Source organism: Mercenaria mercenaria, chromosome 15 (genome assembly GCF_021730395.1).
Source record: "Mercenaria mercenaria strain notata chromosome 15, MADL_Memer_1, whole genome shotgun sequence".
NCBI lineage: Eukaryota > Metazoa > Mollusca > Bivalvia > Venerida > Veneridae > Mercenaria > Mercenaria mercenaria.
In genome coordinates this window covers 61,709,994-61,782,082 of record NC_069375.1, presented here as the reverse complement: position 1 = coordinate 61,782,082, position 72,089 = coordinate 61,709,994, and the positions used below count along the sequence as shown (strand labels likewise).

General features: G+C 35.6%; 3 protein-coding genes across 3 annotated transcripts in view; 1 reads left to right on the top strand and 2 right to left on the bottom strand.

Moving 5' to 3' along the window:
- The window catches only part of LOC123556212 (uncharacterized), an 18,684-nt gene extending 18,035 nt beyond the window's left edge, over positions 1 to 649 (bottom strand). Inside the window, exon 1 of the mRNA XM_053525403.1 lies at positions 534 to 649. Coding sequence (XP_053381378.1) covers positions 534 to 592 — 59 coding nt within the window. The 5' untranslated portion in view covers positions 593 to 649. The remainder of the gene's footprint in view (positions 1 to 533) is intronic.
- A 17,052-nt stretch (positions 650 to 17,701) lies between these two features.
- LOC128549117 (surfeit locus protein 6 homolog) lies at positions 17,702 to 26,038 on the bottom strand. Its single transcript, XM_053525402.1, has 4 exons — positions 25,324 to 26,038; positions 23,992 to 24,153; positions 22,450 to 22,836; positions 17,702 to 21,154 (listed from the first exon to the last, which is right to left on the bottom strand). The coding sequence occupies exons 1-4, from the start codon at positions 25,463 to 25,465 to the stop codon at positions 20,511 to 20,513; spliced, it is 1,335 nt and encodes a 444-aa protein (XP_053381377.1). The 5' UTR covers positions 25,466 to 26,038; the 3' UTR covers positions 17,702 to 20,510.
- Positions 26,039 to 26,978: 940 nt separating this feature from the next.
- Positions 26,979 to 56,506, top strand: LOC128548802 (xenotropic and polytropic retrovirus receptor 1-like). Its single transcript, XM_053524284.1, has 9 exons — positions 26,979 to 27,014; positions 30,234 to 30,413; positions 30,772 to 30,919; positions 31,994 to 32,188; positions 35,874 to 36,049; positions 36,455 to 36,588; positions 38,060 to 38,245; positions 46,427 to 46,447; positions 54,262 to 56,506. The coding sequence occupies exons 1-9, from the start codon at positions 26,979 to 26,981 to the stop codon at positions 54,329 to 54,331; spliced, it is 1,146 nt and encodes a 381-aa protein (XP_053380259.1). The 3' UTR covers positions 54,332 to 56,506.
- Positions 56,507 to 72,089: the final 15,583 nt, after the last annotated feature.

Here is a 72,089-nt window from a genome sequence, read left to right as displayed (position 1 = left end):
TAGTTTCTAATAATGAGGGAGCAAAACGCGAGGAAAATATAGCATGCATATATGCTTTAAGCTTTTGGAAAACAAGAAGCTGTCGGAAGACAGCAACGCTCGACTATACAACAGTTATGTCTTTGTTGAATGTAGAAGTAGAAAAAAGGGGCGTAACCGTGGCCGAGTGGTTAAGGTCGCTGACTTTAAATCACTTGCCCCTCATCGATGTGGGTTCGAGCCTCACTCGGGGCGTTGAATTCTTCATGTGAGTGAGCCATCCAGCTGGCTTACGGAAGGTCGGTAGTTCTATCCAGGTGCCCGCTCGTGACGAAATAATGCACGGAGGGGCACCTGGGGTCTTCCTCCGCCATCAAAAGCTGGGGAAAGTCGCCATATGACCTAAGATTGTGTCGGTACGACGTTAAACCCAACCAAAAATAATAATATATATATAGTGGTGGTCGTGTCTGTCACATCTCTGTTGGCGTAACAGGTAGATGCTTGCTATAATGTCAACAGCGCTTAAAACTACATGAATAAAGCAGTCTTACCTGTGATCTATAGCTATACATGTGCCACAACCAACATCGTCATGGTTTTTGCAGTACATGTCTATATAGTGGTGGTCGTGTCTGTCACATCTCTCTGTTGGCGCAACAGGTAGATGCTTGCTATGTCAATAGCGCTTAAAACTACATGAATAAAGCAGTCTTACCTGTGATCTATAGCTATACATGTACCACAACCAATATCGTCATGGTTTTTGCAGTACATGTCTATATAGTGATGGGTGTGTCTGTTACATCTCTCGGCGGGCGCCATGGGTAGAGGTTTATTAGACCCATGATTCTCTGAAGGGCGCGACTTGATTGATCGTGAGGGAAACCGCACTTTGTCAAGAACCTTGTGTCCAATTAGTGATGGAACATCCTCATGAACTTGTACACAGGTTAAACAATAATAGTCCTGGCATTCTACGCAGTATTTTTCTGCCTCTCTAGTCTTGCCTTTACGTTTACAAACTCTACATAAAAGATCAAAAGTTTCATCAGACATAATGTCTGTGTTCACATTCCCTCCAGATGCCATTTTAATTTAAAATTCTTGTCATCGGTCTTGCATTTCCCAATACAAAATGAAAGAGTTCTTTTAATTATCTTTGCAAGAGTACAACATATTAGTGTTATATATTAGTATGCGGACTTTAACTTAAACATGTGACTTCCGTCTGGATAAGATAAATATTCGATAACTGACACAATATGTTAAAACGTCAGCAATTTGATAATAACTTTTACTGATAAACTTTGTTTTCATTTGCGATACGTTTACATTTTCATCTATAAGTTTTCCAAATACGCTGTCATACCGGTATTATTCATTGGTCCATATTTTATGTTCATTGAAGATGTATTGTCAGTCCGCACTTCGTTTGTCCGAGTGTCTTCTCAAACCCCCTTTTAATTTGGGTTTTACGACACCAACGCAGTATAGTTTATATGGCGTCAAACCAGTCTTTAAAATTGGTTTCACTTTATTTTATTTTTCATCGAAACAAAACTATTACTGTAGTTAGGAGAATTTTAGGTTGGATCTGGACACATAGGATATCAGCACTATTTTTTTTGCGGTAAATGTAGACAATAACATAACTTATATTTTTATAAACAATCCTCAAGGTCACTTAAATACCTTTTTTTTTAAAAAATATTTCAGCTAAGAAACGGCGGTGTTCCTCGATTCTATACCAATAAAAACCTGTTCCCCGCAAGTGACTGCAAACTTCCCCGCATGGATGAGAGGTGGAGGACGAATGATTTGCAAGAACAGTTATATCAAATGTCAGCTTGGTCACGGAGAACATACGATTCGCTCAGGGATCATTCGTGATCTGCGCATACAGGTGGGTATTTTTTATTTTAGCACATTTCAAAATGACATTCAAAAATTTGTAGAATTCAGTTCTGGAAAATGCTTGAAATCGTTACAAAACGACCAAAAGTGTTCATGAGGTCATATGTTATTAGTTTGCTATTAAAAGCACTTTTCAAAATGGCTGTCTTATTGAAAAAGTCGAAATATATGGCATAATTTAGTCTGCCAACTACGTGTATGAAACCTGCTCATTTTTTTTTTACTTTATATTAAAATGTACTAATTGAATAAATAGCTAGGAAAAGGTAGCATGGTAATCGTACATTATGTTACTTACTTGAACTTACCTTATCAAAACACGGCACTATAAGGTTGTAACAGATCAGTAATTAGCGGCCTTGGTTATTTTGATAAGTTCACAACGGGTAAAAACAATTACACAGAAGACGAAATGTCCTTTTCTTCAACATTTTTTTTCAGACTCGTAAAACAAAGAACGACCCCTTTATCCGCGGAAACACCTTCAACAATACGTGTGTGTTAATAATCATTGAATTAATGATAGTTTAGAAACTTTAAACGCTGATATAATTTCATTGCAATTTAGAGCTACAAACACTGAAACCACAGATATTACTAAGGCTTGAGTTTCCAAGTTTGAACTTGCAACCTACTTGTAAAGTTTTTGTCTTGATGAAGTTTAGATATAATATTGATACGTAGAAGGTAAGATTTCGACTTTAATATTCATTCAATTGACAAGACTGTTAAATAGTCGAACGTTGCCGTTCTCCTAGCCTGGGAAGCCGTTGATATTATTTGTGCTTTGCCAGATGTTTTGTTTTGTTTTATTCATTTTTATTTGTTTACGCTGCGCTGCGTAGTTATGACTGTTTCCAGTCTAACTAATCAATCGTAGGCCCAGCGAGATTTGAATTTTGAGACCCGTTGCCAGACACAGGTCGGCGCCTAGATCGATTCCAAAGAATTAGATTCATATGATATGATTAAAAAGGGACCTTAATTTTAGGCCCGGGTGTTAATTTTGGAACATGTCTGGATCTTGGCTGGAGTATTTATTGTTATTGTAATGTTTTTAAATGTTATACCCCCCTCAATTGTATCTAAATTTCCAAAATAATAAATAGATTATGAAATATATTTAAATTTATTAAATTTTGTCATCCAGGGTAAGAGCCGCGATTACCTTACTTACACTCCTGAAACGCCTGAGAAAAACTGCCACTGACCATGAACTACATCTATACTCTTAAGATTTATTTTATTAATATTAAAACTTGTAAACATTCAATGTACTTCACCGATACCGTTTTACCATATTTTAAAATTGCTGTCATTTTGTCATTTTTTAATGTTTTTCGGTTCTGTTTTTTGCACTTTATAGCCCAAAGTCTGAATTTAATGATTGTATCGGTATTACTTACTTTACATATTGCATGTAAAAGATATTTACGATCGCGCTGTATGAAATTTTGCGGTTGTTTTTATCAAAATTCGACCGTTTCTAAGTGATTTTGGTTATTTTAATGATATTATCTTCCTAAAAGTGCTCTAGCAATATAGCTATATGTGTTCTTTAGCGATTCTGCAAATTTGAAGATAAACTTTATATTAATAAATGTTTTACACGCGAATCCTGTGTACCCGTCGCTTAAATTACGCGTAAGAATTTTTACTTAAAATTTACCTGTTTACCTGTTGTTTGTTTACCGTTGTGTGTCGACGTCTGTATGTTTCCGGATCATCATCACTACTGGATTTTCCTATGGTGGCGTCTTTCTCGGACTGGGTCATGCTTATGCATGCCACCATAGGTCCCTATCACATATATACATTGCTGACCATTACTTTAAATTATTTTTAAAGCTTTATTTGATATTGGTTGCTTATGATTTCATCATTTTATTACTGTTATTATAGAATTTGTATAAAAAGTTAAAATTGAATAAAAGTTGGTTTAAAAGCTAGCTAAAATTTGATAAAATTTGATAAAATCAGAGTCGGCCTTTGCCAAAAGACGAAAACACAAAGACTCTTATTTCTGATTTTTATTTGCCTAAAGTTTTTAATAAGATTAAGTTATAAAAATATATTTAAAATTGATTTAGTAAAAACAGGTGACCATCCTTGCGAAATGTAAAGTGTTTGCAAGGATGTGTCTCCTAGTTTTAAAATCATTGTTTAAAAATTAGCCTAGTTATGGCTTAAAATTACGTATATGTTTAAAATCGAACAATTTAAAAGATACGGTTGCTAAAAGAGTATTTGGCCTTTTGATTATTATATAAAACAATAAAAATAACATATGTATATATTACATTTTAACAAACTAAAAGTAAAGTACTAATAATATAAATTATAATTGTTAAAACCTCTTTCGGGCTTATTTTGGTTATACTTCATATACAGTCGGCTCCTGTTTCTATGTTATTCTTGAATTTATTCTAGCTGTTCATAGTTGAGGCCCGACCCTAGCAACTTTAATAGATAGCGCCTTTCACCCTGAGGACATATCGCCTGTATTGACCGCACCAGTGCCGTTAAGCCTTACATGGTACCCCCAGACGGGGTGCATATACAAGCTCAGCCCCCACCTGGTTATTGACGCCATCTCTTTTGAACGAAGTTTAGGATTTTAACATGTTTATATACGTTTCCCCTGAGATTATATTATCTCTATTGACCGCACCAGTGCCGTTAAGCCTTACATGGTACCCCCAGACGGAGTGCATATAGAGATTCAAACCCCCTGGTACTTTGTGATATTAAATTAAGGCCAAAGTTATAAAATTCATTGTTATGTCGGGCCCCTCCTATGTAATGTTTATGTTTTGTCTATATTCTGTTCAAGTAACCTATTTTGGTGATGAAATGTATTAGGAGGCTGTAGACCTGCTGCTCGACTTCCTTTGGAGGGAAGAGGAGTGTTTTTCTGTCTATACAGACCACCCGAGTTTCAGGAGTCCACATTCAAGTTCCAATCTGTGTTCTGCATTTCGTGTACACTCTTTGTGTATGTCAAAGAATACGTGGTTGAATGTTTCGTATTCTGTACAGTGTGGGCATAGATGTTTATCTGAGTAGTTCTCCAGCCCAGACCGTTCCGTCCCAGCCTTAATCGGTAAGATCTTATCATGGCCGGTGTTTGTGCTATAAATTTGCATTTTACTGGGATATGTTCTGAGAGGGCGCGGCGGCATTGTGTCTTGTTGTAGCCATCTCTGTCTAAAAAACTCCCTTGATTTGGCCTTTTATTATGCTATTAACCTCAGATACTGCTTAATTTGACCTGTTTTGGGGCTCCATTTTCGGACCCTTGCTTTGCTAGTTGATCGACCCTTCGTTTCCCATAATGCCTTCATGACTCGGGACCATATTAGGGAAACATGTATACCTATTTTACTGAGATGGCTGATTTTATGAATAATGTCAACTATTATATCAGATCTGTGATTGTGACCTGCCTGTATTTATTGATTGTAATACAGACAAACTATCTGTAAATATAGCTATGTTTCTGGGCATGTTTTCGGGTATCCATTTCAGTGCATGCCTCACACGTGAATATGGAGACCCTTGGGTCTAATTTGAGAGCCGACGAGCAAATTTCTTTGCTATAGGGATCAAAGACAACAAAGGCCGCGCCCGCTTTATTTTCGCTGGGATTTTTGCTACCGTCTGTATATATATGGTAATGTGACCTATAATGCTTCATTATATGCATTTCTGTTATATGTTTGGCCTGGGTGGTATCTTCTGTTTCATTAATGAAGCATTTAAGGCTTAAGTCGGGGGTTGTGACCATGATCCCAGCATTATATGAAAACACCGGCTCTTGTATATTTACTTCATTTAATTGGTATTTATCTAGTAACCTATTAACCTCTCGAGTGTACGGCTGTGTTCTAAGCTCTTTCCTACCAGTGTGACCGTTTCTAACCCTTTCGATGGTACTGGGGCATTCTTTCAGTGCTTTGATTGTATTATTTTGGGCTGATTTTCACCTAGGCGGCTTGATCATGGCCCAATATTTGAGCATATTGACCTTTTTGTATATCTAATGGTAGCTGGGCGTTTTCTACTAATACTGCCATTTTATTAGTTGTTTTATATGCTCCAGTGACTACTCTTAGGCCTTACTTGTATTACATCTAGCCTTTTTAACTGTGATTTGCAGGCTGACGCATATGCTGTGCTACCATAATTAATTTTGCTCATAATTAAGGAGTTATATAACAGGAGTTTAGTTTTTCTTTAGCTCCCAGTTTGTTCCTGATATTAGTCTCAAGAGGTTAATATCTTTTTCACACCTATAACTAGATTATTTATATGATGGTGCCACGTTAAATATTGACAAATACATTCTAAGAATTTGGCGGTCGGTGCTATTTCAAGGGTTTTACCACATAATTTAAGTTCCGGCGTTACTTATTCGATTTTGCTAGGACTTTAAGATATGGTTGCGGCACACCATTAGCACTTGTGTTTATTAGGGTTGATGGTGAATCCCCATTCATTACTCCATTTTTCTATTACCTCAAGGACCTTTTGGCCTTTTAGTAATGCACTATGTGGGTTGGTGATGTTACCCATGTGGCTCCATCATCTACAAATTGGGCAAGTTCGGTCCAGTCACCGGGAGGGGACTGTTTGTTGTGTGCATCTATAGCCGTGTTTAGAGTGTTCATGATGAGATTAAAGATCAGTGGACTAATCACACTTCCCTGGGGTGTGCCATTGTCAGGTTCTACTGTATCTGACAAATGGCCATTGACCTTTACCTTAATTTTTCTGCCTTCCAGGAAATTAGCGATCCATGTAAGCATTCTCCCTTAATGCCTAGAGATATTAAATTCAAGAGAGACCCTTTATTCCAATGCCTTCAAATGCATTACTTAGATCTAAAAATATGCCTAGTAGGTAATAACCTTTCCGATGGGATTCTTTACAGTCTGATTCGAAGCGAAGGAGGTGATCTTCGCACGAATGGGCTTTCCTACATCCTGACTGATATGGGGGAGAACAGATATTATTTTCAATATAAGTTTCAAGTCTTGGTTTTATCATTCTTTGCATAGACCTTGGTGAGGGTTGACGTTAGGGAGATGGGGCGGTATGAAGCAGGGTTTGTTTTTTCCTTATTGGGCTTAAGTATTGGTACTATAATGGCCTCGCCCCCAGCTTTCTGGGTAGAGCTTTCTTTCCAAGACTGATTATATAGCTTTAAGAGTTTTTCTTTGGCATGTATTGGTAAATTTTGATCATTCATAATGGATCGCATCTTCGCCTGGGGCAGAAACTATTACATTGATCAAGGGCCATGTTTAATTCAAGGAGGGAGAATGGTTTATTATACTCAATATCGTCATGTGGGGCTGTGTTATTTCATTGTAGAGATCGTATCTTGCTCTTTATATTGTTATTTGCCAAAAATTCAGCACTGTAATTGTCATTACTGCTGATTTTCTATAGTGTTGCACCAGAAAATTCGCCTTATCTTTTTCCATAACCACCGGATCGTTGTCTTTCAGAAGTGTACCAATAGAGCTAGATGATTTGCCTCTAAATTTATTGACAACGTCCTATACTTCTTTTGATGTTGTTTTGTGATTTATTTGCGTTATGTACTTTTCAAGACTGGTGCGTTTTGCTTTTTTAATGACCTCTACAGCCTTATTGCGGAGTGTCCTGTATTTTTGAAGATTTTCATCAATCGTATTTCTGCTATAATTTTTCCTAGCATTCTCCCTTTGTTTAACTGCATTTGCGCATTCCTCAGTCCACCAGGGTATAACCTTTTTCCTGTTGTTGTTGCCTTTGACCATTGGTATACTCTTTTTACTAATACTATAGATATCATTTATAAATTGTGTGTGATTTTCATCCACTGTCTTGCCCTCAGTGTTATAATGGAAATGCCTGATTGCGAAGTCATGATATTGGTCCCAGTCTGCTTTACCTATCTTATATTTGCGGGTGGTATGAATCGCCTCTGTTTTTATTGAAAATTCTAATCCCAGCAATATTGGAAAATGGTCACTGCCAAAAGTATTATTGATAACTCCAAAGAATGCATATTGTGCCAAAGTATGAGAAACTATTGCCAAATCTATTGCTGAGTCTTTCTGATTTGGTAAATCACTTAGCCTTGTTATATTTCCATCATTTAATACAACTAGATTTTTCTGTGATAATAGATCTAACATAGTCTCAGAGGCCGAGTCACACCTTGGATCGCCCGGGGGATTCCAGAGTGGGTTTTTAATGTTGAAATCTCCCAGAATTACTGAGTGGTTTCGTATGTTAGAGAACATTTTTAGCTCATCTGATTTTTTGAAAAAAAATGATGAGTTATTGTCATCACTTGAGCGGTTGTCGGCGTCGGCGTCGGTGTCGGCGTCGGCGTCGGCGTCTGCGTCGGCGTTGCCTGGTTAAGTTTTATGTTTAGGTCAGCTTTTCTCCTAAACTATCAAAGCTATTGCTTTGAAACTTGGAATACTTGTTCACCATCATAAAGCTGACCCTGTATAGCAAAGAAACATAACTCCATCTTGCTTTTTGCAAGATTTATGGCCCCTTTGTACTTAGAAAATATCAGATTTCTTGGTTAAGTTTTATGTTTAGGTCAACTTTTCTCCTAAACTATCAAAGCTATTGCTTTGAAACTTGGAATACTTGTTCACCATCATAAGCAGACCCTGTACATCAAGAAACATATCTCCATCTTGCTTTTTGCAAGATTTATTGCCCTTTTGGACTTAGAAAATCAGTTTTCTTGGTTAAGTTTTATGTTTAGGTCAGTTTTATCCTAAACTATCAAAGCTTTGCTTTTAAAACTTGCAACACTTGTTCACCATCATAAGTTGACCCTGTATAGCAAGAAACAAAACTCCGTCCTGCTTTTTGCAAGATTTATAGCCCCTTTTGGACTTAGAAAATATCAGATTTCTTGGTTAAGTTTTATGTTTAGGTCAACTTTTTCTCTTAAACTATCAAAGCTATTGCTTTGAAACTTGCAACACTTGTTCACCATCATAAGCTGACCCTGTACAGCAAGCAACATAACTCCATCCTGCTTTTTGCAATACTATTGCCCCTTTTGGACTTAGAAAATCATTTTCTTGGTTGAGTATTATGTTTAAGTCAACTTTTCTCATAAACTATCAAAGCTATTGCTTTAAAACTTGCAACAGTTTTTCACCATCATAAGTGGACACTGTACATCAAGAAACATAACTCTATCCTGCTTTTTGCAAGAATGATGGCCCTTTTTAGACTTAGAAAATCATGGGTAGGACAATATTTCTATTACACAAAAAAAATCAGATGAGCGTCAGCACCCGCAAGGCGGTGCTCTTGTTTGATAGTGTTCTTCGGTGTTATGTTTTTCATATGCTACATAACAATTATAAATTGTTATGTTTTTGCTGTGACCATATATAGTTATGCCGTTAATTTCATATTCATTGTGAATTATTGATCTTTCGACTGTGAATTTGATGCCCTGTTTGACATATTTATTGTACGCCTCCTTCTTGATCTGTGCGTTTTTGATATGTGGCAATTTCATAGTCATAAAGCTTGGTGGTGTTATTTTTTTGCCATATCTAAACGCTTCCTGAATACACACGGCATGTATTGTATCTGTGGAATGACTTAAGGAAGCTGTTTAATATCGGTGACCTTTATATTTTTGTCCCCTGCAAACCCCCGGGCGTTCCAAGACATAATATTAAAATTACAATTACCTGCCGTCTTGGAATCTACACCGGCATTATTAATTAGTTAATTAGGTGGGATCATTGTTTTTACACTTTCGTTTTACTTAACAGTGATGTCACCTAATAGGGACGACATCCGGCATACCACTGGGGTGGTTGGTGGGGGGGATGTGAGCCCCACCGAGGGCGTCTGAGACCTATTGCACCCTGTAGCCTTACATTTCTGTTCACGTTATTATAATGTCTGGGTCCAGATACCCTCCTGTTGTGGTATCTGGGTGCACTGGTATTTTGTGTGTAAGTGGGTGGGGTATGTGTTTGTCCCGCCACAGTCTCTTGTGGTTGGTCTTGTTGTTCTGGTGTGATGTCGCCCTTTGATATTGCTTCATCAACCATTTGTTCGATTGTTTGGCCATCAATATCTTGACCTTGTATCTTAGTTGCTAGTTGCATAATGATATCTTTAACCTTTGACTTGTGTAAATATTCGTTTATGTTTTGTGGTTGCTGCGATTGTGTTTTATGGTTCGGTGCTTCTGTTGATGTGAGACCAGCATCTTTCATTCTGGTTTCATATTCATGTTTAATTGCTGTGTTTTTGTTATGGATGCTTTGCAAGTAGTTGGTGTACACTACACAGCCTTTGTATGCAGCGCTATGTGGCCCATTGCAGTTAGCGCATTTCTTTATATCGCGGTATTGACATTCATAGTGTGAGTGTGGGCCCGCACAGTGTGGGCATATTGGTTTTCCTGTGCATTTGTTTGCAGAGTGCCCGTGTTTTTGACATTTATTACACCGGAGGGGAGATAACAACGATGGGTAGACTGGTACATGGGTTCCGTCATTCAGTTTCACCTTCAACGGTGCATTTTCTGAACTAAATGTGAGTTTAATTGTTGCTGACGGAACCTTCCTTCCATTAATTATTTCGAATCCCCGGTGATAAACTTTGATGTTATTTTCGCTGGCAAACTGCTTTATGTTGTCATTGTAGTTTATGTCTTTAACTTGTATGACTCCTTTTGGTATTTTGTGTTTTGACTGGAACGTTTGCCAGAAGCAACCATACCTAAAATATATGCATTAAAGATCCCACAGTTTTCGATAATTATTAATTAATTGGCATTTATGGAGTTACTGATAGTCAATATGCAGATAGAATAAGACTGTGTCCGTAGGACACAGAGTGTGCCCCCACTGGTACATTTGTCACAAATAAAGGGCAATAATTAAAATGTTTTTAAGGGGATATACTCTCAACAAACATTTTATGAAAAGGATTCATTATTCTAGGCCATATACTTTTTGAGCAATTAGCATCAACTATTTTGGCTATTTCAAGAGCCACAACACTGTAATAAACACTAAGATTCTCAAGAAGAATGCCAAGTGTGCAAGGTAACATTATGATAAGACTAAAGCAAGGTTTCATGAATTTACAACAAATACTTTTTGAGCTAGGCACATTAGGTGAAAATGTGCATTGTTTTTTTACTATTTCAGGGGCCATAACCTTAACAATAGGGGAAGGAGCCAACCCAAAAATAAGAGGTGTGCAAGTTTATATCATGATAAAGACTCGTGCATGTTTTCATTCATTTATATCATATACTTTCTGAGCTAGGTGCGTTTAAAGGTGAAAATGTGCATTTTTGACTATTTCAAGGCCATAACTCTGAAAAAGGGGTGGGGGGGGGGGGGCTTGATGAAAATTAGAATGTGCTTCAGTTCATATCATGATAAAGATTAAATGCAAGGTTTGATTAATTTAAATGTAATACTTTTGAGTAAGGCGTGTCAAAAGGTGAAAATATGTATTTTTTACTATTTCAGGGGTCATAACTCTGGATATAGATGGACCCAGATGAAAAATAGGAGATGCGCAAGTTCATATCATGATAAAGACTCAAGCATGATTTCATCAAGTTTTATCAAATACTTTCTGAGCTAGGCACGTCACGAACCTCGGACAGACACGACCAAATCCATATGGCCCCACCACTCATGGGGGAGGGGGGAGGCGGGGCACAAAAAAGTAAGAAATTGTCTGAGTGGATTCCCAGGCTACCGTCCTCCAACAGCTCATATTATCCGCCAAAATCAGTCGGCAACGTAAGTCTTGGACCATGCTCGCAGATGGATAGACTTTGAATGTTAGTTGACCATGACATATTACAAGAGCTGTCCTAAGAAAGCGCGCTCGACTTTTCTCAGTGCTTGACTCTGAATAAGAGCTTTGCCAGTAAAAAAAATCCAAGTTAAAAAGGGGCATAACTCTGTCAAAGTTCAAATCATAGTTATGGGAATTGTGTCTCCTGGTGTAGACTTTTATAGTAAATAAATATTTTGAGTTTTAAATCAAAAGCTTTAATAGTAAAAGAGATATTTGACTTTATCAAAAAATTTACCCAAAAAATCTAAGTTAAAAAGGGACATAATTCTGTCAAAATTCAAATCAGAGTTATGGGGATTGTTTCTCCTGGTGTAGAATTAGATGGTAAACAAGTATTTTAAGTTTCAAGTCAAAAGCTTTGAAAGTAACAGAGATATTTGACTTTATCAAAAATTTTACCCAAAAAATCTAAGTTAAAAAGGGACATAATTCTGTCAAAATTCAAATCAGAGTTATGGGGATTGTTTCTCCTGGTGTAGAATTAGATGGTAAACAAGTATTTTAAGTTCCAAGTCAAAAGCTTTGAAAGTAACAGAGATATTTGACTTTATCAAAAATTTTAACAAAAAATTCTAAGTTAAAAAGGGGCATAATTCTGTCAAAATTCAAACCAGAGTTATAGGGATTGTTTCTCCTGGTGTAGACTTCGATGGTAAACAAGCATTTTAAGTTTCAAGTCAAGAGCTTTGATGACAAGCAAATTTGATGAATTGGTATCCCCCAAAAGGGCTTGTGGTGAGGAATGGCAAAAATATATATCCGGCAAAAAGTTAAGAATGTTACTAAGAAGCAAATAATTTCATTAGTCAAAATCATTTTAACAGGAAATGAACGCTTTTTTTTGCGGGGGGGGGGGGGGGGGGGGCGGGGGTGACCAGAGGGTACAAAATTTCACATGTAGATATACAAATAAATGATGAAAAAAAAAATGGGTGGGGCCATGGGGGATGGGATGCATGATCGGGGTGGTGGGCAAGGCTGAGTGGAGTGAGGTGGGGGAACCGTACAACTCTGCATGCTGATAAATACTCATGGAAGGTTTGAAAAGAAATAATAATTAAAAGGAATGATTTTTTTTGGTGGGGGAAGGGGTGTGACCAAGGCAAGATGGTGACCAGGTGTGGGTACAAAACTTCGCATGTTTAAAATAAATTTCATGGAAAAGAATGAAAGAAGTTTAAGGAAATTTTACCAATTGGTTGGTGTGTTATGTACAAATCTGTAGACTTTTAAACAATTAACGGGCAATAACTCTAAGGAAAATTGACCAATTGAAAAAATAAAATAATCATCGAAGTATGTTGGTTTATATTTATTTCAAGTTTCATGGAATTCTACCAGCTTATTACTATGAAATGGCTACAGACATGGATTTTTCATTAAATCAAGGGCAACTAGAAATTGCTTTTGTAAAAAAGCCAATGTCTTCCCCAATGCAAAGTCCTGTAGGCAAGAAGTCAATAGGGGTCAGGAGCGAAAGTCAAAGAGACACTGATGGTTGGCTGCAATAGGGATCATCTGCTTGGCATGTCCAGTCATCCCGCTAAGTTTCAACAGTCTTGGCCTAGTGGTTCTCAAGTCACTGTTCAGGCTCCTGTGACCTTGACCTTTGATCAAGTGATCCCAAAATAAATAGGGGTCATCTACTCTGCATGTCCAATCATCCAATTAAGTTTCAACATTCTAGGTAAAGTGGTTCTCAAGTTATTTTCCGGAAATGATTTTACATGACCAGGCCCCTGTGACCTTGACCTTTAATAGACCCAAAAATCAATAGGGCTCATCTACTCTGCATGTTTAATCATCCTATGAAGTTTCAACATTCTGGGCCAAGTGGTTCTCAAGTTATTGATCGGAAATTGTTTTCCATGTTCAGGCTCCTGTGACCTTGACCTTTAACAGAGTGACCCCAAAATTGATAGGGGTCATCTACTCTGCAAGTTCTATCATCCTATGAAGTTTCAACATTCTGGATCAAGAGGTTCTCAAGTTATTTATCGGAAATGCTTATCAATTTTCAGGCCCCTGTGACCTTGACCTTTAACGGAGTGACCCCAAAAACATCAGCGGTCATTTTCTCTGCATGAATAATCACCCTATGAAGTTTCAACATTCTGGGTCGAGAGGTTCTCAAGTTATTGATCAGAAACAGTTTTCGATGTTCAGACCCCTGTGACCTTGACCTTTAATAGAGTGACCCCAAAATCAATAGGGGTCATCTACTCTGCATGACCAATCATCTTATGCAGTTTCAACATTCTAGGTCAAGTTGTTCTCAAGTTACTAACCGGAAATGGCTTTCAATGTTCAGGCCCCTGTGACCTTGACCTTTAATAGAGTGACCCCAAAATCAATAGGGGTCATCTACTCTGCATGACCAATCATCTTATGCAGTTTCAACATTCTAGGTCAAGTTGTTCTCAAGTTACTAACCGGAAATGGCTTTCAATGTTCAGGCCCCTGTGACCTTGACCTTTAACAGTGACCCTAAAATCAATAGGGGTCATCTACTCTGCATGATCAATCATCCTATGAAGATTCAACATTCTTGGTCAAGTGGTACTTAAGTTATTGATCCGAAATGGTTTTCAATATTCAGGCCCCTGTGACCTTGACCTTTGACTGAGTGACCCCAAAAACAATAGGGGTCATCTACTTTACATGATCAATCATTCTATGAAGTTTCAATATTCTGGGTGAAGTGGTTCTATAATTATTGATCGAAAATGTTTTTCAATTTTCAGGCCCTTGTGACCTTGACCTTTGACTGAGTGACCCCAAAAACAATAGGAGTCATCTACTCCAGCAGCCCTACAACCCTATGAAGTTTGAAGGTTCTAGATCAAATGGTTCTCCAGTTATTGACCAGAAATGAAGTGTGACGGACGGACATGGCAAAAACAATAATGTCTCCCCCAGAGGGGGTTAGACACAACTCTTACTGAAATTGACCAATCAAAAAAAAACAAACTTGATGGGCATCATCGCCGTATGTTGGTGCATGTTTATTTCAAGTTTTATGAAATTCTACCCTACAGTTACTGTGAAATATGGCTGTGGACGGACATTTTTTATTAAATCAAGGGCAATAACTCCAAGGGAAATTGACCAATTAAAAAAAAATTGACGGGCATCATCGCAGTATGTTGATCACGTTTATTTTAAGTTTCATGAAACTCTACCTGCTAGTTACTGAGAAATGGGTGCAGACGGACGGACGGTCCACTACTTTCCATTAGTGGGCCAACAGCTAAAGAGCCCCCAATAATCTGCTGATCAACCAAAATGGCCCCTTAAGGATTCCCCCCGTAGTTTTGGACACTTTGTGTAATGGGCCATTTCTTGAAAACACAATTTTTACCTCCCCTGTTGCCCTGTGACTCATTTACAGCTTAAAAACAAAGGGCCATGGCCCCTTGCTTATAAACAGCCCCTTTGTCACCTCTGGGCTACTAAAATGGCCTGTTATCCCAGTTTAGAGGCACGGACTGACGGACAACGCCATTTCAATACCCACCTCCAGATTTCATTGGCGGGGGATAATAACAGAGATATTTGAATTTATCACAAGGCAGTCTGAAAGACAGCTAAATTCCCCGCCCCCTTGCTTATAAACAGCCCCTTAGTCACCTCTGGGCTACTAAAATGGCCTGTTATCCCAGTTTAGAGGCATGGACTGACGGACAATGCCATTTCAATACCCACCTCCCGATTTCATCGGCGGGGGATAATAACAGAGATATTTGAATTTATCACAAGGCAGTCTGAAGTACAGCTAAATCTCCCGCCACTGTTATGGATAGTGAAAGGGTAAACATTTGACCTTTAGCTGTGACCTTGACCTTGAACTGATATTGCTGACTTATGAATTTTGCACAACGTCTTGATGAGGTGATCATTTGACCCAAGTTTCATGAAAATTCTTCAAGGGGTTTGGGAGATACAGAGCTCAAACCTTTGACCTTGAGTTGTGACCTTGACCTTGAGTTGACATGGTTGACTCATGAGCTCTTGATGAGATGATCATTTGACCCAAGTTTGATGAAAATCCTTCATGGGGTTTAGGAGAGAGTGGACACAAAATGGAAGGCTCAAACCTTTGACCCTAAGCTGTGACCTTGACCTTGAGCCAGCATGGCTGACTCGTAAGTTCTGCACATCAATTTGATAAGGTGATCATTTGACCCAAGTTTTATAAAATTCCTTGAAGGGGATTTAGGAGATATAGAGCAGACACGAAATGGAAGACTAAAACATTTGACCTTGAGTTCTGACCTTGACCTTGAGCCGGCATGGCTGACTCATGAGTTTTGCACATCGCCTTGATGAGGTGATCATTTTACCCAAGTTTGATGAAAATCCTTCTAGGGGTTTAGGAGATATAGAGCGGACACAAAATGGAAGGCTCAAACCTTTGACCTTGAGTTGTGACCTTGACCTTGAGCTGGCATGGCTGACTCATGGGTTCTGTACATCGTCTTGATGAGGTGGTCATTTGACCCAAGTTTGATGAAAATCCTTCAAGGGGTTTAGGAGATAGAGCGGACACAAAATGGAAGGCTCAAACCTTTGACCTTGAGTTGTGACCTTGAGCTTGAGCTGGCATGGCTGACTCATGGGTTCTGCACATCGACTGAGGTGATCATTTGACAAAAGTTTGATGAAAATCCTTCAAGGGGTTTAGGAGATATAGAGCGGACACAAAATGGAAGGCTCAAACCTTTGACCTTGAGTTGTGACCTTGACCTTGAGCTGGCATGGCTGACTCATGGGTTCTGCACATCGACTGAGGTGATCATTTGACAAAAGTTTGATGAAAATCCTTCAAGGGGTTTAGGAGATATAGAGCGGACACAAAATGGAAGGCTCAAACCTTTGACCTTGACCTTAAGCCGGCATGGCTGACTCATGGGTTCTGCACATCGTCTTAATGAGGTGATCTTTTGACCTAAGTTTTATAAAATTCCTTCAAGGGGTTTAGGAGATATAGAGCGGACACAAAATGAAAAGCTCAAACCTTTGACCTTGAGTTGTGACACTGACCTTGAGCCGGCATGGCTGACCAGTTGGTTCTGCACATCGTCTTGATGAGGTGATCATTTGACCCAAGTTTCATGAAAATCCTTCAAGGGGTTTAGGAGATATGGAGTGGACACGAAAGTGTTACGGACAGATGGACAGACGGAAGGACGGACGGACAGAGACCATTCCTATAACCCCCCACCAATTGTGGCGGGTGATTAAAAAGCTTTAACCAAAAATTCTAAGCTAAAAAGAGGCATAATTCTGTCAAAATTCAAACCAGATTTTGTCTCCTGGTGTACACTATGATAGTAAATAACTATTTTAAGTTTCAAGTCAATAGCTTTGATAGTAACAGAGATATTTGACTTTATCAAAAACTTTAACCAACTGCGGCGCCGACACCAGGGCGACTACAATTATTATATTATAGCTCTACTTTTTCTACTCTATCAGTGAACTTAATTAAATGGCAAACATACAGCAGTTTTCTGTTTCTGACGGCACAAAGTTTACAGTGACTTTTGATAGATCACAGTCACAGAAGTCTGTAACAGTATATTTTAAACTATTTTAAGAAATTTTATATTGCAGTTATAATTATTAGGTTGTGTAATTGTTCCACCATGCAGAGTAAAGGGAGTTACAATATAACATTTTGGTTTTTTTATCAGACCAAAGGCTGACTCAACATTTCAATTTGCTTTGACCTATAGCCCAGTTTTTTTCCTTTAGAAAATCCTTAAACCAGCTTTTGTAGCATTTCTCTGTCTTAATCTTGCATAAACTTCTTCCTAGGAACAGAATATTCTAGCAAGACACGCGTGACTCGAGAGTCCAATATAGCTCTCCCTATATTTGTATATGGGGGTAACCTACCTGAACAAAGAAACTAAAGCAAATGCTCTTACACAATTTATTACAGCTTTAACATCGACATTATTTCATAGAGAAAATTAGTTTGTTTCAGTACAAAATGTTCTGTATCACAATAAACTTGTTTTCTATACTTTTCAGCATTTTCCTTTCTCAAATACATCTTTTACTTTCATCAAAATTCAAGACATAAGTGCTGCCTGATGATTTTCAATAACTTGCGGTTCACACTTACTGAGAACAAGACAAGTTGCAATGGATTTACATCAATTTATGACAAATAAAATTTTCTAAAGGTTAGCAATATTCATTGCCATCCCTACAAATATGTCATTTTTTATTATAACAGAAAATGCCCCTAAAAACACAACTTATGTTAATCACAACTGACCCCTGGTAACAGCCAGACTACAGGGATATAACCAACTGTTTTTATTTCAATAAATGACTGAAAATGAAAACGTATCACCACTGAGTGAAAAAAAATCACATTTTAAATGCAAGTGTTACAGCTTAAATATACCTGAGGACTATACATAAAATTCTAAATCAGCGATCTGTCACATTTTAACCATATCAACTGCGAGATGCAAGGTGATAACCAGTAAAGCAGGCACATCTTACAGGTCTGGATAATTTCAAGGTCTGAGAACATTTTTGGGGTCCAAGACCATATGTTTGGACCATATGTCAGACAATTTACAAAAACACTTTTCAAACTGGTAGTGAATGGTCTCCATTGATAGAAAATGTAATGTTTTGGTGGCTTGTCAGTAACTGTTAAATCTTAAATGAGCTTCGCCATGAGAAAACCAACATAGTGCATTTGCGACCAGCATGGATCCTGACCAGAATGCGCAGATGCAAAGGCTGGTCTGGATCCATGCTGGTTGAAAATGCACTATGTTGGTTTTCTCATGGCACAGCTCAAATCATAAATGTTTTAATATAATCATAATACTACCACAATTGGAAAAACGTTTTCAAATAATGAAAATGTCTGTCATGTTTGTCAAATGTCAGGCAATTGTTAAAGCAATTTGTCAGCACCTGTTTTAACATATATATATTTTGATCAATTTCAAACAAAAGAAATAGGAAAACGTATTCCCCTATCAGAGAATATACTTTTGACTCCTTTTCGGGTGTACAAATTCCCCAACCACCCTGAAAATCATTCATTTTGTAAATCTTTTATTAACTCTAGAAGCCAAATAGTAACATTTTATTTAGGTCAAAGTTAATAAAGTACGAAACAGAAATTAGTTAATTTATTAATATTTTGCCAAGATTTTGTTGTAGTTACCGTTTGACATTTTCTGAATACCATTACAATTCTTTAGTAGAAGAATCGGGTCTACTTAGCTAAATTATGGCAAACTAGAGACACAATAGAATGGGAACAGGAATAACAGTAACCTCTCATGAACATATCAGGGGTCTAGCTAGGTCCAAATTTTTGGGAGAAGTCACTTCTCCCTCAAGCTGTTTTAGGGAGAAGTGGGGAGACTTTAGGGAGAAGTGGGAAGACTTTCTACCGCAATGACGTTGAGTGATTCGAAAGGTGGCTGTAATTTTCTTGTTTCTTGATAAAAAACATTGATGTGACCGTTCATTTTCTTAGTTAGATCATTTCCCATACAGTGGTTATCGTTTTCTTACAAAATTCTGAAAAACGTCGTTTTCAAAATTCAAGCCGATGCTATAAATGTAACACGCCGAATTTTGGTTATATCTTGTACATGTATGAAGTGTTTATTATTAACACCGAGCAAAGAAGTAGAAGTGTATTTATTTTTTATAGCTCTTTGCACCGCGTCATTCACCGAAGAATGTCAGTATCTCACTCGAAATATAAAACTGAAAGTAAAATGTGTACAGTAATCTAGAAATACATATTCAAATAAATTCATCGATGGGAGTCAATTTAATGTAGTTAATACATTACATGCCGTTCTTTTATCATAGATAACAAATAATTGTGAACCATATTCCAATTAATCGCATAGTTAATCAGCAGTTTCTTTAATAAAACATTGTTTTTTTTGCACTCGAACATGTTGACAATTAACGCGAAGTGTCAGACGTAAACGCGGCGCTGATTGGCTTAACACAACAGACTCTGGTGTATCGGATAATTTGATTCGCTTTCACACTTCTCGGCATAATCTCGCAAGTACCTGAGGTAGGCGGAGCTTAAATTATGCTGCCGGCGTGTGTTTGTGTATTCGACACTCATTATGACACGGTGCAAATTGTCAACAGTCTGGGTAGCAGTAATTAGCGAGTGCGGAAATCAGTACTTAGCGAGTGCGGAAATCAAAGAAAATCGGGCGACTTGCATTTCGCTTTGAGGTTAGATTTGAGCGAAGTTTGAATTTCTAGAGCGCCTATTTTGCTCAAGTCGCCCAGTCGCGAGAGCCCTGCATATATTAAAGATTTTGCATTTTCAGTGTATTAAAAAAAATTACAGATGATAGGTACTAGCCCTACAGAGGTTGTTATTTCATAGTTGCACACCTACAATATGTGTAGTATATAGAGTTTATTTTAACATTTATTTTAAAATGTCTGTGGAGTCCAAATTCAGAACACTTCAACTTCAACCAAATTCAGATGAAGTTCACTTTCTTACAACACAGAAAAAAATTGTAAAATCTAATTTTACCACTTCAAATTTAAATGAAGCGAGCTACTTGACTAAATTTATTTCAAACTTTTTTGAGAGAATCTTACAGGCTTTAAAGTGTGCAAATATTAACATTTAAACCTTATTATCGTCATAAGTCAAAGTCCAAAGTTGTAACAAATTCATTTTCACAGATTATATTCTATATTTAAAATCCTGGCAGAATTCTTCCTTTCTTTTTTAATTTCTTCAGTTTTTTGTCTTTCATGTTCTGTTTCCTTTTCTGTATATTCTCATTTCTTTTCTTTTGTTTCTCATCCTTCGTTTTCTCCACATGTTCCACTCTTTTATCCCATTTCTTTTTCTTTTGGTCTTTCAATTTCTCTTTCCGTTTCAATGCTTTTTTCAACAATTCTGGATTGTCTTTCACTTTCTCACCTTCAGCTTTATGTAAAGCAGACTCCCACTTAAATTTTTCTTCCAATACTTTCCCAGCACTCTCGTCTTTGCTTTTCACTTTGTTTATTTTCTCATTTCGCTTCTCGATCTTTTCCAGCAACCTTTTATAGTCTTTTCCGCCAAGATCGTTGTGACGTTTTTCCTTCTTAGCGGAATCCGTGAAATCAAACTTACTGAAAACCATCTGGCCTTCATTGTTATAAACTGGCTTCACCGGTGTGTTAGCACCCTTATTCAAATTGCCTTTAGTAGGTTTTGAACCTTCACCACTTTGTTTGTTTTGTTTCTTTTGTAATTTTTCTAATTTACGTTTCTGTTTTAACTTCATTTTACTTTCTTGTCTTTTCAGTTTCTTCTTTTCTAACCTTTCCTTGTTGCTTGGTTTTCTTTTGGCTGAAAACAGTGAAATTTATTAAAACAGTAAACAAAGTCAAGCTACTCAAGTTGTCAAATAAGAAATTTATATGAGCCGTGCCATGAGAAAACCAACATAATGGGTTTGCGACCAGCATGGATCCAGACCAGACTGCACGGATGCTAGGACCAAATATAAGAAGATTGGAAAACATTCCCAGTTGTGTTGATAAAATGCAAGGATTTCATTCAAGAGGATATTAATGATGTTCTTTTTTAGTACATACACATATTCTTGGTATTATGGCAACTTTAATAATCTTTCCCCTTACTTGCACTTTTATTGTTTTCTGGTTCCTTGGGATCGTGAAGCTCGAGTGACCAATGTTATTTTATACAGTATAATCTAAGAAAAACAAATTTCTATTCCTTAGAATTACACCCTCTATACAAATCATTCACTAGTACCCTAGCAGTAACAATCTTCTGAAGAAATTCACTGCATTTTGTCCACATATGTATGCCAAATATTGCAGTTTTCACTTGACAATTATCAGTGTATCAATAAATTATTTGAATTAGAGACTATCAAAAATGATACTGATGCTGATTTACAAGTAAAGAATAAAAAGCCTGTTGTCAAAGCCATGATCATTTTTACTGCAATTTTTATCTAGGAATAGTTACATTTTCTACTGTTTAACAAACTTGTTTCAGCATTTTCTGAGCATATCTAATCGCAAATTAATACTAGTATTGAAAATACAATGTCAATCTAATGGTGATCTAATAATTTTCACTACTCAGCTATTTTCATACAAAAAAAAAAAATGACGACAAAATTGCAATCCAATTTTCTCAGACTCCATAATAATACAATTCTGCCTACTTCTGGTTATGAATTTGGTAAATGGACTTAGATGTTGCACGACATGTACAGTATGCATTATGACTATGATCGTAGATATCAATGACCAACATACAAATATATCCAATGTTTGCAACACTGGATGTTTGATTTGAATTATACAGGAATGAGCAGTTAATGTGACTAGTGTTCCTCAGTACCATACCACTTAACAAAGTCCACTCTAAAGTCACTGAAAACTTCTCTACATGACTTAGATGCGGAGGACCCATAACAACCTTAGACATAATGTAGCCGAGAAAATAAGTCTCATCCGGGAACTGAACTCGCCGCTAAAAAAGGGCAGGGCACTGCGCCCTCCTTTCCCGCTCTACAAAAATCCCTAGCATATTTTAATTCATTGTCTGGTCTCTACCTACCAAAGTAAGAAAAATTTAAGCACAGATATATAAAGATGAAATTTTACCTTGTAATTCAGCAATTTTCACCCGAAGTTTTTCACGTTTGTCTTCAATACTGTTTATACTAGCTGCTTGAAGAATATCCCCCTTGGACAAATCATTCGTTAACGCTACACAAGACGTTGATGGTCCAGCTTCTGTATTACTAACAGTACTTGTTACTTTTGAACACTGTTCTCTCTGTTTGTGTAAAGATTTTTGACCTATAGGTTTCTTTTTCCCTTTAACAGGAATGTTTTGTACTTGCACGGAAACTGTATTGGGTTTTGTAGTGGAATCGTCTGGTTCAGACGACACGTCAGAGTCTGATGTGTCAGTGGCAGCTGTGTGGTTAACAGTCAATGGTTCCTCTATATGATTTACTTTCTGCTTTTTAGGTTTTAATGATGTATCTGAAATGAGATGAGACAATGTGCCCTTAACCTCTTTAAGAATAATACCAGTTCCAAATGAAATGGAAATCTGCACAAAGAGCTGGATCAGTCAAAGAAGTATAAAATACACAGAATGGCAACTGGCTGTAATCTCGCATGATCTCATATCAGAGCGTGAATTGGTGTTATCTTAGTAAAAACAAACATTGGCGAGCATGGAGTTAAAATTTTTAAAGCTACATTTAAAATACATGTTAGCTTTTAAAACATTAGTTTAATGTGAACAAGAAGCTGCGTTCAATAAACGCTTGATGCCCCCGGTGGCATCCTTGTCGCTACAAAGCAACTTAAGTCCAAAATGAGGTCAAGGTTAAGGTCAAACTGAGGTCAGGTGATGTTTGAAGATGAGGAATGGTCACAGGTTACATCTGCATTAGTATCAAGTCATTCTAGTAAGGGGTATTGATGCTAGACGAAACGGTCCCATTTGGTTAACCTCGTACGGACGGACGAACGGACGGACGATCACTATATGCCTCCCGCATCAGTAGATGCCGGGGGCATAAGAAGTGTTAAGACACAGAGTACACATTTCTTACCATCAAAAGAAGCGTGGTCATACAGTGATAATTAATTTACTGATGAATAATTGCTTTCGCATATAAAATGGCGTGTGGAGAATACGTCACTTCCGGTAAACGAGATCTCATTCAGTTGTCATAGGATGCTGGTGAGATTTGCTCAATATGCCTTTCAAGTTGCCTATCTATTTATTTTTATAGCTCTTTGGATCAATCAAGATTACACATTTTCAATATTATTCTTAAACCAAATATATTGCATCAAACAGCTTTTGCTTTTTCTTCATAAAAAATAATTTGAGATACATTTTATTTATTGATGTATTTCAAGCTTTTCTACGAATTTCAGAAAGCCTATACTTTCAGGGTAGATTCTTCAGTACTGGTAAATGAAATTGTTTTTACATCTGAAAATATATTCTAAATTTCTTGCTTTTAATAAGTTTTACTGTCTTTGAACAAGGTGGTAAAAGGGTAAAATTTACCAAACTCTTATAATTTGAACTGCAAACCCTTGCCTATATACATGTACAAGGAATTAGACATGAACTTGAAATGATATTTTTTACCATCTTTTTTTATTAATACTTACACTCCGTATCATCAACATCCCTTTCATGTTTCTTTGTTGGCTTTTGTACATCCTCCTCTGGTTTTGTGTCAGAATTTACAGAGCTTTCCTTCTTCCTGTGTTTTTCTCTTTTCTTTTCCTTTTTGGCCTTTTTCTTCATTTTGGCTTCAGCTTTTGCGACTTCTGCAGGAATTAAATACAGAAAGGTTACATTTTTTCTGGGTTTTAACACTGCACAGACACACTATAGGTCATATGGTGAACCTCCGGAGGAAGACCCCAGGTGTCCCTACCGTGCATTATTTCACCACAAGCGGGCACCTGAGTAGAACCACCAACCTTCTGCAAGCCAGAGTGAGGCTCGAACCCACAATGGTGAGGGACAAGTGACTGGAAGTCCGCGACCTTAACCACTCCGCCATGGTAACATATTATACTTTTGTTTGAATGGGTTTCTAGCACTGCAGTTTTTCAAAAAAAATTTCATGTAAAAAAAGGCCAATTAACTAAACTATTGCTTCTTAAACTTGTTCATTTGACTGGGTTTAAAATTTCAGGCACATAAAGGCCAGTCAACCTAACAATTCAATTGCTCCCAGTTTCTAATTCTTAATTTAAATATGTTTTCCTGATGAAACCATCACCTACATGTATATGACACAGAGGTGGTAGACAAACCACTTCAGACATCACACAGTCTTCTGTTAAATCATACTAGAGAACATAAATGGCATTTTACAATCAAACCCTGCTGCAACTAATTTAGAAGTAACAACTGAAGGCAGATTTTTTCTCCCTGATTTTAAAATGGGCCCCTTTCCTATATAACTGTAAAAAATACACTTTACTGGAAATTTCGTAACAGGGAACTGAAATTGATTCAGTAATGATTTTAAACCTTTAAGCACACTGTCTTGTATTTCAAATGTTTTAAAGTTTCATAAGTGCAGTCTTTAATGAAAAGGAAAAAAAAATATTATTTAGAATTTTATCTTACTATGCCGGACATAACTGGTTCTGCCTTTGCGACCAGTGTTGATCATGATCAGCCAGCACATCCATGCATTCTGATTATGATCTGCACTGTTCGCTATCAGTAGCCGGTCAGTAAAAAATGTGTATTTTTGGTAAGCACCCCCTTTAACAGTTAATGGTACTGTCTAAATTGAATGATGGACCGGTTCATTATAGAAATTTAGCACTGTAAGGGTTAAGCTTTAAAACTGTGGGAAAAAACATACTATTTGTCAATGAGTGGCCAAACTTCAACCATAAATCATTTTAAAACACTGATGTATTTATTTACACTTCATGTCACATTTCTCCCTCAGATTTTCCATTACAGTAGTTTACCTTCTGCCTTCAGTTTGCCTTCTGGTTCCAGTTCTGCAGTCACTAAAGGGGGAACCAAATTCCACATTCTTTCGAAGTATTCATTATCTTCAGCAATGCTTACTACACGCTGCCCTGTTCCAGATTCTTCACTATCTACCATTATCTTTATACAGTTTGAATTCCCTTAATAAGATACTTTGTTATCCAAAACTTGTAGATCTGAAAACAAAAAACAACCAGGATATACCGGTAATATACTATGTAGGTTCTATATATCCTACAAATACGGAAATAATTCGGACAAGTAAAGTTCTAGTTCGGTCTGCATTGTATTAACACAGTAATCTAATACAACCCGCAAATAACCTACATACATGTAGAGCAAAATCTATCTCAGGTGATTCTGCAATAAACCTTGCGCATGGAATGACGTCATTCGATCCAGGTGCATAGCACGGTCGTAAAAAATAGTTACCATTTGTCCTAACACTGTTGATACTAGTATGTTGTGTTAGAATCGAAATAATAAGCTCCCAAGTGTGATTTATCGTAGAAAAACCAGAGTTTTTCATTCTTAAGTGAAACATACCACTCAGGCCTATGGCCTTTGTGTCAGATATATTCTTACGCATTAGAACTCGAAACACTGGTTATTCTGTTTAACCACGTTTGGGAACGTATTATTTCTTAAATGTAAAACAGTATATATCAAGAGCGGAACAGGAAACTATCAATTTGTATCACATAAATGAGTAACGACGGTTTTCAGTTGCCAAAAGTACAACAGAGTGCATTCCCTCCTAAAATACTTTCATGATCAAGAGTTTTATATTTCCGTATCCCCTCCCCTCCCCCCCCCCCCCCCCTCCCCCTCTCCCTCTCCCTCCCTCCCTCTCTCTCTCTCTCTCTCTCTCTCTCAGTCAGGGGTGTAATTGTTTCAAGTTATAAATGTAACTTATTTCAGTTATTTTTTTTCAAATTAGTTATAAAAGTTAGCTAACTCAGGTAAGTTATTCATAAAAAGTTGTTTTGTTTCTCACAAAGTGACCTTTAATGTGTAATTAGTAGCAAACTGTGGCAACTCAAATTCTCTTTTAGTCTGAACATGACCTTATAAGCATAATGGGTTTTTAAGAGTTTTATAGCTTTAAAACTTCTGCGTAAAACTTTATCAGCCTTGCGTTAAAAAAGTTTCTGCATAGCAGGAAAGATAAAAGTTCAAGGATTCAGGAAATAATTGCATTAATCTCATTCATAATAAGGAATTGGCACAGGAAGGCTTTGTAATATTTTATGATAACTGAAACAAGTTATGAAAGAATAAGCAATAACTCAAATGGGTTATAAACTGCCATAACTTAGTTACACCCCTGACTGTATTATTTTTATATTCTGCTGGCCAAGTCCATTAAGTTATGGCTTAACCCCGTTTGTTTACCTATCTGCGCACTGACTCCCGCGAGAAACTGATGACATCATGCAAAGTTCATAGTACATTGTTATTTTTGAATTTCAGGATTATTTTTTATATTAAGGAATTAAATGACTTGAAAATGAAAGAATTTTTAACAAAGCTCATAATCATACCATAGAAAGTTTATCCATAAATAATGATTCTTTACTGCTAGATTTGTTTTCAAAATGAAGAGTTCATTAATCAGGTGCCAACTACAATGGTGTTTAAAATATTGCAGAAAGCAGTAGTGCCAGTATGCATTTGAATCTTTTATATATAACTCATTTTCAAATGGTGATGCATGGTTTATTTTATGCCAGATTAAAAGAAAAATGGATTAAATAAATATTAAATTAAAAGGCGAGTCTGTGGCGTTTGATCTGATGAAATTAATGTGACAGACTTCTGGCAAGATTTCTAATAAGGTTTCAGTAGGTGGCACGCTTCATCTCAGAGATCCAAAACAGAATTATAACACCTCTGAAGCTGAAGAGTTTTAGCTAATGGATTGAAAATTTTTTCTGCGATCTGCAAAAGTTATATTTTGGTATGGTATTTTCCTCATTGAAGCAAATATTCATGCCTAAGATTAGTAAGAACTAAATGATTATCGTAAACAGTGCTGTGATCTGGAACCCTTCATTATCTGGACCTGACTAATCAACTGTATGTGTTACTGAAGGATGCAAATAGTTAATATTACTTGTGAGAGGTGTGAGGCAATATTATTAGTTACACTGCTTGTTGGTCAGGGATCGAATTTAGCAGTTGCTAACTCGCAAAATTTGAGTAAGAATAAAAAATGCGAGTAAAAAATCATGGCACTCGAATATTTTCGCGATCATGTTTGAAAATCAAACTGTCCTTTTCTATTTTAAAACTCCTTTGGGACAGTTTATTAACTGATAATCACAAGACTGCTTGTAGGCGCTTGTCGCTTTATAAATAGTAATTATCAGAAATCTAATAAGCGTCAAGGCAATATTTGTTTTCATTTTGGTCTGTAATTTGCAAAGTTCAGCAAAATGGAGAGGAAAATACCGTAACATGTTTCTTGGTGCAAAAACTTTAAAGGCCCGCGGACATCTAAAATGCTAGCAAAACTTGGGGCAGTGACCAGAGAAAAACTTAAAACTTCACCGTCCAGCCAAAAGTTCAAAGAATCATTGAGTACTTGAGGCAAGATAAGCAGATATACAGAGACTGAGAGATACAGCAGATCTGATATTTATTTAGTCCTGGCTTCCAAAACTCTATAATGCCGCTTTTTTATATTTTGTTTTTTTCATAGATGCAGCTTTAGGGTTTTGGACCAGGCCTACTATGAAACTATACCAAAATAAAAAGTTGTCCAACTTTACGTCGCAAACATAGTCAACTGAAATTTTGAATAAGACGTATGTGTATCTTGATAAAGTAATCACTTCTACATCTGTTAACACCATTTATCAAATTCTGCAAGCAAATCTTACAATAAAATTGTTGATTTTTACAAGGTACTGTTAGATCAGCATCATTTCAGCGGCCATTGTTGAATAGCTACAACAAGATTCTCGCATGACGTAACCGCGCGAGCCGCTAAAAATATACATGTGGAGCACCTTGTAAACAAAAGAAATGATTTAGACATACAAGTTTTCTTAAGGATTTATCTATGAAAGTAATAATTCAAATCAATTTCAATAAAAAATAACCATTTTCCCAAGTTTTTTTGCCACCGGGATGCTGATGCAACTTCAAACACGTAGCGGCACATGTATGTGCTCTCTTAGCGGTTCGCGCGGGTGAAAGGTCAGTCTTGTATTTCAAAGGAGCAAGATGGTGGCGTAGAATAAACGTTTCAGACTAGTTCAAAATTGTCAGGTAGTTCTGCCATCAAATATGGGTTTTAATGTGTAAAATTTGGCAAAATGGTAGCTAAAAATATTCAGCTCAGAGATGTTTATATGCTGTTATGGATCTCTGCGCTGAAACGAATCCTGTACTGAAACCTAGCCAGGAATCACGCTATAATTTTAACAAATGAAATGCAATAGATTACCTTTTACTTTAAAATATTTCTAATCCATTTTTCTTTTGATTTGGCATAAAAGAATCCATGCAACATAATTTGAGACAAAAGTAATACACGCAATTTTCTAATTGGTACCCCTGTCTGCAATATTTTGTCCGCCATTGCAGCTGTCACCTGATCAGGGTACTCTTCATTTTGAAAACCAATAGGCGATATAGAATCATTATTTATTGACCTTTTCTGCGAACATAAACCTTCTAGACTAAGGTAGGTTTATGATTTTATCAAAATGGATTGGGCTTTGCAACCAGCATGGATCCAGACCAGCCTGCGTATCCGCGCAGTCTGGTCAGGATCCATGCTGTTCGCTAACAGTTTCTCTAATTCCTATAGGCTTTGAAAGGAACAGCATGGATCCTGACCAGACTGCGCGGATGCGCAGGCTGGTCTGGATCCATGCTGGTCGCAAAGCCACTATGTTGGTTTTCTCATGGCACGGCTCATTTCATCTTTATAATGCAGAAGGGATTAAAGTTGGCAAAATTCCAAAAATATTGCTTTAAGGTAGTGGATGCGTAATGGCAGTTGGCAATATCCATTCATGTACATTTTCTCCATATGCGATTTAGGCTTTCTCTGTTTATTATGAAAAGTAATTATTTGTTACGACTTTAGGATGTTGAAATCCCAAAAATAACAGAAAGTGTAATTTTGATGAAAATTACTTCAGACAGTGGAATTAGATAATGACCAACATTTTTGCAAATTTTTCTCTATTTTGAAGCGGTACTTGTACTATAAATGGCAACTAATTACATTGACAACATTTTTCTTCCAGAACATACATCATTGTTTACAGGCATTTCAAAAAATGTGATAGTGAAAATAACACAAAACAAATTATGAAACATTCAGTGCCAAAATCACAATAAATTGTTTCAGACATACAACATTTTGCATTTACTATAAGAGCCGTGCCATGAGAAAACCAACATAGTGGCTTTGCGACCAGCATGGATCCTGACCAGTCTGCACGGTTTTGCAGGCTGGTCTTGATCCATGCTGGTCGCAAAGCCACTATGTTGGTTTTCTCATGGTGCGGCTCAAATAAGTGGAAAAGAATGCCACATGGAAATGTTTGCATATTATGTGAATTCTACTTCAGTCATATTTCCATGTTTTCCAAGACACTTCTTTAGTCAGGTTTTGGCAATTCTTGAATATTTCCAGTCACAAAAGGTCTGGAATCAGCAATTCATGAACTATTTCATCCGCAGTTAGCAAACTGATAACACTATTTTTTTCACCAGCATGAATTGAAACTTATCCATGTATTTATGTAGTGTTAGCATTTAGGATACACCATTCGTAAATATGCAACATGATAATGCAAATTTATTTATTGAAATAAACATGTTTATTTTGTACTTTGCACATACAAGCTATGATAATTTTCAGCTGTCGACAGGACTGGCAGTGATATGGTGTGTCAGCACGCTGTTATTTTTGTTCAGTGGAGTTTTTGGCGTATCAGCTTACATATTTCCTCTGGCGCTGGCTGGCTTCCTTTTCCTATTTCTTATTAATCCAATCAAAATTTTCCATCATAGTTCAAGGATGTGGCTCCTCCGAATATTGGTGAGTTTTAGCTACTTTTGTTTCTAAATATAGAACATGTTTTTCTAAATATAATAACAAAAGATGTAATCTAGTTTTTTGCAGCCCTTAAGGTGATCAAATCTAAAATACGAGATTTTCAAAGAACAGTAATAAAATACTACCATAAATACCCATGTATAATGCGCAGACAAGATTCGAGCTTATTTTTACTGTAGTAAAGATTAGAATCCAAATGTTTGTTTCAGGGGGCCAGTTGTCGGTAAATGTTAGTTAATATATTATAGATGGGTACTATGGTATAGTTCAGATCACAAATTTACTTTTACATTTTCCCATTAAAAATTTAAGGAGAGAATGTGATCTTTTTATTTTCCAGTTCCGAATATTCACTGCACCATTCCATCATGTAGGGTTCGCTGATTTCTGGCTTGCTGACCAGTTAAACAGTTTGGCTACAGTTCTTCTTGACTTTGAATTCATGGCATGTTTTTATGCGTTTGAAGTTGACTGGATAGGACCTGATCGTAAGACATTTTCCATGAAGAAATTTCATATTTGAATAGTCTTGATTATATGTTTTGTTATGTTTTATTTGTGACTAATTACATAGCAGAAAGTTTTCACATTTAGCAAAATCTGACATTAAGTGTGTTTTTTTTAAAAATGCACAGTGGTTGACACTTACTAAATTTTGATGTTTTACCTTCTGGCAATTTCACCTGCCAGTTGTTAGTATGTCCATAGCTATGTTAACCCTCCAAGTAAGTAAATTATATTTAAATGGTTCAAATACTAGTACACACTAAAATTCACTGCAAACAACATATGAAATATTGCTTGTTATATTATAACATGTTTTCGACTTGTTGGTGCTCTGAAAAATAGGTGTCGGTTTTATCTTCCATCTTGGTGGATAAAGGTGCATTTTGGGTCCCCCTTACTGGGCTCCTAAATTGTAGATGTCATCAGAAAAGTGTCATGCAGAAATTTTGATGTGTAGTTTTGTAAAATGCTTAAACACATAAGTAAACAATTGTTATGTGTCATATTATAATTTACTTGAAATTAGGGCTGTCATCGATAGAAACGATATCGATGTATCAACGATATTTTTTTGTCGATCGATTATCGATTCCCATTTTTAAAAATCGATATTTTACAGAGAGAGAAAACTATCAAGAAAAACACTCAAACCCTCAAAACAACCTAAGTTCACAAAGTTGTAAATTTGGATAAATGCAAAAGAGGAGTGAAGGCAAAATAAAAATGGAAGATGTTATTAATTTCTATTTATTTCTTTTATTTCATAAATACAAATTCAACACAATCAAACAGTAATATGAAAAGTAGGCAATAAAACTAAAAATAGCATTTACAGAAAGGTATATAGTAAGCATATGAACAAACAGGTTGTTAATCTAACTTAATAATCGATATATTGATGTATCGTCGATATTTGTCCTCTGATATATCGGTATCGTTGATATGCCTAAGACCCAATCAATGACAGCCCTACTTGAAATTGATATATTATTGTCAATAAGACAGGCTAGTGCTTTTATTGAACACCTATTTACAATGTATATAATTCTTTTCAGAACCACAAGTTTGTACAAAGCATGTATATGGAATACGGACAGTAGTCAGTATTTTACCAGCATGGTTCAGATTCGCCCAGTGCTTGCGGCGTTACAGAGACACCAAACTAGTGTTTCCACATGTGATAAATGCAGGAAAATATTCCACAACATTCTTAACAGCTTTTTTCTCTACTATGTATCACCTCCAGAAAGGTTTGTGTAACTTTTCCTAACATTGACCGCAATAGCATATTTGATTTTTAGCTCACCTGTCACAAAGTGACAAGGTGAGCTTTTGTGATCGCGCAGCGTCCGTCGTCCGTGCGTGCGTGCGTGCGTCAGTCCGTAAACTTTTGCTTGTGACCACTCTAGAGGTCACATTTTTCATGGGATCTTTATGAAAGTTGGTCAGAATGTTCATCTTGATGATATCTAGGTCAAGTTCGAAACTGGGTCACGTGCCTTCAAAAACTAGGTCAGTAGGTCTAAAAATAGAAAAACCTTGTGACCTCTCTAGAGGCCATATATTTCACAAGATCTTCATGAAAATTGGTTAGAACGTTCAACTTGACGATATCTAGGTCAAGTTCGAAACTGGGTCACGTGCCCTCAAAAACTAGGTCAGTAGGTCTAAAAATAGAAAAACCTTGTGACCTCTCTAGAGGCCATATATTTCACAAGATCTTCATGAAAATTGGTTAGAACGTTCAACTTGATGATATCTAGGTCAAGTTCGAAACTGGGTCACGTGCCGTCAAAAACTAGGTCAGTAGGTCAAATAATAGAAAAACCTTGTGACCTCTCTAAAGGCCATATTTTTCATGGGATCTGTATGAAAATTGGTCTGAATGTTCATCTTGATGATATGTAGGCCAAGTTGGAAACTGGGTCACGTGCCTTCAAAAACTAGGTCACTATGTCAAATAATAAAAAAACCTTGTGACCTCTCTAAAGGCCATATTTTTCATGGGATCTGTATGAAAGTTATTCTGAATGTTCATCTTGATGATATCTAGGTCAAGTTCGAAACTGGGTCACGTGCGGTCAAAAACTAGGTCAGTAGGTCTAAAAATAGAAAAACCTTGTGACCTCTCTAGAGGCCATATATTTCATGAGATCTTCATGAAAATTGGTCAGAATGTTCATCTTGATGATATCTAGGTCAAGTTCGAAACTGGGTCACGTGCCGTCAAAAACTAGGTCAGTAGGTCTAAAAATAGAAAAACCTTGTGACCTCTCTAGAGGCCATATATTTCATGAGATCTTCATGAAAATTGGTCAGAATTTTCATCTTGATGATATCTAGGTCAAGTTTGAAAGTGGGTCACGTGCCTTTAAAAACTAGGTCAGTAGGTCAAATAATAGAAAAACCTTGTGACCTCTCTAAAGGCCATATTTTTGATGGGATCTGTATGAAAGTTGGTCTGAATGCTTATCTTGATGATATCTAGGTCAAGTTCGAAACAGAGTCATGTGCGGTCAAAAACTAGGTCAGTAGGTCTAAAAATAGAAAAACCTTGTGACCTCTCTAGAGGCCATACCCTTGAATGGATCTTCATGAAAATTGGTCAGAATGTTCACCTTGATGATATCTAGGTAAAGTTTGAAACTGGGTCACGTGCCTAAAAAAAACTAGGTCAGTAGGTCAAATAATAAAAAAACCTTGTGACCTCTCTAGAGGCCATACTTTTCATGGGATCTGTATGAAAGTTGGTCTGAATGTTCATCATGATGATATCTAGGTCAAGTTTGAAACTGGGTCAACTGCGGTCAAAAACTAGGTCAGTAGGTCTAAAATTAGAAAAATCTTTTGACCTCTCTAGATGCCATATTTTTCAATGGATCTTCATGAAAATTGATCTGAATGTTCACCTTGATGATATCTAGATCAGTTTCGAAACTGGGTCATGTGCGGTCAAAAACTAGGCCAGTAGGTATAAAAATAGAAAAACCTTGTGACCTCTCTAGAGGCCATATTTTTCATGAGATCTTCATGAAAATTAGTGAGAATGTTCACCTTGATGATATCTAGTTAAAATTTAGAACAGGGTCACGTACCTTCGAAAACTAGGTCAATAGGTCAAATAATAGAAAAACCTTGTGACCTCTCTAGAGACCATATTTTTCAATGGATCTTCATGAAAATTGGTCAGAATGTTCACCTTGATGATATCTAGGTCAAGTTTGAAACTGGGTCACGTGCCTTAAAAAACTAGGTCAGTAGGTCAAATAATAAAAAAACCTTGTGACCTCTCTAGAGGCCATACTTTTCATGGGATCTGTATGAAAGTTGGTCTGAATGTTCATCTTGATGATATCTAGGTCAGATTTGAAACTGGGTCAACTGCGGTCAAAAACTAGGTCAGTAGGTCTAAAATTAGAAAAATCTTTTGACCTCTCTAGAGGCCATATTTTTCAATGGATCTTCATGAAAATTGATCTGAATGTTCACCTTGATGATATCTAGGTCAATTTCGAAACTGGGTCATGTGCGGTCAAAAACTAGGCCAGTAGGTATAAAAATAGAAAAACCTTGTGACCTCTCTAGAGGCCATATTTTACATGAGATCTTCATGAAAATTAGTGAGAATGTTCACCTTGATGATATCTAGTTCAAATTTAAAACAGGGTCACGTACCTTCGAAAACTAGGTCAATAGGTCAAATAATAGAAAAACCTTGTGACCTCTCTAGAGACCATATTTTTCAATGGATCTTCATGAAAATTGGTCAGAATTTTTATCTTGATAATATCTAGGTCAAGTTCAAAACTGGGTCACATGAGCTCAAAAACTAGGTCACTATGTCAAATAATAGAAAAAACGACGTCATACTCAAAACTGGGTCATGTGGGAAGAGGTGAGCGATTCAGGACCATCATGGTCCTCTTGTTTTTTTTCAGAAAAGTTATATTTAACCCTTAGCCTGCTGGTGGCATTGCCTTTGCGACCAGTGCAGACCAAGATCAGCCTGCACGTCCATGCAGTCTGATCATGGTCTGCACTGTTCGCCATTCAGTCAGTATCTTTTTGTTAAGTACCCCTTTTAACAGCCTATGGTACCGACGTTCAGACCAAATTGAAAGATGGATCAGTCCCTTTTAGAAATTTAGCAGGCTAAGAATTAAAGATACATAATGCCCGAATTTCATAATGAAAAATTTGAATAATTAAGACTTGATTTAAGTTATTTTGAGGGTATTATTTAGATGTCAGAATTTTACGGTGAAAACTATTGCTGACAATCATGTTACAGACAATTTGTTCCAAAAGTTACTTTTATTGAATTCACAGATTTGGCCAAAACAACTATTTCACAGGGGCGTAAATTTCACAGAATTTTAACCTTTAAATAAGTTTTATTTTTTCATTTGGATTTAATGTCATTGATTTTTAAAACCACAAAAGATATTAAAATTTGTCACTCACAAATAGTAAAGATGCTACAGTATATTCAATGGGTTTATGACAAAACATCGACACGGCATTTCATCAACACGATGGAACATCGATCTGACTTTAAAGCAACATGACAGAATATCGACATGACCATAATGCATTAAAAACGTTGACAAATATCAACAAACACAGACAATGTGTATTTGCAAAAGTTACAGTGTAAGGGAAGTAACTCTGATTTATAATATACTCTTAATATATGTTACATATCACATGTGATACTGGATGTTAAACGCAACTTACACCCCTTAATTTGTCTTTAACTCCTCTCTCTTGAAACAATACAATATTTTGACTAACTTTCTTTCGGTACGTAGTTGGATCGATGTTCTGTTGTGTTGATGTTCTTTCGTGTCGATATTCAGTCTGGTCATTGAATATCGTGTTGAGGTTTCATCTATCAATATTTTGCTGTGCATTTTATTGAATTATTCATTTCAGAACTGTATGGAGACCAGCACAGACAGTCACATGCATTTTTCTATCTCTGGATTGTATCTGCTGTATTCAGCTCTTGTTATACACTGACTTGGGATCTAAAGATGGATTGGGGCCTTTTAGATTCCAGCGCTGGTGAAAATAGATTCCTCCGAGAGGAAATTGTTTATGCTTATAAGGTAACTATCATTTTTAAAAGGAACTCAAATTTTTACAGTATTTACACAGACCTTGAAAAGTCCTTGAACTTGATGCTATTCCTTGAAAAACCCTTTAAAATGATTAAAACTATAAAAAAAACCTTGATAAAGTACTTGAATTTTGAAAACTTGCTAGTCGGATACCCATCCTCTCCAAGTAGAAATTAGGCCTTGGTTAAATTTATTTAGGCCATATCGCCTCTTCACTCAGAAAATAGTTATCTCTTTCCTCCATGATCTTAATTTAATAACATTCCTTTCCAGGACACAAACTTGTGCTGTCATGTTGGTTTTTACTAAATACATGTAATATGCCTACCACGTAAAATTTAATGTAACTATGGAGATTCTGTGTGAAACAAACTTTTTTTTTTTTACTTTCAGGCTTATTACTATTTTGCTATTGTTGAAGATTTTATTCTACGATTTATATGGTCCCTGACGGTATCAATAGGTGAAGGTTTGTTGGTACATAGTGAAATACTTCGCACACTGCTAGTTTCTTTGGAAATATTCAGGTAAGCTTAATAGCAAAGTGTTTTCTTGCATGCCAGACAGAATTTTCTCGTGTTTTTGCTGATGCTAGAAAAACTTGTCCTACACCCAGGGGTGTAAGATTACTTACGTTCTGCAATTTATGAATGAATGCGTGAATTCATTCGCTACTATGATAAAGAAGTGAACATAAGAAAAGCATCGTTTTACTTTATTTCTTACATTGATTCAAGAATATGGCATGCAAGAAAAAGAATCTATCACTAGCTGAAGGATCGGATGGAAATATCTGCCTCTGGGGTAACTGTTTTGCTGTAACTTGGCAGAGCCTTGTAACTGCCTAAACAGTTACCCAGTAACCCTAGATCCAGAGTTTTCAGTTCCAACCTCCAACTAGTGAAAGGTTCTTAATATATTTCTTTTGCTGCAACTATTCTGCTTACAAAGCAAACTCACTCTTGCTGTAATCCCCTTCATGTTTCAAAGCTACAGTAGTTATCCATGCCAGGTCATTCTCTAACAACTGTTGTTGCAACAATAGTCAACCTCTGTAAACCACAGAAATGTATATATATCTAACTTTGAGAAAAGCTAATGAACAAAATCTGTAGGTATTTAATGACTTTGCCTATCGAAAATATTTAGTTTTTATGTTTAAATAGGAAACGAAGTAATGTCAGACATTTTTATACATTTTCTGTTTGATAATCTAGAAGCATTCTGCTTTTTATAATATTTTGATAGACAGTAAATAATCTTTGTTTAAATGTCATTTGTTTGAAGTACAGTTCATTTGTTTGTTACCATATTTATAACCACCATTGATAACCTATATTGGCAACTCCTCCATAAGGCTGTTACTAACGTTAGTGGGAGGATAGTGCAAAGTACAAAATGACATTTCAATTCCAGAAGCTTCATTGGTTCTTTAGACTGCCAGGTCTAAAGCACCCATATACGGTACCCGATGTCCCAATGTTATTATTTTAACATTGAGGATTTGGGGGCGGGGGTTGGACTCATGACCCTGGTCTCTTAGTCAGACTGTGTTACCACTGGAACACTTTGCCCGCTTTATGAGGTACAGTACTAAGTATGTACTGTTGAAACTACCTTATCAATCACCTGTATTAACCTTCAGCCTGCTGCAGGCAATTGATTCTGCTTTCTGCTTTTGCAACCAGTGCAGACCAAGATCAGCCTGCACGTTCTGGTCTGCACTGTTCGCTATTCAGTCAGTAAATATTCAGTGAACACTCCTTCAAATAATAAGTGGTACTGTCCAAATTGAATAATGGAACTGTCCATTTTAGTAATTTAGCAGGGTAAAGGTTAGGCATCCGTTTGCCTTTAGCAGCCAGTCAGGTAACTTCCCATTTGACTTTTTGATCTATTTTCAACTTTATTTTAAACAGCTACCTGCCTTAAGTGACGAGAATTTGTTGCTGCCTTAACTTAATACAGGTTTGACTGTGGCATTTTGAATATTTTCAGGCGTTTTGTATGGAACTTTTTCCGCTTGGAGAATGAGCATTTGAACAACTGTGGTCAGTTCCGAGCTGTTCGAGATATATCTATAGCTCCGATAGACTCGAGCGATCTCTCTCAGCTTATCGAGATGATGGATGAAGATGATGGAGCGTATACCCACAGATCTGAGAAACGTAGACTTATCGGAAAGTAGGTGCTCGGCGGGCAGCTTCTGTAGAACTGGTTCTTTGCTAACAAATTAACAGTTGTGTGGGTGTGCTTGCAGTTTCGTTCAGCACGGGTTTTCTGTAGTGAATTAACAGTTTTGTGGTGTTTTTAGCTCACCTGTCACAAAGTGACAAGGTGAGCTTTTGTGATCGCGCAGCGTCCGTCGTCCGTCCATGCGTGCGTGCGTCAGTCCGTAAACTTTTGCTTGTGACCACTCTAGAGGTCACATTTTTCATGGGATCTTTATGAAAGTTGGTCAGAATGTTCATCTTGATGATATCTAGGTCAAGTTCGAAACTGGGTCACGTGCCATCAAAAACTAGGTCAGTAGGTCTAAAAATAGAAAAACCTTGTGACCTCTCTAGAGGCCATATATTTCTCAAGATCTTCATGAAAATTGGTCAGAATGTTCACCTTGATGATACTAGGTCAAGTTCGAAACTGGGTCACGTGCCATCAAAAACTAGGTCAGTAGGTCTGAAAATAGAAAAACCTTGTGACCTCTCTAGAGGCCATATATTTCATGAGATCTTCATGAAAATTGGTCAGAATGTTCACCTTGATGATATCTAGGTCAAGTTCGAAAGTGGGTCACCTGCCTTTCAAAACTAGGTCAGTAGGTCAAATAATAGAAAAACCTTGTGACCTCTCTAGAGGCCATATTTTTCATGGGATCTGTATGAAAGTTGGTCTGAATGATCATCTTGATGATATCTAGGTCAAGTTCGAAAGTGGGTCACGTGCCCTCAAAAACTAGGTCAGTAGGTCAAATAATAGAAAAACCTTGTGACCTCTCTAAAGGCCATATTTTTCATGGGATCTGTATGAAAGTTGGTCTGAATGCTTATCTTGATGATATCTAGGTCAAGTTCGAAACAGAGTAATGTGTGGTCAAAAACTAGGTCAGTAGGTCTAAAAATAGAAAAACCTTGTGACCTCTCTAGAGGCCATACCCTTGGATGGATCTTCATGAAAATTGGTCAGAATGTTCACCTTGATGATATCTAGGTCAAGTTTGAAACTGGGTCACGTGCCTTAAAAAACTAGGTCAGTAGATCAAATAATAAAAAAACCTTGTGACCTCTCTAGAGGCCGTATTTTTCAATGGATCTTCATGAAAATTTATCTGAATGTTCACCTTGATGATATCTAGGTCAGTTTCGAAACTGGATCATGTGCATCAAAAACTAGGCCAGTAGGTATAAAAATAGAAAAACCTTGTGACCTCTCTAGAGGCCATATTTTTCATGAGATCTTCATGAAAATTAGTGAGAATGTTCACCTTGATGATATCTAGGTAAAATTCAAAACAGGGTCACGTACCTTTGAAAACTAGGTCAATAGGTCAAATAATAGAAAAACCTTGTGACCTCTCTAGAGACCATATTTTTCAATGGATCTTCATGAAAATTGGTCAGAATTTTTATCTTGATAATATCTAGGTCAAGTTCAAAACTGGGTCACATGAGCTCAAAAACTAGGTCACTATGTCAAATAATAGAAAAAACGACGTCATACTCAAAACTGGGTCATGTGGGAAGAGGTGAGCGATTCAGGACCATCATGGTCCTCTTGTACTTTGATTTTGCTAGCTGAAGTGACATTGCACCTTTATTTTAATTATAATACCCACAGCAAAGGAGTTTTAGTGGGGTGGGGCTGTATTGGAATCACTTTGTTCCATCCATCTGTCTTGATACATCTTTGACTCCACTGAAGGTAATTAGTTATAACTAGACACTGTAATGTATTTAAAGAAAGGAAATATTAAACGCGAGGACTTTTATACTCAATTTCTCACATTTTTGTACCCCTGCTTTGAGTTGCTCTTGTCCGTCCATCTTTCTGTACATCTGTCTGAATTTGTATCATGCATATCTCAAAGTGTATTTGACCTAAAGTCATCAAACCACATTAGAGTTGTTATTCAGCATGTACAGTTGTTGCCTAGTGTTTCAGTTGGGATTTCACACAGCCAGACCAAAGTTATGGCCTTTGCCTTAGTCAAAAATATGCATGCAGTGGCAGGGATTGGGGGCACCAGTCTTCTGTGGTCACACATTTAGTTTAACTACTCTAAACTTAGTCTAAAACTTGAATAAATCCTCTGAAAGAGATTTACTGAAACTACATAATTATAAATTAATGATCGATGGCTATGAGAAAAAGTATACAGAACAACAACCATAATTATATAGAACAATGGTAAAATTATCTCCCTTTTTGTGTTGAACTTTTCATATTTAAGACACTAACTTGCCTCCACTGAAAGGAATTAAATGTTTTTCATATAAAATCCTTCTTTTAGGCAAATATGAAACATTATATTTTATGCAGCCATTTGAAACAAACCTTTGCTGGGGGTATGCCTCACATTCAGTGATAGCTCTAGTTTGGTTTGTCTATGTATTATTACATACTGTGAAATCATTAAGGCGTGGGGAACTGGTCTTTTGGAATTCATTGATGAGGGAATCCGTGAAATTAGATCCCAATGAGTATGTTACATTGCCATTTATTTTATGTTTCAAATTTGAAATCATAAATTCAGAATCAAACAACATACAAAATGTAGCCATTTTTGGCCAAAACCTAGAAATTTAGTTACCATGTAAATTCAATGATTTTACAGTATTCATATACAGTGTAAACGATTTAACGCTGATTAACAGCCATTGAGCAAAAAACTAAATTGATAGTCTTTCTTGAGATGTTGCATTATATTGATTACATTGTATATTTGTTTTCGACTTTTATTTATTTTTAATCAGAAAGTAAACTGAATATAACTTCCATCACAAAATTGACTTCTTTGTTTTGATTTTAATGTACATGCTTAGGAAATGAATTTAAATTTTGATTTCTTAAACACTTCTTTGTAATGTTTAAGTTGTAGCAGTGTTCAAAACCAAAAATAGCTTTCCTTACGTCACGAGATGGGATGTCATTTTAGAAGTGTTAGATTTGATTTTATAATCAAACTGATTAGGAACTAAGATAGCACATAATTTATCTACCCATTGTTTATGCACATTTCCGCAGCCTCCCCCCCCCCCCCCCCCATCCTTTTGATGAAGTGAGGGTATATTGTGTTGCCTGTGTCTGCCAGTTGGTACATCTATCAGATGATAGGCAACTTGCTCTCTGATGCATGACTAGAGACAGTTTTATCCAAGGGCAAGGTCACGGTGACCTTGAGACGGTAAAGTGCTTGCAATGAATACTGGGAGAAGGTTTGAGTCTGCAGTGGTCAGTCTTCATAGGATAATTATCTGTTGTCAGTAGATGAACCCTTATTTTTGGTGGGGGGATTCAGTAGTTCGAAGATCAAGGTAACAGTGACCTCAAGACAGAGAAAGTTACCACTCAATAACTGAAGACTGCTTTTGGTAGGATTGTCAAACTGATAATTTTCTATAGTCAGTAGTTAACTTTGGGTCTGTTAGTTAACAGTAAAGGTCACAGTGACCTGAGACTAAGTAATCTTGTCAAAATCTAGAGATTTGGGGTTACGTAGGTCAAAGGTCAATGTCACAGTAACCTTGAGACTAAATTACTTTCTTATCAGAGGCTGGTGAATGCATGAGCCTACAGCCATCAAACTGCATGGCACGATTAGTTGAAGACCTCTGCTGATTGGGGTCAGGAGGTCAGAGGTTAATATCACAGTGACCTTGAGACTAAAAGTAAGATCTATATTTAGAGAAGCTTGGGTCATCAGACTCCATAACATGATTTTCTGTGGTCATCAGATTAACCAATACTCTGTTGTTTTTTTGATGAATGGTAAATATACTTCAGACTGAAAGACATACATCAAGTTACTCCAATGGGTTATCATAGGGAGCATTTCGTGAAAGTTGTTTTTAAATGAAGTTTGCCCGAAAACTACGATCTTGTGTCCATTAATAACTTATTTGTTCTTTTAAGCACTGTTATAACTTTAAGCAAATTCAAAGTTTTAGTCAGCTGGCTTTTGATTGCAGTTTAATGTATTTTAGTTAAAGTTTCATATATATATTGCTTGTGGATGTGTTCAGCTGTTATTAAAAATGCTAGTACTCGGCAAGACACACTATTTTCTTCATAGGAGTAGATTATACTTTGGAAATGTAGATCTACTTGGATGTGTTCAGCTGTTATTAAAAATCCTAATACTCAGCAAGACACGCTATTTTCTTCATAGGAGTAGATTATACTTTGGAAATGTAGATCTACTTGATTGATTTTGTCTAAATTTTCATACATTTTATTTGAATGCGCGTCAGTTTTATATTTAAGGCTATCCAGAGAACGTTTTATCAAGTCACAAAGATACTTTTACAGTATTTTTTTTATGATGGAAAAAAATGGATGATTTCAGATCGGTTATGAAATTTTTCCAAATTCAGGAACATCTTTTGTTGTTGGTAAATTTAAGTAAAATGTTTAATGAATGTGATTTAACAGTTTGTAGGCAGTTATTATTCATGAAGTCTGTAAAACATGTTGAAAAACTCTCTAGAGTGTTAGTCACTTTGTAAATTATGTACAAAATTCTCTAGAATGTTAGTCACTTGGTAAATCGTGCTGAAAAAATCTATAGAGCTTTAGTCACTCGGTAGAATGTGTTGAAAATTTTTTCTAGTGTTAGTTACTCAGTAAAAGGTGCTAAAAAGCTCTCTAGAGTGTAAATTACTCAGTGAAAAATTCTTTCATGTTAGTTAATTGGGTAAAACATGTTGAAAACTCTCCTTAGAGTGTCAGTTACTGGGTAAAACATGATAAAAACTCTAGAGTGTTTTTCAGTCAGTAGGTGAAAAACTCTTGCCATTTAATCACTCAGTAAAACATGCCAAAACAGCCTGCAGTGTTAGTTATTCAGTTAAATCGTATATTTTTTTACACGAAAAAATTAAGTTATATTACATATAATAAATTTTATATAATGAATTAAGTTATATTGATTTTATTTTTAGCTGGTTTATACAAAATATATCGAAAGTTATTCTACTTACCTTGAGTTATCTTTAGTGTCCACATTCCAGATTCCTGTTTTGATGCGCTTCACATTAACTTTATTATTATACTATGGATTAAATTAACTTCAGACTTAAAATATTTATTGTGTTTCTTATCATTACCTGGCCCGCCCGCTTAGCTCAGTAGGTAAGAGCGTTGGTCTACAGATCGCGGGGTCGCGAGTTCGATCCTCGGGCGGGGCGAATGTTCTCCGCGACTATTTGATAAACGACATTGTGTCTGAAATCATTAGTCCTCCACCTCTGAAAATTCATGTGGGGAAGTTGGCAGTTACTTGCGGAGAACAGGTTTGTACTGGTACAGAATCCAGGAACACTGGTTAGGTTAACTGCCCGCCGTTACATGACTGAAATACTGTTGAAAAATGGCGTTAAACCCAAAACAAACAAACAAAATTATCATTACCCACAATATGACACAAGGCAGTAATTCTGGCACCAGTATATTATGAATTGTGCTCCTTTTTTACATAGATTTTGATGCACTTACACTTTCTGTTATAATTTAAATTTTGAGTTCCACTTCATCACTCGTATAACATGATACAAGGGCCATAACTGCGGAACCAGTTTTCCATGTAGTATGTGCTTTTTTACTAAGAATTTAAGGTAAAGTTTTGATGCACTTTCACTCAGTCTCTGTTATTACTAAACAGAATTAATTCAAACTAAATGTAGATGTTCGAATTATTTCACATCATATGACAAAAGATCCATAACTCTGGCACCAATATTATGTATCTTGAATTATGCTCCTTGTTACTTTTAATTTTTGGTTAAAGTTTTGATGCGCTTTCACTCAATTTCTGCATATACAAAATGGATTTGATTCAAACTTTGTAATTGTTAGACATCATCCCTAACATTATATATAACAAAAGGGACTTAACTCCGGCACCCGTAATTATAAAATACATTCCAGTTTTACTCAGAAATTTGGGTTAATGTTGATGCACTAAATTAAATACTTAATCTCTGTTATTAGAAGTGATGATCTGGATAATATAAAAAAGCCTGGACTTTAGGTAGGGAAACAAAATTCATTTTATGAATAAATGGAATGGAGTAAATTTATTAAAGTGGCAATTTTCATTTTATTTATATAAAGAAAAAATATGATATTGAAAAGTTTTGACAGGTTAAATAATTCTGGTCTAAAATTTTCAAATCAGTCTACAAAAAAAATATCAAGAACACAACCCTTTCTATTTTATTTGCTGAATTTTCTAAATATATTTTCAAGTTTTGAACTGAATTCTTTGTTGTAAAAAAATTTAATCAGAGCATGCAGAACTATTTTTAATTAATAGGTCTGAACCAAACTTAGTAACAGTTTTGAATTTTCCCCCTACAGTATATGGCTCAAGGTCCATAACTGAAAGAAACATTTTCTGAATTATGTTCCTTTTATATAAAATTTCATGTTAAAGTTGAATGGATTTGAATCAAACTTGAAACATTTGCTCCACAACATGACTCTTAAGTTTCCTTAGATTTGCTCTGTTTCACTACCCAGTATCAAAATAGTCGAGCAGGCTGTCTTCTCTGACAACTCTTGTAATTACTATAATGATTTTTTTTCATATGTTATGAAAAGATTCAAACTGCAATAGGGCAATTCGTGTTTGCACAATGTTACCCGTAGAACACATTTATGATATGTTGTACATAGCCCTTTATAATATTTATAAGAAACCTTGTTGCACGGTATGCATGAAGTTATATCAATTAAAGCTTAAACAGATCTTTATCAGAAATGTTTTTGTTGTCTTTATAACAGTTAGCAATAGTTACATTTGAGGAGGGAAACCTCACAGGGAGGCTGTTACTGACAACCAAAGGTTCAGGGTGAGCCCTTTGATATAAGTGGATGGTCTTGTATCCATTGTTTCTTACAATGTAGTTCATCATCTTTGATTTACATCAACGTCTTCTCCTTTGAAACTGCTGGTCAGAATTACACCAAACTTGGTACTTAACACCCTAGCAAGTTAATCTCTTAATTTATTCAAATGAGAGGAGGGGCACTTTGCTCCTATTAGGGGCCATTACAGCTAAAAATAGAAATACCTTTAAAAGACTTCTTGTGAACTGCTTAATGGATCATCATCAAACTTGGCCAATAACAACATTATAAGGTCCTCTCCCAATTTTGTTCTAATAAGGACATTTGATGCTAGAGCTAAAAATAGAAGAATACTAAAATGACTTCCTCTCATTAGCTGGTTGATGGATCTTTCATCAAAATTGGTCTGTAACATCATTGTAAGGTCCTCCCTAAATATCTTCTGAAATGGGGCTGCTATACCGCTAAGGGGCTGAAAGAGCTTAAGATAGAAATAGCCTACAAATAACTTATTTCCTAAACAGCTTGATGTATCTTCATCAGACTAGATGTGTTACATTATCATAATGTACTGTCCCAGTTTAGTTTAAATGGGGGCTCTTGATGCCTTTTAAGAATCAAAATAGAAAAAGAAACCTTCAAAGAACCTCTTCTCAAGAACCATTTATGGCTCTCTGTCAAACTTGGTCAGACTCTGTAGCATCATTGTAAGGTCTTCTCCCCCCCCCCCCCCCCCCCACCCCTCAGAGCTAAAAATAGAAAAATCTTAGTCTTTTTCTCAGGAACCACTTGATTGATCTTCATCAAACCTAGTATGTAGCATCATTATAAGGTCAGTTGAAATAGGGGCACTTGGCTACTTTTATTGGCTGCTAGTACTACTTTTAATGACTTCTCATAAACTGCTTGAAAGATCTTCATCAAACTTTTGAGGGTAAATGGGTTTTAAATCACAACAACGACATTTGAAAAGGTAATGTTGCAGCTATTGGGCATTGATAGCCGAGGAAAGTAAGCAAGTACCAGGGTTAGCTATAGACACAAAGCCCTGGTATATGAAATCATATGTATTAACCTTTTCAAGTTTAGCAGATTACCTTTCATATTAATTGGTAAGTAATTGAAGGTCAAGGTGACATTGTAACTGAAATAAGTTTCCTTAAAGATTACACTCGGATTGAAACAAAATTAAGTAAAATAAAAAATGTAGAAAAAAATTATCGTTATTATGATATCTTTTTTATGCTCTGTTCAAATAACTATTTATTACTTTAAAGAATCATATTCATATTGCAGCACAGTGAAGATCTCCAAAAGGTAAAAACAAAACAGCTTGAAAAAGATATACTCTTTTGAATGCATTTTTACTTTGAAAATAGAGGAACTAGCCTACTGTTCGTTCAACCGTATCTGTAACAGGAATTTTCATGAGTTCAGACTTAATCTTGCATGAACCAGATTAAACCCTTACCATTTTGGACACAATTAATGCTGACTTTGTGACCAGTATAGATCACGATCAGCCTGCACATCAGTGCAATCTGATCAAGATCTGCACTGTTCGCCATTCAGTCAGTATATTTTTGGTAAGCACCCCTTTTAACAGTTATTGGTACTGTCCAAACTGAAAGATGGACATGCTCATTATAGAAATCTAAGGGGATAAGGATATCTTTCTAATTATCACAAGGGCTGCATAAAGAAATTGTTAGATATTTGAAGGTATCTTCAATAACGTCAGTTTTATAGTCAGAAATGTATTTTTCCCTTTGTTACATTTCAGCTTATTTTATATGAAATCTCAATTAATTATTCTTTTAGAAATTTTACAAAATGTGTATAGAGGAAGTGCTGCTTTCATTCTTACTAAAATATACTGAAAGTTTTTGTAACAATCTGTCTACAGATAAAGTCAAAAATGATTGGCGTGAAGTTGGAAGAACAGCAGTAGGAGCAATTAACTGCTGCTACTGCTTTACTGCCAACTAAATCACACCGATCCAAACATGAAATTTTAAGGGGAAAATTGTGTTATGAAATACCCTTTCAAAATCATTTTAAACTCCTCTGATTTTTTAGCTCGACTATTCGAAGAATAGTCTAGCTATTCTACTCACCCTGGCGTCGGCGTCGGTGTCGGCGCCGGCGTCACACCTTGGTTAAGTTTTTGCATGCAAGTACATACAGCCATCAATTAAAGGCATATAGCTTTGAAACTTATTTTTTCTTTTTCTAGGTCAATTACCAACCTCTCTGGGTCAAGTCCCATAACTCTGACATGTATTTTGAGCAAATTATGCCCCCTTTTGGACTTAGAAAATTTTGGTTAAAGTTTTACATGCAAGTTACTATCTCCAAAACTAATGCAGATATTGATTTGAAACTTCACATGTGTCTTCAGGGTTATAAAACTAGTTGATAGCAGCAAGTCCCATAACTCTGACTTTCATTTTGGCCAAATTATGCCCCCTTTTGGACTTAGAAAATTCTGGTTAAAGTTTTGCGTGCAAGTACATACAGCTATTTCTAAAAGGCATATAGATTTTAAACTTATTTTTTCTTTTTCTAGATCAATTACCAACCTCACTGGGTCAAGTTCCATAACTCTGACATGTTTTTTGAGCAAATTATGCCCCCTTTTAGACTTAGAAAATTTTGGTTAAAGTTTTACATGCAAGTTATTATCTCCAAAACTAATGCAGATATTGATTTGAAACTTCACATGTGTCTTCGGGGTTATAAAACTAGTTGATAGCAGCAAGTCCCATAACTCTGACCTTCATTTTGGCCAAATTATGCCCCCTTTTGGACTTAGCAAATTCTGGTTAAAGTTTTGCGTGCAAGTACATACAGCTATTACTAAAAGGCATATAGATTTGAAACTTATTTTTTCTTTTTCTAGATCAATTACTAACCTCACTGGATCAAGTTCCATAACTCTGGCATGTATTTTGGGCAAATTATGCCCCCTTTTGGACTTTGAAAATTCTGGTTAGTTTTACATGCGAGTTTCTATCTCCAAAACTAATGCAGATATTGAATTGAAACTTCACATGTGCCTTAGGGGTTATAAAACTAGTTGATAGCAGCAAGTCCCATAACTGGTATGCATTTTGGTCAAATTATTCCCCCTTTTGAACTTAAAAAACTCTTTTGATATTTAACCTTTTTAGGTAATATTTTCCTGCCTCTGGGACAATATTTTGAATAGTCGAGCTTGGCTGTCTTACGGACAGCTCTTGTTAACTTTTGGACTTAGAAGATCAGATTTCTTGGTTAAGTTTGGTGTTTAGGTCAGCTTTTCTCCTTAACTATCAAAGCTATTGCTTTTAAACTTGCAGTAGGTGTTCACAATCATAAGCTGACCCTTTACAGCAAGAAACATAACTCCGTCCTGCTTTTTGCAAGAATTATGCCCCCTTTTGGACTTAGAAAATACCAGATTTCTTGGTTAATTTTTATGTTTAGGTAAACATTTCTCCTAAACTATCAAAGTTATTGCTTTGGAACTTGCAGCACTTGTTCACCATCATAAGCTGACTCTGTACATCAAGAAACATATCTCCATCCTGCTTTTTGCAAGAATTATGGCCCTTTTTGGACTTAAGAAATCATGGGTAGGACAATATTTCTATTATATACAGAGACAAGAAAATCAGATGAGCGTCTGCACCCGCAAGGCGGTGCTCTTGTTTAACCTTTGCCTTGCTAAATTTTTAAAATGGACGGAACCGTCATTCTAGTCGGGCAGTAGCATTTACTATTTGAAGGGTTTTTCACTGAAAATTTACTGACTGAAAAGCGAACAGTGCGGACCATGATCAGCCTGCACGGACAGGCTGATCTTGGTCTGCACTGGTCGCAAATGCAGAATCACTTGCCGCCAGCAGGCTAAAGATAAACGATAACCCGGTAATCAAAATATTTTGAAACTTTTAATGGTTCCTATTACCACCCTTGAAGTTCATTTAAATGATTTATGCTGCTATTTTTATTTGAGCTGCACCATGAGAAAACCAACGCTGTTCGTTTGGGACCAGCATGGATCCAGACCAGCCTTAGCATCCGTGTAGTCTGGTTAGGATCCATGCTATTAGCTTCGAAAGTCTATTGCAATTAGGGAAATCTTTAGCAAACATTAATCCATGCTGGTCGCAAACATTATGTTGGATTTTTCATGGTGCGGCTCATTTAAAGCGAAATTAAAGAAACAGTTGTTACGGAAAAGGTTGATCAAACAATCATTATTCATCTGCACGTCTTGTAAACCACATAACTAACAACATGTATTATATATTTATATTCCGTGCAGAAAAAAATATAGAAAAAGTGTGGCATTAGAGGCACAAACTATATAAGCATGACATGTGCACGTAAACATCCTGTAAATCTGACCATTATAATTTGTTTAATTATTGCAAGCATTGCTGCAACATTAAAATTAATATTTTAAATATTTACTTATTCTTATCAGTATTCATAATTTAGTTCACCTTGGTTCAAATGATAGAGCTCTCTGAGCTATTTGGATCATGTGGCATTTTGTCTGTCTGTTTGTCTGCCTGTCCATCCACATCCCTTCAAATGGGCCTCCGTGGCCAAGTGGTTAAGGTCGCTGACTTCAAATCGCTTGTCCCTCATCGATGTGGGTTCAAGCCTCATTCGGAGCGTTGAATTCTTCATGTTCCTCAATCTGGCTTACGGAAGGTCGGTGGTTCTACCAAGGTGCCCGCTCGTGATGAAATAATGCACGGCGGGGCACTTGGGGTCTTCCTCAACCATTAAAGCTGGAAAGTCGCCATATGACCTATCATGTGTCAGTGCGACGTTAAATCAAATAACAATAATAACAAGTGAATGAAGTATTGCCATGCAATACAAAGTCCCCTACTGGAAGGCACCTAATTTTCTCTACTGCAGTATAACATAATGAACTGATATCTGTCAATGATGTATAAACAATATTGTACTATATATACAATATGTTATAACAAAACACTTGGATTAAGATTTATATATATAAAAACCTACAGTTGTTTTCATATTGAAGTTTTTTGGCTGATTATAAAAATGTTATCATGTAAGTTATTTATAGTAACAACAAAGGGAAATTAATCTTTAAAAAAAAAAAAAAAAAAAAAAAAAAATCTATATAATACAAGTCCACAAGAAACTCTTTACCAGGTAGAGATAGGTCAAAATACACCTAAAAATTGGATGTAACATGCATGGTGTACCACAGAAAAGTGGTCTCGATTTTTCTCTACCGCCAGTAATAAAAAAGTTACAATAAAATCTATTTATAGTAACAACAAAGGGACGTAATTCTAAAAACAAGGGTGCCTCATGGTGGTGAACATTTGGTCCAAGTTACATCAAAATCCCTCCATGCATGAAGAAGAAATGTCCCGTACAAAGTCATTCTTGAATTTGACCTTTGACCTCTAAATATGACCTTGACCTTAGACCTAGGGACCTGGTTCTTGTGCATGACATGTTGTCTCATCCAGGGGAATATTTGTGCCAACTGATATCTAAATCCTCTTTGCATGACAAAGTTATAGACCGGACAGGAAAAAAATCCTCTTGACCTTTGATCTCAAAGTGTGACCTTGACATTTAAGCTAGGGTATTGGGTGTTGCGCATGACACGTCGTCTCATCATGGGAAACATTTATGCCAAGTAATATTGTAATCCCTTGATGGATGACAGAGTTCTGGATCGGACAGGGCAAAAACCTTATTGACCTTTGACCTCCAATTGTGACCTTGACCTTTGAGCTAAGGGTCTGGGCTTTGCGCATGACATGTTGTCTCATCATGGGGAACATTTGTGCCAAGTAATATTAAAATCCCTTAATGGATGGCAGAGTTATGGACGGGACAGGAAAAAAACTCTGTTGACTTTTGACCCCCAATTGTGACCTTGACCTTTGAGCTAGGGGCCTGGGATTTGCGCATGACACGTCGTCTCATCATGGGGAACACTTGTGCTAAGTGATATTAAAATTCCTTAATGAATGTCAGAGTTATGGACCGGACACGAAACAGACCCTGTTCATGCTATGTTAACATTTGACTGCTAAGTGTGACCTTGACCTTTGAGCTAGGAGTCTGAAAGTTGTGCATGACACATCGTCTTATAATGAGGTACATTTGTGCCAAGTAATATTAAAATCCCTTCATAGATGGGAAAGTTATGGACCGGACAGGAAAAAAGCCTTGTTGACCTTTGACCTCCAATTGTGACCTTGACCTTTAAGCTAGGGGTCCAGGTTTTGCGCATGACACGTCGTCTCCTCATGGGGAACATTTGTGCCAAGTAATATTAAAATCTCTTCATGGATGGGAGAGTTATGGACCGGACAGGAAAAAAGCCCTGTTGACCTTTGACCTCCAATTGTGACCTTGACCTTTGAGCTAGGGGTCCAGGATTTGCGCATGACACATCATCTCATCATGGGGAACATTTGTGCCAAGTAATACTAAAATCCCTTCAAGGATGGGAGAGTTGTGGACCGGACAGGAAAAAAGCCCTGTTGACCTTTGACCTCCAATTGTGACCTTGACCTTTGAGCTAGAGGTCCGGGTTTTGCGCATGACACGTCGTCTCATCATGGGGAACATTTGTGCCAAGTAATATTAAAATCCCTTCATGGATGGCAGAGTTATGGACCGGACACGAAATTGCGGACGGACGGATGGACGGACGGACAGACGGATGAACGGACAGACGGACGGACGGAATGACGGAAAAGTGCATTCCTATAGTCCCCGAAACTGGTTTTCAACCAGTAGGGGACTAAAAAAAACATCCCTTCAAAGTTCTTCTAAAGGAGTTTAAACAAACTTGGTTGGAAGCACTCTCTAGTGATAGGGATTCTAGATTTTATAAATCATGTTTCTACCCTGCTGCACACAGCCCAAAGTTCAAAGTATTCTCTACTAATAATGATTTTCTCAATTTCATAAATGATTGCCCTGAACACTAGAGGGCAGGTGGGGGTTGTCTAGCTTTGGATGTTTGTTTTGGGTTGAGGAGATCCAAAGTGAGGGCTTTCTTGAAAATAGGAAAACAGTTCTAATCATTAAATATTGTAACTGAATTGATTGTAAAAGTTAGGAAACACTTGAGTTAAGGTCATAGAATATTTCTAAGTTATGTCCATTGTCCATTAAATTGTAATCCTTTTTTTTGTGTTACAAAGAAACTTCCAAAATACTGGATAGCTAGGTGATACTGTCTCAAGAGTTTTTGTTTATGTAGAAGTATACTGAGAGATGAAATCTATCAGTTTCAATCCAGAGCATGTAAAGATTTTAATTAACCCTTATCATGCTGGACATGACTGATTCTGTCTTTGCGAACAGTGTTGATCATGACCAGCCTACACATCCTTGCAGTCTGATCATAATCTGCTATTCAGTCTGTATCTATTTGGTAAGCACCCCTTTTAACAGTTAATGTTTTTTTTCCAAACTGAAAGATGGACAAGTTCATTATAGCAATTTTGCAGGGTAAGGGGTAAATGAGAGTTTCTCGTGTATGCGATGCATGCATGTGTAATATATGTGCATATCTTTAAGTAACATTAAAAAGCATGTGTGGTCAAAACTGCAAAAGTTTAAAAAGCAGCGCTTAAAGTTGCATTCCAAAATGGTATTTGTTTAAGATATGATATTTCAACACTTCAGCACATACCAGCAGCACAAATATATGGATAAACAATCACGCAGCATGAGTAATCCCAATCTAATCATCTCCCTTGACAGTCTGTAATATCCGATTAAAATGCAATTTTTGTGCCCCCCGTGAGTGGTTAGGGGCATATAGATTTGGTCTTGTCCGTGTGTGCGTCCATCCAGACATTCCTACATATTGGTATTTATGTAGCTACTCTTTTTTTTCTCTATTGTTCTTTTAGCCGAGTAAAAGAAAAATAGCCATATAAAAGCCTTACAGAATGAATGACATCAAAGTAAAAGTACAGTTACCTATTGTTCTTATAGCCACTTAAGTATGCATATGTGGGTTTGTCCATCCGTCTGTTCATCTGTCCGAAGTTCGTGATGTGCCTAGCTCAAAGTGTTTGATATAAATTGATGAAACCTTGCATGAGTCTTTATCATGATATGAACTTACACACCTCCTATTTTTCGTCTGGCTCTGCCCCTTACCTTTAGCGTCACGGCCCCTGAAATAGTCAAAAATGCATATTTTCACCTTGTGACACGCCTAGCTCAAAAATATTTGATTTAGATTCATGAAACCTTGCATGAGTCTTAATCATGATGTGAACTTGCACACCTCCATTATTCATTTGGGTTTGCCTCCTATTTTCAGAGTTACAACCCTTGAAATAGTCAAAAACTGCTCATTTTCACCTTGTGACGCGCCTAGCTCAAAAAGTATTAGATGTAGATTCATGAAACCTTGCATGAGTCTTAATCATGATGTGAACTTGCACACCTCCTTTTTTCATTTAGGTGTGCCTCCTTTTTTCAGAATTATGGCCCGTGAAATAGTCAAAAATGCTCATTTTCACCTTGTGACGCGCCTAGCTCCAAAAGTGTTTAATATAAATGGTTGAACACTTGCATAAGTCTTTATTATGACATGAACTTGCACATCTCTTATTTTTTGGCTGGCTCCTTACCCCTATTTTTAAAGTTATGGCCCCTGAAATAGTAAAAAACTGCGCATTTTTACCTTTTTATGTGCCTAGCTCAAAAAGTATTTGATGTAAATTCATGAAACCTTGCTTGACTCTTTGTCATGATGTGACCTTGCACACTTGCCATTCTTCTTCAGAATCTTAGCACTTATTACAGAGTTATGGCCCTTGAAATAGCCAAAATAGTGTTTTTTTTTTTGGTTTGTGATGCTCATAGCTCAAAAAGTATGACCTAGAATAATAAATCCTTTTCATAAAATGTTTGTTGAGGCTATACCCCATTAAGACTGCAAACATTTGAATTATTATCCCTTATTTGTGACAAATGTACCAGTGGGGGGGTGGGGGGGGCAAACTCTGTGTCCGACAGACACATTCTAGTTAATAATGCCGCATGTCGGACAACATCATGACTCTAGTGGGAATTTTAATCTTAATTATCACTTATTGTTGCAGAAACAAAAAGGAGAAACATATAGAAGACAACGTTCCGGATAAAATACCGTGGAAATTCAAGGGAGTTTGAGAGATGGAAAAGACATGGAAATTCAAGGGAGTTTGAGAGATGGAAAAGAGCACATGACAGAGACTGAGCATCAATGGACTTGTCCCTAATGTCTTAGTATGATAGACAAGAATGCATAATATTAGTGAAATAAAGTGCCATATTCAGACTTAATGGGACATGCCTCCAGATGAAAATCAAAATTCAATTTTTAGCTCAACTATCCGGAGAGTAGGTCAAGCTGTTGGACTCGCCTGAGGGAGTCAGCATCTGCATCATCAGTGTCTTGCTTTGGTTAAGTTTTTTTATGTTAGCTGGTTAGTGGGTATCTACTGACGAGAATGGATTGAAACCTCTCAGAGTTGTTTACTCTGATGATCTGATGTGCAATGCACAGAGTCCCTAACTCTGCTTTGCATTTAAACAAATTATGTCCCTTTATCATCTTTTTTTCAATTTTTGGTTAAGTTTTTTCATGTGAGCTGGTTTCTCGGTATCCACTTACGGGAAGGAATTGACACACACACACTTGTTCATTATGATGATCCGATATGCAATGCAGAGGTTCCCTAACACTGCTTTGCATTTTAACAAAATTATGCCCCCTTTCTGACTTCTGTATTCATTCTATTGACAAGGCTGTTGAATAGTCAAGCGTTCCAACAGCTTCTTTTTTAAAAATGATAGCGATTGCAGTTAGACATCAAAATGATAAACCAGCATTGTTTACGCAGATAGTTTTAATTGTATCATATAAAATACAGCTTAATTCTAAGACTAATACTTTCAAGAGTTTTCTTCATAAGTTTTCAAACAAATGACATAAATCAGGAGGCCTGCATCTTTATAGCAATTGTAAAAATGAGAAGATATTTCTGTTGAGTGAAAAAAATGAATATTATTTCACCTAAATGTAATTGTGAACAATGTAAATAATTTCCTTCGTAAGTAAGTGAGAAATAGAATTTTTTCTCTTGTGTGTAAATGAGAAATGAAAATTACTGTGAATAATATTTTAAACTGGAAATTGTTGCCCTAGAATATCGGTGGGAACTTGAAATTGTTGCCCTTGAAATTGAATTGTTGTCATTGAATAACAGTGAGAACTGAAAATTGTTGCCCTTGAATATCAGTGAGAACTGGAAATTGTTGCCCTTGAATATCAGTGAGAACTGGAAATTGTTGGTCTTGAATATCAGTGATAACTGGAAATTGTTGCCCTTGAATTAACAGTGAGAACTAGAAATTATTGCTCTTGTATATACAAAGTGAATTGAAAGCGCATAAAGATAATATAATATATATAAGAATTGATCATGTTTATGTATCTATTGCATACTTGAGCTGATGTCTTTCATTATTGTATTTAATTTAAATGTTCGTTGTGTAATTCTGTAGAGAAATAAAAAATATTTAGAAAGTGGATAATTTTTTAATTTTCATAATTTTATGAATATCAGTGAGAACTGGAAATTGTTTATCAGTGAGAACTGGAAATTGTTGTCCTTGAATATCAGTGATAACTAGAAATTAGTGACCTTGAATATCAGTGAGAACTGGAAATTGTTGTCTTTGAATATCAGTGAGAACTGGAAATTGTTTATCAGTGAGAACTGGAAATTGTTGACCTTGAATATCAGTGAGAACTGGAAATTGTTGACCTTGAATATCAGTGAGAACTGGAAATTGTCTATCAGTGAGAACTGGAAATTGTTGACCTTGAATATCAGTGAGAACTGGAAATTGTTGACCTTGAATATCAGTGAGAACTGGAAATTGTTTATCAGTGAGAACTGGAAATTGTTGTCCTTGAATATCAGTGAGAACTGGAAATTGTTGTCCTTGAATATCAGTGAGAACTGGAAATTGTTGTCCTTGAATATCGGTGAGAACTGGAAATTGTTTATCAGTGAGAACTGGAAATTGTTGTCCTTGAATATCAGTGAGAACTAGAAATTAGTGACCTTGAATATCAGTGAGAACTGGAAATTATTGTCCTTGAATATCAGTGAGAACTAGAAATTATTGCTCTTGTATATACAAAGTGAATTGAAAGCGCATAAAGATAATATAATATATATAAGAATTGATCATGTTTATGTATCTATTGCATACTTGAGCTGATGTCTTTCATTATTGTATTTAATTTAAATGTTCGTTGTGTAATTCTGTAGAGAAATAAAAAATATTTAGAAAGTGGATAATTTTTATCCAGTTGTGTAAAATTTCCACTTAGTACTAAACTATTTTATTTCCCACTAAACGGGACCGTAAGAATAGCCGCTTCCTTTTATTTAGCGGAAAATACAAAACATCTTTTCCTTGCATGACTCTCCACCATATGGAGCCGACCATACGTCCAGAAAATGACTTTGGAACTACTGGAGATTTTGACAAGAGTTGTAGATGACACTGAAAATGGCACTGTCGTGTACATAAATTCCTAAGACAAGACGCTTGTTCAGGAGTTTTCTCCCCTTCAATTTGAAGATTTGAAATAAAGTCCAGTTCTAAGGGCAGATAACTCATAAACAAGCACAGTGACCTATGATTGTTTTTGCATTTTACTGTTTCTATCATGAAAATGTGTTCATATACAAAGTTTGAACATATTTTATTATTGCGAAATTTTTGCTCATCTCCCATACAAGAAACTGCAGCAAGACAGTGTCTTTAAGATTTTGTCAACACACTCTGCAAATACTCATTCGAATTTTAATGAACCGTGCTGCGTCCCTAAAAACTCTCACTTTACTTGGATTCAGTGTTCTTGTATTTTCTTTTCAATTGGGATCATGTGGTTTATTCAATATCTGTGTAACAGAATTCCGCTAAACCCGGAGCTTGCGTTAGAGATCAGACATATTACGTTAGTTGTATATTTATGGTGCAGATATTGTGCGCACTAATTTATTACTGGTTTTGTTTTCAGGAATGCTTGATTTCAGACATGTACCCAATAATATTTCAGATGGAGTTATTTTGACCGTTCATAATCTGTCGTTAAGGTGGTTCACTTAACTCTCGCAATAACGCTAACTCATACAGGACTTTTGAAAATTGCTGGGTACATGTAAGGACCAAATACTGTCTAAAATATTCACTAGGGGGATTCCATGCCAATTTAGGGTGTATTATGACTAACTGAATTCAACAAAAATACACAGACCCTACCTCCACAGACCCCTACCTATTAATCACCACATTTCACAATATCTCCTAATAGCTTACCATTCACTCAAAACTGGGGCACATACTGTAGACTACCTCTATCTGTGAGATAACTAACATAGACACCGCTCAACATTAAGTCAATCCGCCTTGTTCTTGGTTCAATAGAGAGAGTGCCGATCTACGGATCACGGGGTTGCGAGTTCGATCTTCGGACGGGCTGTATGTTCTCCATGACGATTTGATGAAAGACATTGTGTCTGAAATTATTTGTCCTCCGCCTCTGGTTCATGTGGGAAAGTTTGTAGTTACTTGCGGAGAACAGGTTTGTACAGGTACAGAACCCAGGAATACTGGTTAGGTCGACTAGCCACCGTAACATACCTGAACTACTGTTGAAAAACGGCGTTTAACCAGATACAAATAAAACAAAAAAAATAAGTAAACTACGCCGTGTTATCAGTAAGTAACGTAAATCTTTGAACCGTCCTCACTGCCTGTGTGAGTCTAAGACGAGTTGATATTTTGGAACATTTTCCGTCGTAAACTGTTTCAGATTTCTTCGTGAACCAGTTTATTAATAAACTAATTTATTTATATGACTTAAGTTATGGATAAAAGAAGTAATCAGTGCAAAATTACCAAGGGCAAAAAACGGCGCTCTTTTTTTATCGCAACAAAAACGTTGACGTCATCGCACATTAACGTGAAGTAATTTTAGCGTTAGCGTGTTTTATCAGAAACAATTATATTAGAATAATGATTAAAGAAACTGATTCTTAACACGAACGTTTTTCAGTCATGTAATTCATGATTTTATATACAGTAATTTGCCGTTTGTATTTTTCTGGAACTTTTTCAAGAACAAAATGTCCGCATGCGTACAAACTGGCTGAAGATAAAGGATGCCAAATGCCATTTATGTAGGGATAGTTCTAGTTCAAAACCAAACAATACATGTCGAAACGAAATAGATGGAAAATAATACCAGATCATATAGCTGCACATGTATTTTAACGCAGCACACACCGAAAAATCTGTTTTAGAGCAAGTATCAAAACAAATGATAAACCTATAGTTTAGAAGACTTTGAGATACAACTACAGTCATTATGATAAATTATTAATAATCCGTACCGTTACCACCATGTTCTTTATCCACTTGCTCTTCTGCGTCATCATCGTAATAACAAAGATAGTATTTCAACTACTTTTTCATGCAAACCCAAACAATAAAATTGTTATTTCTCGTTTACATTTCTTATAAATCTTGTTTTGTTTTCAGGACTCGTACATTTACAGTAATAAAGGCCCGAAAGTAAATGAGATGTTGTTGTTATAAGCCAGTTTGTCCAAAAAGGGTCTTAGGTACAAGGTTGGAAAAAGCATGAAAAAGAAAGCCAAAATGCTACTAACAGGGATCATCGGAATTTTTTAATACTTGTCTTGTGTTTTGGAAAAGACAAATTGAATTTGACTGATTACTAACTTGTAAAGTCTTGATTTTATTGTGCATTGAAATATATACATAATTATGATCTGCTTTCATACAAATACCACGGGATACGGACAAAATCACCCCCCATTCCAAAAAATCCCCCTTATGACGAAAACCACTCTGCAGAGCGGACGCAGTGGTCCATTGGTAACACTGTCCGACTACAAAACCGGGGCTCGTGAGTTCGAGCCCCCGCTCCTCCAACTCAATTACTTATTTTAGGGTAAGAGCCCGGGTATGGGTGCTTTACACATGGCACACTAAAGAATCGAGACGCTCAGGGCGTCTTCTGTTTCTTGCACTATCCTCCCACTAAAATTACTAACAGCCTTCTGGAGGAGTCACCAATATGGCGACTAATATACAAACAAACAAACCTCTCTAGCTGCTCCATATCTGGCACATAGACGTCCATGGTTTGACAAAGGCGAATGAAATCCCACCTTTGATGTTTTTTAATTATATTCAAATTATAAACTTCATTTTATCTTGAATATTCTACATTTATCGTATCAGAAAGTGCAATTCCTTAATTTCTTTTATGCTTGTTTTTAGGCGTAAAATTTTTTTCGTTTCATGGTATCCCGACCTACCCTAAATTTTTGGCCCCACCCTTAACATTTCTATGGGCTTGGAGAATATTTTTTCAACTTTTTGACAAAAAAACCCAGCACTTTTGATGCTTTAATCATGCTTAGTGATGTTACATATTAATGTACTGATGCTCTAAAGGCAAAACCCTCTTGTTGACACAAAAATAATCCGCAAGCGCATGACAGTACGTGTCTTTTAATTCTATTGCTTTCTAACACTACTACAGTTTCGATTTAACGTCACATTAGGTAGCAGGGTACACTTAGATTAAAAAAAATAATTTTGGGCACGGCCAGGCTAACATGTAGCGAGTCGTAATATTGCACTTCCCTAATGAGCAGAATTAGGGTGGCCATTTTATAAATTGCGTGCATGTTTTGTGCTTTTAATTAATGACAAGATCAGGAGTCAGGACTCTCAAACTAGAATACAGAAAACTATCAAAACGACAGTTTTACACCATCCATTAAAAATAGCATACCAAAATCATCAATTTTGCACTTTTCGAACAGCCTGCAATGATCCCGCTGCAGGAACAATGCCCAATTTTATTGCATTTCTCAATTTAATAGTCCCTACTGAACTACAGGATATAAACTGAATGGGGGCCCATCCAGCTCGTTTTTTCACAAAATAGCGAAAATGTTCCTGAGTATCGGGTAAGGTCGGAACCCTTCCGTGATTTGAATTTTCCGCGCCAAGGTGACTCTTTAATTCATACAAAGCTAGCAGTAGTTAGTTTTACAACTGATATCAGAATTTTTACATGTCCTGCTGTTTAAAATTTCTAGATTTATTTTAATCATATTTTATTGCATATCTTCATTATATACATAATATGCACATATATCTAATACAAAAGTATGAAAATAGCAAGTGGGTTGTAAAGTTATACCAACATTATAAGCAGCCCTTCCCATTACGTCAAATAATTTTCAAAAGAATTAACAATCATTATCTGTCACCTTAATTTACAGACATCCAAAATTACAAAGTTCTAATTATTTACAAATATTGACAGGGCAAAAATTCGAAGAGTACCGTGCTATATATATATATATATAGGTAGCAGGGTACACTTAGTTTGCAGGGGAGCAGTTTCGTAGTTTTGGCCCCTGTCGATTTTTTGTATAAACAGGACAGGGTAGATATAAAGGCATATACATGTATATCTTACTGGTTAATAATCATTATTAATTCTTTAATATATCTGGGGAATGTGGAACGGTTAATGATTCTACATGGCGGGTGTTTTAAAATTCATAGCTCCGTTGGCAGACACATTCCACACCACCTGGGTATGCATCTATGTTCGTACTATACATATATGATATGAAATTGGATTTAAAAATAGAAATGGATGAATGGCAGAGTTTAAAGTGAGGCCCGGATGGGCTATTTTTGGTCTATAAAATTTGGGTGCTTTGGCCGATTTTCACGAATTCCGGACCATTCACTCCCAAGTCTTTTCCTCCCCTGTCTTTTCCTCCCCTGACTATTCACTCCCAAAATGGGAGTGAATAGTCACCTTATGGGGTGACTATTCACTCTCATTTCATTTTTTTTCTATTATGACAATTCAAAACTATTCAATGTTTAATATTTAGGTTGGAACTGAATTCTAAATAGATATTCCAAGAATATTTGAATATCATTGCAAGTATGATATATAATATTGAAATTTCATATCTCTAAATACAACTGAAACTGGATAATTTTATTAAATGCTATACATTACAATGATATATTCAATGACATTGTACATAATAACAATAATAATTATTATAACAATATTAATAATGACAATAATAATAGAGCCCCGTCAAGCAAAAAGGGTCCTTATGGTATTTTTTTATTTCTTTTACTTTTTTTCCATTTTCTGAAAGAACAATTTATTTTGTATCAGAAACCGAAGTTTCAGTTGCCTATCATCAGCAGTTATTGAAATATGAATAAGATGTAATTTAATTAAGTTATGTATTGTTACTACAGCATCTTTGACATCCTTTGATGATTTAATGAGAGAAATGATATAAAAAAATATGCATTGTTATAATAATTATCAATCGCTCATTGAAAAACTTGTTATAATCACCGTTATATTCCCTAGTATTTTAATTTATTTCATTCTTGAGTATTATTGTACATGCTAAATTTTATTCTGGTGTCATAACTGTTTGAAAAGTGAATTATGAAATTGCTGGATTATGTATTGTAAATTAAATTTCATTAATTATGTCACAGTTAGATTTATGTATTGACTGTAACAGGAAGGTTCGTCCGATCAATCCCGCGACTTCTCCCCAATCCCCCGACTTCTCCCCAATCCGCCAATCTTACTTCAAAATTTAACCACAGCCAATTATCTGATGTGAACTTAGATCAAATCAAAACAATGAACTAAAGATACCAAAAGCAAGAATAGAATTTTTTCATAAATCTTTGAGCTACTCGGGACCCACAATCTGGAATAACATACCTAATCATATATGCTCATCTGATACTCTTGCAAAATTCAAACAATCCTATCTTTAATGGCACTTACTCACGCAAAAGCTGTGAGTAAATCAATTATTCTCTAATCTCAATTACCTTCAACAAGACAAAAAAGAAACAATAAAAGTAGGAATAAGGTATATAACTGGCAGCATATAAGTGTACAATTGTTCGCGAAGTAAATTCATATTTCAACAATCGATTTAATGTTCTTCGTAGGTTCCAAGTGATCTAGCATCCGGGTAAATTTGAACTGAAACGAGACTAAAAGTAACTTTAATCATGTTGTTAAGATAAATGTTTCAAGTTTTCGTAAAACACAGGCGTGAATAATTAATAATCTATTATTTATCTGGTGTTTAAGATTTTGTTAGAAAAGACATCACCAGAACCAAACAGATACAACCAAAATTGTAGCTTTACAACTAACAATTGGAGTGATTTACTTAGAAAAAACAAACACACATTATAAATATTCAAAACTTAACATAACCTGCGTAGAATAGTAAACATAAACCAAAAACAACATTTATTTTATAATGAAATTAACTAATATTCTAGACAAGTGATTTCCATGACAGTTTGTTTCGTTGAAGCAAGCTATGACTAAAATACAAGCACAACATACATCATGGGAGGGAGGGCGGGTACAGACTGTTTGCTGCCAATCATAAACCTCGAGTGGTGAGAACAATATCAGTTCACACTTATATACGCCGAAATATTTCACGAAATTCACGTGACAAAGAGCGCCCAAATGTACTAGCATAAACTTCAGACCAAACTAGTACTGGGATAAACTACCAAGAAAAGTAATTTCGAAACGCGAATAATTTTATTTTTCTCAACCAAAATTACTATCAGAAAATAGTGACTATCCAGATTCATCGCTAACAAATTTTTTTTTTAAATATCTGGAAATAAATTCTATATCTTAGATATTAGTGGAATATAGCAAAAACAACGCTGTTCCAGGTTCGATAGCTTTTTAATAATGACGTTACATACAAAATATTGCAAGGATGTGACGACGTTTACGTTACGTTAAAGCATGCAAATTCACGACATGCTATATTAAACTTAATTATTGACAAACTATAGAATCTACTTCAGAAACACATGAGAATTTGCTGTTTTTAATACTTTACCATTCTCGGCGCATTCATCTTTTTTTTCTTTCTTGATTTGGAATTTTAAAAATATTTTAGAAACAAAAACTCATATTCTTATGTTTATAATATGACCAAACTTCAATATGTTTCAGCCAGATCTTTACATTACTCTTCTTTAAAACCTAATACTTAAAATCTTTCTTGCTTTGGCTTAAAGATCTTTTTTTATCATGCTAGAAAATTTTTAAGTCTCATTTCCTCAAAAATTCCTTAATTTTGTTTTTATAAGATTGTTTTCTTTACACTACGTTTTGTATTATTTTTGTTGCACTAACAATGATGCTTAAAAAAATCAGTCTTTGGTAATTATTTATCTTATCTTACATATCTACATTAAAAAGTAAAAGAGAAGTCCTCTGTTTGTATTTTTTGACTTATTACCTAAGATATGAATACTTTCAAAACCCACAATGCCATAGTTAAAGTAATCAGTTTTTGATATCCATGTTTCATTAAAGAAAACTAACTTTAAAGAAGAAGAAGAAGAAGAAGAATGTTTTATTTGACTTAAACTTATACAGTTTCTCGTCATACAAATACAATTCATAATTATAATAAATACAAAAATATACAGGTCAAAATCTAAGTAATAACTTATACAAATTCTGAGGGTGGTCCTAAGCATGAACTTCGTTCTATCGTATATAAACTACAGTTTCTCGTCATACCAATACAATTCATAATTATAATATATACAAAAAATACAGATCAAAATCTAAGTAATAAATGATATAAATTCTGAGGGTGGTCCTAAGCATGAACTTCTTTCAATCATATATAAACTAACACAAAGAGAAAAACAAAAAATAGTAGTCACAGTAGCTAATACAATTTAAGTAATGTAGGCCTATCATTATTAACAAGATTCATTGATTAAATTTTTTACTACTAGATCGTATGCAGTAGCCAATCGAAATATCCGTACTAAATTTGTATTACACAACTATAGTAATCAGTACCATATAAGGAAATCCAATAATCAGGTAGTTGATTTACGGTCGTGCGCACCTGGTGTTTGAGTGGAGCGCATGGGATCATAAACAAGCGGATGTTTTGTTTGAAGGAAAAATTGACTAAAAACTCAGGTAAGTAATTGTGAAAGGTAAATGTTTTAAATTTTTAAATTGTCTTTTTGTCTCACACTTTCATAGAAAGTGATAAAATATCATTTTGCTTCCGTCACACCAGGGTCGCGTGGTACAGTGCAACACGTGTTTATAATTATGGTAACACATATGTCAAATCCGTCATACACTGTCACCAGATTACCAATAGATGGACTAACTATGCTCCATTTAGATGTACATATATGACAGATTAGATTTACATCCATTATTATGATTTATAATTATAATGTATATATTTTTATGTACAGTCAAATTTCATTAAAAAAGTAAACACACTTGTCCATAATGTCATAAAAAGAAGAAATAGATCTAGCACATTAATAATTTGTACATGCTTTCTGTTACAGAATATGATCTCCAGAGTTGAGTTTTTGACTGTTTACAGTAAAGATGGATAATTATACAAGATCTTAAATGGTTTAGATCTACAAAGTTGGGATGATAAGGTAGGTAACATTATTAACCAAAAAAGTATAGTTTAATACAATAATGTGTAGGTTACAATATTTTTTGCTTAATTATATATATATAATATAACAATTGGCATATAAACAGTATTTTAAATCTATAAAACTAGTGCCTTATATGACCATAACCTTCTAACACGTACATGAAACATGTAGGATTCTAACTAATACTATTCATTTCTGAATAGTGAACTGTACATATATCATTATATACACTGGTATTTACATGTATCTTACACTAATAACTAGTGTGTACATACTTAAACAATCTACGTCATGTACAAAACGAACAAAACGAACAAAATAGGAAATGTTTAAAGAGTAAAACTATAATATATTTAGCACTTGGTTTCTCTGGGCAAAAGCTTCATATACATATCTACCTAAATTTCTGAGGATTCTAGGATTTTTTGATTCCATTAATTCGTTAAATTTAAATACACTAGGATTTCTAAAAAGTATGGCTTACTATATGTCTTTCTTAATTGTTCATATGTTTTACATTTTAATATGAAATGGTATTCATCTTCAATATCTCTTTCATTACAGTTTGTGCAGTAACGGAGTTGGCGATCAATTCTATTCTGAAAATACCGGTCAGTTTCAACACGTAGTTTGTGGGATGACAGTCTTAACCTTGACAGAGCAATTCGATGTTTGACAGGCAATAAATTAAGGTAATCCTCATAATTAAATAATGTCTTAAAATTCCTATATAGAAACAATGTACCAGTATTTTGTAATAAATTATTGCTCCATGTCTGTACAAAATTATCATAGACTTTTTGCTTAAACACAATTGGAAAAGTTTTCAGGTTTGTAGTATTTGGGTTGTTCCAAACATAAGAAAATCCGTAGTTGTCTAAAAGTAACTTTATTTCATTTGCCCAATTTTTGCCATTAGATGTACCTATCATATTGAATAATTCTGTATACATTGTATTAATAATGATGTTATTGCTATTTATAATTTTACACCAAAATTTAATCATTCTTACATATCTGTTTATATACAAGGGGTATCTGCCAAGTTCTCCATATACTGCCATGTTACTTGTTGATTTTTTTACATTCAATAATTGCTTACAGAATTTTAAATGAATTCTTTCTATTTCTTTCGATTTGGAGTAACCCCATACTTCACATGAATAATTTAACGTAGACCCTACAAAGGCATCAAATAATTGGCATGCTGTTTTTGGTTTCAGTTGTAGTTGTTTTATTTTTATCATTAATACATTCAGAGCTTTTAGACCTTTTCCAGCTAGATATTCCTGATTTAATGTAAAATTTCCTGTGTAATTAAAAACATTCCCAAGATAATTAAAATTATTTACTAGTTCTAGGTCAGTGCCCCCATAATTCCAGTGTTCATCATTATTAATGTTAGCCCTTTTTCTAAATATCATAACTTTAGTTTTCTCTGTATTAACAGCTAACCCCCATTTGTCACAATATAATTTCAGCAAATCTAAACTATTCTGAAGGTCTTGTGGTGTTTTACCAAAGATGACCATATCATCTGCGAACAACATCAGTATAAAGGTAATATCATCTATCGTTAAAACGCAAGTCTGATCATTTTGCAAAAATAATTCTAAATCATCTAAAAATAATGAAAGCAGAACTGGTGACATTACTTCACCTTGCTTTAAACCAACAGCACATTCAAAAAATTCTGAGTATGTCTTACAACCCTGTACACAAGATTTGACTTTATGGTACATACTGCATATAATATTTAACATTTTTCCTGTAACACCTAACTTTGCCAACTTAAACCATAACCCATTTAGATATATGCTGTCAAATGCCTTTTTTAAATCAATGAAAGCACAATACAAACGACCCTTTTCACTCAAAATTTTTTGTACAACTGCATTTAACACAAAAATTGCGTCGACTGTAGATCTATTGCGTCTAAAACCAAATTGATTATCACTTAAAATATCATTATTTTCAATCCAAGAATTTATTCTAGTATTTAATACACCAGTGAATATTTTTGCAAGACAGCTAACAAGAGTAATGCCTCTGTAATTGTTTACATCGTTAACATCTTTTTTTTTAAACAGCGGAACAATAATTCCCTCAGACCATTGGTCTGGAAAATAACCTGAATTCAAAACAGAATTAAACAGATCAACTAGATGCCCTCCTATGATATCAAATGATTCAATAAAATACTCATTTAACAAACAGTCTATGCCACATGCTTTGCTACGTTTTAGAGTCTTTAAAACTGACTTAATTTCACCAAGTGTAATTACAACATCAAGCTCCTCAAAAATAGCATCATCCGGATCACATTCTCCAGCAGAGCAGACATGAGACTTGAGAAGTATCAATTAGCAATTTCTATATGATATTGATCTGAAAGGCGATGATTAGGGTAGCAACTTTCAGTCAAGGAGTGTTAAACAAACGCAAGTGATAATTGATGACTTTGATAATATACAACTAATCAAGGAGGTTACATCTCATGGTGATGAGATAATTGGTAGCTTTTAAGTATATGGAATATCAAAGATGTTTCACAAGTTATTTCACAAGGTATAAGGTAATGTTATTACAATTTAAAAATTTATCATGCACAATGCTATAATGACTTATGAAAATTTTGACCAAAGGATTAAAAAATATACAGATAAAAATCAAAAGTTAAATTTCTTTTTTTTTTCTTTTTTCTTTTGATACAGTGAAGTATGAGTTTTGTTAGAATGTTTTCCAGTTACATTTTTAGTCTCTATTTATAGTTTCTATTAGTCCATTTCAATAAATGCAAACCCAAAAGTTCTCAGCGGTTTAAATTACATATTTAGGCCATCACAGTAAAGTTTTATTAAATAGGTATTTTCTTAATATACTCTTTCTTTTTCAATATCCTCTTTATACTGAAAATATTCAAAACAAACTAAACTTGCATTTTCAGAATATTAATAATTAAACTTGCATTTTCAGAACTTATTAATAATCACACAGTCAATAATATATATAAAAAATAAATAAAAACCTTCATTAAAATTTCCAAAGTATATTTTGGATTATCTTTACCCCTCTCAGAAAAAAATAATCCTACAAATTTTCACAATACACAGTATATATAATCTGCATTACAAAAAAAAAATACATAAAACATTTCAAAATCATTACTTTTTATTGACCTCCGAATAATTAAAATATAATTTCTAGAGAACATAATAAAAATGGGAGTGAAAAGTCACCTCTTTAAAGAAAATGGGAGTGAATAGTCAGGGGAGGAAAAGACTTGGGAGTGAAAAGACCTGGGAGTGAAAAGACTTGGGAGTGAAAGAGCTGACACCCATTTTCACTACATCAGGCGTAGAAAGCGACAGGTGCATAGGACCGGAGAGCGTCTTATAAGCAAAAACGAGATTTCTATGGATATTTCAACACTGGTACCAACACGTCAATATGGAATTCGCAAATTTCCACTCCCCTGCCACCTTAAGAGTCGGACAGTTTTGGCACGGACAGTCTTACATGTAGCGAGTCGCAATATTGCACTTCCCTTATGAGCAGAATCAGGGTGGCCGTTTTATAAATTACTGCATGTTTTGTGCTTTTAGTTAATGATAAGATCAGGATTCTCATACAAGAATTAATAAAGTTATCAAAACGAAAGGTTTACACCATCCATAAAATAGCCAAAATCATCAGTTTTGTTCTTTTTGAACAGCCTGCAATGATCCCGCTGCAAGAACAATGCCCAATTTTATTGCATTTCTCAATTTAATAGTCCTTACTGAACTTCAGGATATAAACGGATTGGGGGCCCATCCAGCTCGTGTTTTCCCCACAAAATAGCGAAAATGTTCCTGATTATCAATCAACAAGCACAGAACCCTTCCGTGATTTGAATTTTTCCGCGAAAAGGTGTCTCATGGATTCATAGGTTACTATCTACCAATTCAATTCCTTATTTATTTCATAATATGAAAGTAGGTGCTACCTAAAAGGCAGAGCTCCCATGAAAAATCACCAGTGCCCGTTAAAAATTAAAGGAGTGGTGCTGGAATTATCTGGAATTATTGATTCGTTTAGGAAGTTTATGTTCTTTAGATCTATTAAAATTATTAATGATAATTCATGATTTCTGAATGCATGTTTTAGACTGCATCAAGATTAATTCTCGACATGTGAAAACTCTACAAATATTCTGTATATAATCAAAAGAAAGTTTGGTATAGATTAACATCTGCACCAAGATAAAGAAAAAAACGTATTTGAATAATTTCTGTTATTCTTATTAAAACGCACTGCATCAACAATTTTACATAACTTATTATCATACTGGAAACCAGTCACAAAATGATAACTGCTTCAAATTGAAAAGCTTGAACTTTGAAAATTTCAAACCTAACAGAATCTCATTAGGCCAATAGAAGGAATTCTGTGTCTTTGCGTGTGAATGTTGGGCAATGAGGACTTAATGTAAAAAGTTAATGTTCCAATTCCAAATTTAATTACAATAGACTTTAGTTATACAATATTTTCAAAACTCATAATAATACAAAAAAAATGAAATAAAAAATAAAAATTAAAAAAAAAAGCTGGTCCAGGTGAGGTTCGAACTCACGACCTCTGGATTACAACGCGAACTCGCTAACCACTACACCATTGTGGAGTTATGACGTCATGAGACAAACATAAATATATATAATAAAGTTCAGTAATGGCAGCGTGACAAAAGTCGTTTCAAACTGAAAATATTGTGTTTTATTTCTTTTTTTCTTCGTAGAAAATGTATTTAGCATTAATTTCTTATTATCAAACGCTCATTTGCATTTTTATTCAATATTCAAAGCAGTAAGCGAGACGCTTTTGTCAACCATAAACAGTAAGCGTCTACTGACGTCTTTACTGATTAATTACTATGTGCATAGTGTACTTGAAAAAATCCGAACAACACCGATTGCAAAAAGTACCACAAATTTTCAACTCGATAGTATACACAGTTAGATCTCTCTATTCATTTTATTTTTCATACGTTTAACCGTAATGCGACGCTGTCGGCGCCGCTTCGCGGCGCCGGTAGCTCTGCTATTAATAACGAAACATTCAGACCTCATTTTCAGCACTTTAGAGCATTTCAATGATATGAAAACCATATATGGTCATTTAGTTTCATACTCAAAATGTGTTATTTTCACTTAAATTGTACCAGTAACCTAAATGCATGAAAAAAGTACCAGTTTCAGTTTGATACAATCAATTTTCAAGGTTTTATGGCTTTTTCAGTAACGTATGCTAGCGCGCCAAATTTCCTGGAAAAAAGCTGTCGCGACATCATTTTTGACCACTTTTCCTTGCTTGAGCTTATTTTTGCCATATTTTATCAAGTTTTACCATAAACTGCACTCAAATCACACACTGTTACTGTAAAATATACCCAAACTCCCCCCTGACACCTAAAACATACCAATATTTAGTCAATAAATATGCATTTTTTGAAAAAAATACACCCAAAACAGTGATTTTGAAATATTTTTAGTTTTTCTTCTTTTTCTCTGCTAAATTGCACTGAAATTGTCATCTTCTATCATAATCTGGCCAAACTAGCCTGTTTACAGCCACATCTAAACAAGTTTAAATTTTTACCCCTGCACAACTTATAGGTTACATTCTACCAGTTCAATTCCTTATTTATTTCATATTAATAACAAAACATTCAGACCTCATTTTCAGCACTTTAGAGCATTTCAATGATATGAAAACCATATATGGTCATTTAGTATAACATGTGTTCTTATCAAAAATAGAAAAATATTGACATGTTATGTTGAATATAAGAAAAATAATCTGTTCTGAGAAACATCACCCTCTAAAAATGCCCCCATGAAAACAGCCGTTTAGCAGTTACGCGTAGGTAGACATTTTTCGCAAAGAATAAAACTTATTCCAAGAAATTTACAATGAAAATGGTCTAGATCTATTCTCAATACTATAAGCAATAAACATAAGCCAAAAATTTAACTGTCACCTCCTCATGTCACTCATTATACCAGATTTCATCCATAGCATGGAACTACATTTTGGACTACTTCACATGTAATACTGAGTAGTCACTTCCGGTTTGGTGTAATCCGTCCTCATACAAAGCTGGCAGCAGTTAGTTTTACACCTGACATCAGAATTTTACATGTATCGGCTGTATAAATTTTCTAAAGAATTAATAATCATTATCTCTCACCTTAATTTACAGACATCCAAAATCACGAAGTTCTAATTATAACAAACATTGAGGAGGTGGGGGTGGGGGCAAAATTCGAACCCAACCACTCTAGTAGTCTGGATTACCTGCCCCTTAAGGTCACAATATGCTAGATAGTTTTCCCTATATATTCTATATAAAACTGACCTTATAAGCTGCCAAACATGGCTAGACCCATTTCAGAGAACAAATCCTTACCTCATTTTAAAGAGTTATGATAAAACTAAAAATAAAAATAAAATGAAGAGAAAAGTAGGGGTCATGTACCTTCTAAGAGAGATTTCTATGGTCACATTTGCTTACTGTAAACTGACATCAAAATCACACTGCTTGACCTGGAAGTACTATTTATACTAAAATTGAGCTTGACTTCACCAAATACAACCTGCTCTCCCATTTTTCCTACCAAAATGTCAAAAATACATCCACAATGAAATTTAAACAGAATCTAGCTTCAATTTAGACCTCTGTTGCCATGCCAGGTGAAAAAATAGTGTTCAAATACCTGGCAGCCATTACGCGACTAGTCTAGAGCCTAACTAAACTAAAGGAACCAGCGTGGGAGCCATCTGGTCTAGTCGCGTAATGGCTGCCAGGTATTTGAACACTAATTTTTCACTTGGCATGGCAACAGAGGTCTAAATTGAGGCTAGTTTTTGTTTAAATTTCATTGTGGGTGTATTGTTGACATTTTGGTAGGAAAAATGGGAGAGCAGGTTGTATTTGGTGAAGTCAAGCTCAATTTTAGTATGAGTAGTACTTCCAGGTCACAGCAGTGTGATTTTGATGTCAGTTTACAGTAAGTAAATGTGACCAGAGAAATCTCTCTTAGAAGATACATGACCCCTACTTTTCTCTTCATTTTATATCAGTTTTATCATAACTCTTTAAAATGAGGTAAGGATTTGTTCTCTGAAATGGGTCTAGCTATGTTTGGTAGCTCTTTGAAAAAGGTCAGTTTTATATAGAATATATAGGGAAAACTATTTAGGCTATTGTGACCTAGATGGCTCCCACGCT

Coding starts and splice junctions, on each gene's coding strand:
- LOC128549117 (XM_053525402.1), bottom strand. CDS start 25,465: ATGGTAGATAGTGAAGAATCTGGAACAGGGCAGCGTGTAGTAAGCATT. Junction 24,154..25,323: donor AGGCAAACTGAAGGCAGAAG/GTAAACTACTGT, acceptor TAATTCCTGCAG/AAGTCGCAAAAGCTGAAGCC. Junction 21,155..22,449: donor GAAAATTGCTGAATTACAAG/GTAAAATTTCAT, acceptor CACTGTTTTCAG/CCAAAAGAAAACCAAGCAAC.
- LOC128548802 (XM_053524284.1), top strand. CDS start 26,979: ATGGTGTTTAAAATATTGCAGAAAGCAGTAGTGCCA. Junction 27,015..30,233: donor TGCAGAAAGCAGTAGTGCCA/GTATGCATTTGA, acceptor GATAATTTTCAG/CTGTCGACAGGACTGGCAGT. Junction 36,589..38,059: donor GTTTCTTTGGAAATATTCAG/GTAAGCTTAATA, acceptor GAATATTTTCAG/GCGTTTTGTATGGAACTTTT.